The following is a 60948-nucleotide window of genomic DNA, read 5'->3' as shown; positions in this document are numbered from 1 at the left end:
GAAATGTTTAGAAGTGAAGGTATTTGCATTTAATTCTCTTTTGTGACCAAGGCAATGATGCTAATACCATCTTAAGGAGCCCCTACCTCCCCCCTTATCTCATAAAACTGTCAAAAGAGAAAAATTTTGAAAGGCAAATCTGCTTCCCCCTTATGACATTTGGCCTGACTCGAGATATCCTGGGAACACAAAATTTGCATGAATCTACATAGGCATTAAAAGTATGACCCTGCAATGATGAGCCAAAACAGTTACATTACAGCTTGCATATTTATTGAACAAATATTACTAAAATAGCTAAAATACATTGGGTACTTATGAGAGCAACAGTAAGGACCACATGTTACAAAAGCCTGCGTTTTCAGCAGTGCACAACTGCAACTCTACATAAATGCCACAAATGCACAATACTGTTTTCTTGCTCTATTTACATAGCTGATATATCTATCCTAACAAAGGTGGGGGTGGGGAGGATGCACAAGAAACTCAGGCCAGAGGGGGAGCGAGGAGAGAACGAAGAAGTACAGTGCATGCGTCATTGGTGTTTTAACAGTCGAAGCGCAAACAGTTCAGAACAAGGCCTGCCCTGTCAAAGGAAGAGCTAAAGACGTATATAAAAATTAAGGTGGGCTTTCAGTCTGGCTAACACAACAACATTCCGTGGAGAGATGGCATTATCGGATTTTATTTTTGTTTATATCCATTTCATTGGGAGCAAGGACAAAAATGTAAAATCTACACCTTGCTTACCAAAACTTCCCCCCCAAAAAAGGTGTTTTGCCTTTCATCATCATCATCATCATCATCATCATCATTTTTGTAAAAACACTTTTCCAACTTCAATTTTGGGAAAGGTATAATTTTCAAATTCCTACTCAGATGCCAGTACTTTGGATTTTGTTTTTTCCACATGGCACTTATTAAAAAATAGTGGACCTTTACTCCCCCTAAATATCCAGTCAAACGAAAAGAATCCAAAGAGACACCTCAGAAATGCCTGGGGAAATTATTGCTTTTCTTTTTCTAAGTCAGGCAGGTGAGGCTGCGGAAAGGAAGAGTTCTGGTAGGTAAAATTACAGTTTTGTGATTGCTCCCGCTACCGTGACTGCCAGTCCACCAGGGCCGGCCACGAGAGGACAGCCCCTCACGCTCTTGGTAGCATCCGCTCAACCTACGACGCTGAAGAAGAAAGCCACACTGAAGACACAAGGAAAACAAGTCAATCCAGTCTAGAGAACAACGTCCGGGGAAACAGAGTACCAACACCTTCTCAGAACATGGAAATAAAAAATAACTCCATCAGAGCTACCTCGCCAAGGAGCATGTTGAAAAGTCCAAAATAGCACCATTCATCAGTGTCTCAGGTCCTGTGGCAGCATCTCAGTCACTAACCACGAGGAAACGATGAGTTTCAAACTACTTCTATACATCAAAAGAGTACATGGGTAAAATATAGAGATATACAGACAATTGATGAACATAAACTACTAGGCTTGTTACATCTAAATGAAAAAATAAAAGTGGTGGGGGGGGGACTCTCAGCCTCTGCAAGAAGCAGTCGGGAGCTGTAATGATGAAAGGCAGGAGTGGACCGGTCGTGTGCACGCAGTGGGAGTTTGAGTTGTGGAAGACATTGTTGTAGCGAACCAGGCCTGAAGGCCCACCTGGAGGGGGTTGTAAACGTGGATTCACAGTGTGAAATTCTGAGCGTTTTCACTTGAGTCAGAATGGTTTAAAAACTGGTTTGATGATACCTATTTGTCCACTGTAAATTCTCTAAAGCAAGGCTTAGAGTCCCATAGTTTCTTCTTATAGTTGATGATTTACACAGAAAAAAAAAAAAAAAAATCCCATATATGATACCAAGACCTCATCAAAACCCCATACACCATATGTAATACAAATGGAGGTGTTACAATTAAAAACAGTGGAGGTAACTGGCGTTTGGGAAGCAGAGTTGGTGGCTGCCCGGTGGAGCCAGGGCGGCAGCACTGGTCTCATTGGTCTTCTTCCGGTTCACTTCCTTTGGCACAGGAAGTCCTCCCTGCAGGGAGTACACAGACAGAAGAGACAGACACACACACACAAAGATACACTTATTCACGCTTTTAAAGCCATTTTTAAAGTTTCTTGAGTCTCCTACCTACGTCTTATCCTTGAAATTTTGCTATTTTGCAAACAGTTTAGATATTAACAGTATTCTCTTGAATGTAAGTATTAGTCCAGGGAGTGATGAAGCAATTGAAGACCGGCTTTCCTCTGTTTGTGTAGAGTTAAGTGTCTCTCTCACGGTGGTGGTGTTATTCCTCAGAGTCAGACCTCTGGAGACAGTTGCTAACACTAGACAGGACCCAGGATTGAGCTGGGTTAGGAGTACACATAAAAGTGCCAACACATTTTTAAATGTTATGAGTGTTTGCCTGCATGTATGTATGTGTAAAACATGTGTGCCTGGCGTCCGTAGAGGCCAGGAGAGGGCCTTGGAGCCCTGCAACTGAGTTACAGGTGGTTGTGTACAAACAGGTAGGTTCTAGGATCTGCACCCAGGTCCTCTGCATGAACAGAAAGTGTTCTTGACCACGGAGCGAACATACAGACCCATATACATATCTCAAAACTTTTCAGTGAGTGATCTGATAGAAGGCTGACTGATGGTAGTCTATTTTCCATTACACACCAAGAAACACTCTTAAAATATATCACAATGTGTAAGTTTTCTCTAGGTGAGCTTTACTCCATAAGCAACTGGCCCACTTCATACACGTGCTAACGGTCAGAATTCAAATGGTACCCAAGATGGAAGCGTCTGAGGGTTACACAATGTACAGGAAGCCCATTTAGCGGCTGTAGAAGAGAGAGCTAGAAACAGGAGGATCAGAGGCTCGGGCAGCCCAGAACTCTGAATCCAGGACTCCTCCTGTCTCTCCTCATGCAGCTGATGATCAGCCTGACCGATGGCTGATGACCACCGCCACGCTGTTCTGCTGACATGCAGAAGGAGGCTGCCAGGATTGCAGCCTCCATCAGAACCAAGCAGAGAGAGGGCGGGACACTGGGGCCTGCTGGACAGCTGACATCAAGTCTCAGTTCATTAAAGAAGAAAGACTGTGTGTCCCATTCACACATGCTCACACAGTAAAGACGAGGGTCTTTTTTAATTAAACCATTAATTTTGGGCACTTTCTTAGGGAAAAAAATAGCCTTTGAAGTTTTTAAGTATTTGTGTTTAAAGCAATGACGTTGTCTGCATGGAAGTACTATGCAGTTGGGAAAACTATTTCAACCTTGAAATTTTGGTATACAGCACACAAGTTAGAAAAAAAAAATCCACTGATATTTACCAAGGAATGTCACCATCTCATCTGACCAGTTAGCGTGGCCTTGAAACTGTTCCAAAGTCAGCACACTGCTGGATCTCAGTTGATGAGACTCAGTCGCACTAACCTTTGACCTCCATGAAAAACACACTATAAAATGAAAACTGAAAGCTAGGAAAGAGCTGCCTCCCAAAAAAACAAAAACTGAAGTATTTCAGATCTGAATCTAGTACTTTTCTGTGTATGTGTGTGTGTCTCCCTTCTGCGGTACCAAAACACTCATGTATTTCATTACTCATTACTGTTGTTCTGTTCATCACTCATTACTGGATTTTAACTCTACAGAGAGAAACAGAAACAAAAATAGTCTTGACCCAATCTGCCCTTAATTAACTTGATCTATGGGAGACACTGAAGTCACATGGACAAGAGACCACGCAGCAGGTCATGCAGAGGCAGGCTACTGAAATATCCCAGGCCTATAAACTATATAAACTATAAAACACCTTCAAAAGGGAGACACGGCTATCTGCACCTCCTTTTTAGAGCCTGGATTTACTGGATCACAATCTTCTTCTTTGACTACTACTGTTTTGTGTTAAAGAATCATCTGTCTCTAATATACCTCATCTCCCCCAAAGTAAGGCCTTCTGGTGGTAGAAGCCAAACAGTCAGCATTCTCCATCATCCACACAATTCTTGTGAGACAGAGGGACCTGAGTAATTTAGATGCCTGAGGACGGATGGCAAGCAGAGGTGCTCAGGGCCCACACCAGGCCTGCTCGGCCAGATGGATGGTGCTCCTTCTGGGGGCTGCCAGCCTAGTCCCAGCTACTAAATAATGTGCTCTGGACTAAGTAAATTGAGATTATATTTCAGGCAGGAATGAATGCAAAGGTATGCTTTTCCAGAAGTTTCCTTCTGAGAAAAGGACAGATATATCGTGCTTAAAATACCACTTCATATTTAGAGAAGATATGACAAAATAGCTGAAGGTTCCTACAACTTACTGTGCCCACGGGAGCATGATTTTACTGTAGGCAAGGAGCGAAGGCAAGGACCTCTGACCTCAGGCCTCACTGAGGAACTTCATCTGGTCTCACCCACTTAGTTGATATTGCCAGGATCGAGAAGGGATGTGGGGAGGTCTGACTGAGGTAAGAGTTAACTATACTGTTTCTTTTCCATCCTTAGCGGCATCAGGGGAATTATGCCCAGATTTGGCCCAGAGGAGAATGTCTAGGGACACAGATACGCATGCATGCACATAAATAATTTTAAAGGGTCAGGCATGTAGCCCGGTGGCAGAAGATGTGCCTAGCATGCATTCCATCTGCAGCGTCATTGAAATGATAGTGATAACAATGATAATGAGGAGGAGGAGGAAGGAGTGAGGTGGCAGCAAAGGGTCAGCTCCTGTCCTCCAGTCCTTTCCCACCCCAGCTCTGTAAGACTAGCACAGGTTTACTTCCATCAGGTCCCACCAATTTGTGGTCATCTGGAAAAGCGTCAACGTGACCTTCAGAAATTCTCTCTAAAAGACTAAGAACGACTCAGGATTGCTTTTTTTCCATGCCAACCGCCAGGTGACAGGGCTGCTTTGCTGTAAATGAGTTCTTCTCATGCAGGAAAACGACAACAATAAGATGTCTGGGTGGTACCACTGTTCAAGGACATGAAATGTTGATTTATTTTTTAAACATTATTTTATGCATATGGGTGTTTTTCCTGGACGTGAGTCTGTGTGCCAGGAGCATGTAGTGCCCACGAGGCCAGGAGAAGGTGTCAGATCCCCTGGAACAGGAGATGTGAGCCACATCATGTGGGTGCTGGGAATCAAACCTTATCTTCTAATAAATAGGCACCATCAGTAGCCAACATTTCCTACTGAGGAGAAATCCTCATCATCCACCCTTAACCTATCTTCTTGGTTTTGTTTTTGGGTTGATCGCTGATATTTGAATTTAAATTTGCCTAACCAGGATCGAAACAAATTTAAAATCTGTAAAACGCACATTTGACACGCCAATTCAATGATTCTTAAATGAAAATTTGCTTCTGTCACAAGAATGGTAACAGTCCTAAGACTTCTGTCTGGGGGGGGTGTTTGCGTGTTGTTTTGTTCTTTCTGTTGTTGCCTTGCTTGTTTTGAGATATGGTCTCACTATCTGGTCCAGGCTAGCCTCAAATTTTCAGTAATCCTCCTGCCTCAGCCTTTGGGTGCTAGCATTATAGGTATATGCCATTAAGCTCGGCTCTAGATTATGTTTTTAAAACTATGTTATTTCCAAATCAGCACAGCATATTAGTAGATTGTTATGGGATTATACAATGGATATTAAGGTGAAAATGAAATAAGCCTGATTTATTTCCTTGCGTCTGTTTATGCCCCAAACTTGAAAATAGTGTTTACAAACAGCAGCTAGGCCTCTTACCTTAGTAAGACTTCCCTCCATTGCCTTGTATGGAAATGGTTCTTGGCTGACCCAGACCAAGAGTTCCGGGTAGTAAACCTGTGGAGACATAAAAGCACACATGTTCAAGACACAAACAAGATCTGGCCTGAAAGCACAGGGCCTCCGTTCTCCAGGATCTTCCTAAGCTTGCTTCTCAGAGCACCAGGAAGCTCATTAGACTTTTTCCAAACATGCACTGCACCCAGGAGAACTTCAGCTCATCTTCCAAGATGGGGTCCAACAGAGCAGAGATATCAATCAATGTTATTTTAGCTGGCAAAGTGGCAGCTTAATGGCCTGTCTGGCAGGATGTACTAAGTCACCATGTTCAGCTTTCAAAGCATCTTATGTTCCAAAACTGCCATGTTTATGACATAAATGTTCAGGTAGTCATCAATGCTGTTAGGAATTATCCGTCCTTTACCGGAAGGCTACGGAATAGACACAGAGCAAAGGAGGGTGTCTTTCATGCTTTCCAGCCCCATGTGGGCCACTCATGCCACACTGTACCCAGCTCCCTAAAACAGCCGAGTATCTGAGAGAGAGAGAGAGAGAGAGAGAGAGAGAGAGAAGCTGGGCAGCTGTGCAATGAATGATTCAGATAATAAGAGTTGATGAATTCTGAGGGTGGGAGGAGGTAGAGGGAGGGAGGCAAGCTGAGTAAGTCTTCTTTAAATATACAAAGGGTTATTTGCATAAGGTTGCTGACCAGCTGTTCTCTATTTCCAGAAAGCAAAATGGGGAGGGGAGGCTTAAAATTACAAATAGCAGATTTAGGTCAGCTATAAGAAAGAACTTGGCACAAGAATTGTTAAATTACTAAAAGAATTTAGAGTGGAAAACTGTGAAATCTTCTTTAAAAAAAATTTAGAAACAGAATCCAACAGCCATCTGTCAGAGCTAATTCATTTGATACAGCAGCGCCTTAAGTGAGGGAAAGAAGTTAGAGGAGACCCTTTCCAGATCTAAGCTCTGGAAATGAACCTCCTACACAGTGACAGTTTAGAGGCACATCTCATTAACAAATGGACTCAAGTGCCATTTTCTGCAATGGCTAATATCTTATATGTCTCCAACAACCTAGTTGCTTCGGGGGTCTGAAGCAGGAAATGGTTCTCGTGTTCATTCTCCGGGATAACATACTACAGCAACCATCTTTGCTATTCCATCAGGAATGCTTACAGAGCAGCACAGCTCACAAAGCAACCACATACACTATTTAATCTATCCTGGCAGGAGGCCTATAAATAGGAATATTTTCATTACACAAATGAGAGAAGGGAAACCCAGAAAGGTCAGGACAGCTTGCCCAGGGCAACACACTGTGGGTCAGGACAGCGACTCAAATTAGGTTCCTCTTCGCTTCAGTACACCGGGTCTCCCATCAGCCCCTAAGGCAGACTGTCTCTTCTCTACCATCCCTCTCTCAAAACAACACCAACCCATGGCTACCGCCCACTTTGGGCTCTTATGTATTTAAAGGCTCATCCTGTAAGGAGTGGAACCATTTCCTCTCCTTGGGGAGCAGTTGCTTTCTGAGGCTTGTTCCTCCCTCCAGGGTGCCCCACCTTCCTTTCAGTCTCCCCTCCTCTGCCCAGCTCCTTCCAGAAGAACCATACCATCCATCTGCCTTGTTTGGGACAGGCAGCCAATCCTGGCATTCTCTTCAGCCAGAAAAGAGGGAATGAAATTACAATCTAAAATAAATAAGCTTTTTGGTTTGTTTGTTTGTTTCAAGGCACATAACAAAACCAAAACACATAAAATCCCAGTTTAGCCTAATATCCTCACTTTGACCCCAAACTGAGGTCAGGAATAAGTTCACTTAATATAATTGACCTCAGCGATTGATCACTTTTCAACATTATCACTACAATTCTTCTCCTCCTACTCCACCTCCTCCTTCTTTTTTAACAGCAAATAGTGAGAACCAGTTTTCTGAGGAACCAGAGGCGAAGTCAAGAAATGACATTTGTGCCTGTGTGTTTCCCTGGGCATCTCCCATCTTAAGAAAGCCACAGCACCTTAGCATTTAGCACATCAAAGTTACTGGAGCACGTGTCAACTAAAAGTTTAGGGTAAGATTCAGAGGTGTTTGAAGCAGAGGTCCAGCTGGTGGTAAGAAGTTCTGGGAAGTTAGATGCAAACCCAGGAACAGACTGATGGGTAAGCTCAAAATATGCTCCAAGAAGGGGTAGATGGCCCTGTGCCCACTGGAGCTCTCAGGACCCCAGGAGCACAGTATCACAGGCTGTTGTGCCCTTGGCTCACCAACTAGTGCAGAGTACCTAGAGCTAGCTGGCAATGAGTCCTGATGAAGGCCTTCGGATGTTGGTGAGAATCGCACAACAGAGCTTTCCCTCTCTCCCTGGCACTAACTGGTTCGTGCCGCACCAGCCCACGTGTGGCTCTCAACTGCACTCATTTTTCTGGGTTAAAGTTCGAGTTTCTCACAGAAACCAAAGTCTCATTCTTCTTCCCGCTTTACTGAGCTCTTACTTTGGGTGATGGTGGTTTGTATCTCACCGACTCGAGTGTTCTGGGTAACATGCTTGAAAATACCCTAAAACTCTTCTATTAAACACGCAAAACAAAGTGTGCCTTGAGCGTCACCAGGGAAGCACTTTTTCTTTCAAAACCGTCTTCCATGTAGAAAAATGAAAAATTTCTCTCAAATCTTAAGAGCACTACTCTCTTAGAATTCACATGGGGGAAGCAGGGGTACAAGCTACATTTTCAACAACTAAGGAAAGTATGTGTTTACTCCACAAATGGGAAGGAAGAATTCAGCATTTTTTATTTTATTTCACCTGACAGTGTTTTCATAGTTGTCTCTAAACATGCTAATTAATCAAGCTTTTCCCACAAAGCCGCCTCACTGATGATTAGATTAGGAACAGCATTATATGAAGGGCTCAATATATTTAAATCTACGACATACATTTAAATATGGTTTATGATAAAAATGTACTATTTATTTTCTGAGGTATTTGACTGCTGGGATATAAGTTTAAATATCCCAGCACAGCAAACACAGTGAAAAGAAAACACCCATTTTCTTTCCTTTCTACCTTTCCTCACTCCTTTTCTCTTCTCTTTGAAGACTTTCTTCGCTTTAGTCAAGACCCCAACAAAAAAGAACTTCAATTTTTTAAGTCTATTAGATAATTAGCTTGATAACAATTTGGTATCTGGTATGAACTGTAACTAACAATTACTATTCCAAATTAGAAAAATAAAGTGTGTGTGTGTGTGTGTGTGTGTGTGTGTGTGTGTGTGTGTGTTGGGGGGAGAGGGAATCAAAGACCAGTCTGTCATGTTTCAAAATTAAAAATTAAAAAAAAAACACAACCTAAAACCCTGCCTAAATGCTTTCAAGCTTGTCGTTTGACAGTTTGCTGGGGTTTTGTTGTTGTTTTGATTTTGTTTGTTTGTTTTTAAGTGGTCTTGCGGTCCACATTTGGGAGCAATGGAAGAGTCCACTGTCCTATTTTCCATCGTTGCCATTATTCTACAACCGATTTTGATTTCTATGTATTACCAGCTGGTAATTTAGAAGCTTCTAAATCTTCCCCAATTTGTTTACTGAAAATTGTTTTCTCGACATTTCTTTGAGAAGACTGTTCTGAGACAATGGCCGACAAAGGCCCCATTATATCTTTAGTCTGAGCAAATACACTGCACATAGGTAACTGCCACTTAGCTATTTAACAAACCTTCACAGAGATCTGAAGTAACTTACACCTTCTGCGTGGCTTACCCAGGAGTGACCATAACTGTACTATGATTCTTTATCTTTGGAGGACTCTATTGTGTTTCAAGGATGTATACAGGTGACCTGTTTATGACTTAAAAAGAGAGATGCCAACCCCTTGCCATTAAGAAAACAGACTGGGAGAGCAGGTGTCCAACCTCCATAATTAATTCTTTGTATAGCAAAGAGGCATATTTCATAATTTCACTGCCAATTAAACAGTGTATACCTGACTATGTACATGTTCTATTACGCTTAATTGGCCAGGAAGTTGTGAAACCCAGTCTTGTAACTAGAAGAGAATGTATGTGTCTATACATACATTTAATTTTGGTAAACATCCCCTGAAGTATCACAATTATGACCCTTCCTCAGAAGCCACTGAGTCCCAAGTGTTGCCAGTGGCATGAGCAAAGAATGTAAACTGAAACCATAAATGAGGAACAAAGATCATTTTTCTCTGAGCAGCACTGCACCAAAGACCAGATGGTGCCAAAAGATGATGTACTGTGCTGGCTCTCTAGAGCCCTGGTCTTAGAGGCCTGCGTAACCCAGGCGAAGCTTCATCAAGGGAAGGCACACGGGGAGAAATCCATTGCCACTGGAAGACAGAAAGGAAAGCATGGGCCACCCAAATGATGTATATAATCCTTGCAAATATCACACACACACATACATACCACTGTTAGAACAATGAGTAGTTAAAGAGAAAGCGGTATGAGTCTTCCTGCCTCTGTAGCTCTGCTGACACTTTCAGAGTCCCCACAGTATGACAAAAAAGTCTCTGATGTGGAGAAAGTGGAGTGGAGAGAGATAATTGTACTTCACAAGAAAGACAGGGATAGCTTCCAACTTGGTCAGACCCTTAGTATCAGCTCAATCTTGGGCGCATGCTCCTCTGACGGGCCCAGAAAATGTTCATGTCTGATTCGCATTTGGTAGCAGATTATGTGACCATCTGACATATATGTTGGACAATCCAAGGACTGGTAATTCTTTGTTGGAGCAGCCAGAGTGCCTGAAACAAGCTGTGTGGACTCTAATAGTAGAATCCTCTGAACTCTCTGCTTGTTGTGAAGCTGCCATGAGAGGCTGGTGAAGAATACGTGGGAACCTGACAGCTGTGGAATTTTATTTCTAGACTTCGACTGGGCAGGGAAAGGAAATGAAAATCTCCTTGCTGGCAGTGAAATGGACGTGTTTACATGTGAAATTAATCGTCAGCACAAAGAGCTTTCACAGCCACTCTGTCCCACAATGCAATAGCCTGCTTGTTTGGCTGCCGACTTTTCTAGGTTTTGTTTTCTAAGAATAACAGCACAGACTTTCAAGGGTAGCAACAAAACAAGGCAGGAACAAGCCACAGAAGGTTAACAACCGAATCTGATTTTTCCTTTTTCACCACTGTGTAAACCCACTCATTATGTTAACTTTAACTTTCTAGGCTCTCATGGCGCACGGTTCAAGTCTAAGTGATGCAGCACTAGGTACAGCCGTGGGAGCTTAACGGAACAGGGCAGCCCCGATGATGTCACCTGCAAACACTTAACCTTGTGCAAACTCACCCTCCCCTCCAAAGCCTCATCCTTCCCAATAGGAACTGGCTCAGCACAATGCAATCCACCTACAGGCTACAGAAGCCCAAAACAGACACACGAATCGAGGGATTACCAGATTTCTGCCAAGACACCTCCCCAGGACTGGAGGTCAGTCTGGTAGAGGAAACCAAGCCAAGTGTGGTCTAGACTCAAGGAAGTAAGTCCAGTGCTTCAAAGCTGGGCTTTAATGGGTGACTTTTCAGTAATGAAGACAAATGAAGTCTAAACAGCTGATAACAGTTCAGAGTAAACCACGAGGAAAAGCACAAGACCAAAGCTTTGGAACAGCTCACAGTGTCTGAGGAGAGACTTTCCAAACAAAGAGCCAAAAGCTAGGAAGCTTTTTAAACTCTGGGATTATGTACTTGCCGCTGAACAATAAAAAGCAGAGTTGGGCGGTGGGCTGCCTGGGTGAGGAAGGCTTGCGGCCAGGGCTGATGGCCTGAGTATGAACTGGCTCTTTACCTCCAGCCTGCACAACTGTCCTATGGCACGTGTGCACACACAAATTAATTAAAGAATTAAGCGAATGTGATCAGACTTGTTTTAAGGTGGAGGCCACTATTTGCCTTTTCAGTAAAGAAGAGAAAATGAATGAGAAAGAGAGAATAAAAAGGGGGAATTGGAGCCTTTGTTAAGCTGTAGCCAAAAAGCCTGCGAGGCATCTGAGCACAGCATAAGCTTTCCTTTGCCCCTAAGACTCCAACAAATATGTTCATGAAATCTTTTACCTCCCTGGAGCAGAGCCAGAACATTTATTTAACACATCTGAAATTCTAAGTCTGGACCACCTTGTCCCATTAGATGAATTTGTTTTCATTCATCAGCAAGAAAGGAGAACCGTTGTGTCTTGTGATCTTTCTCCAACTTTGAAGGCCCATCAAAGGGAAGAAGGGAGAGGACACTGGCATCAGTTCTGCATTATGCCCGTGTGCCAAACTGCACCTGACCCTTAGGGCAATGCTGTGCACCACAGGAAGGGTAAGGCTGCTGCCCGCCTCCCAACCTGCACACCCGAGGCCCAGGGCTCCTTCCACAGCCATCCCAAGGCTAGCAGGAAACTCCAGACTTAACTTTTCTTAATATTTTCAATTTTATAAACTTTACTTTAAAAAAAAAAACTTGCCAATAAATTAAAACACCACACAGCAAAATTAACCAGCTCTAAAGTCTATACAGACTTGATGCTATCAGTCAGTCATTCTGGGTATGTTTTTCCAGGTTTCAGTCTTCAAATAACTATTAGAAGTCTGACTTCTCATCACTAAGAATGCTATTTCCCCTTATCCTTGTACCAAAACATCACTGGGCTACCCATTAATAACTTAAAAAAAAACTTTATGAAATGGAAAAATGATTGCTTAAAGCTGTATTTCTTTTGCTGAAGCCTTCAGTCAAAGGCTAGCAAGACACGAATCTAGATAGAGAATGTTGGGTTTTCTCTGGTCTGAGCAGATACAGAGATAAGCTGCTGCTCTGAAGATCTGAAGACATTCTGGAACATTTACCTAGATAACATGTAAGAGACCTTAGAAGAAGCTTTCCAGAAAATCTGACTTTTCTCCACAGTGTTCATTCCAAAAGGAGCAATTCACTCTTCTTACCAGTGGACTCTCCTCTGCTGGCAGCAGCTTATCTCTGTATCTACTCAGAGATAAGCTAGACATTCCTAGCTTATGCCACCTAGACATTCCTCAAAAGCCACTTCACAGATCTGTGCTTGTGGACCTCTGTCCTGTTGGGTAGACTGAGGAGCCTTCCTAGCATGGCCTCAGACCTCCAGGCTTGGAGGGAAAGTGCTTCCTTCATAAGAAGACACAGCTGATAAGAAGTCTGACCTCTGCATGGAAAGGAAAAACATCTACAGATCTGTATGCATACCCTCCCAGTGCTTCGGTCAAAAAAGGCTGCTAAAAGCAGATTCTCCTAGCCTATCCTCCAGACAAACCAGCACCAACCTAAAAGGACAAGAGAAATGAAATAAGCCCAGAATGGATGTGTTACAGCTCTGGATCACAACGACACTGGGTGAAGCTAGGTCTGAAGGCTGAGGGCACCTTTCTGTCTCAAGAATCTGGTGAGGCAGAAGGCCAGAGGAAAGACCTCCCCTCCAAGAGGAAAAGGTGTTCCAGAGCAAGGCATCAAGAAAGAAATGCTGCTTCAAGAGTTGTGAAGGTGACTGTGAAAGGAACTCCAAGTTAGCAGTGCCTGACAGAGATCCTACCCGTCTTCTGACCGCCATGGAAAGCCTACTTTAAACTCAGACCATCATTCTACACCTTGACCGTATTCACCAACCTTCTGTTCTGTTCCCCTGTAAGCCCAACATCCAAACTCTACTTTTCCAAGAGAAGAGAATGAAAAACCTGTGGGTGCTGTGGGAACCCACCCAGAGAGAATACATATGTTCAGGGACCCACAGTCACGTGTAGAAAGGCATTGAGGGGCCTGTCATAACGCTTTGGTGTTTCTGCTTGCCTCTTTGCTGAAGATGAGCCCAGGGCCTTGTAGGAACTAGGCATTCATTCTACCATTGAGCTACACACACCCAGTTTACCTGTTTTTGTTTTAAGTATGTAGATTTATTTATTTATTTAGTGGCACGGGAGGGGGGGGACCCAGTCCCTCATGCATACCTGGCCAGCATTCCACCACAAAGTTTCACGGCAGCCCCAGGTACTATCAGCACTCCAATCATTTAATCCTCACCACATTACTGAAAGGAGAAAATGAACTCAGACACAGTAGGTGTTTGCACCAGGGCCGGGCACAGAGGTGGGTGCTCCTGGGACCCTTCTCCTTTCACTTACCATTATGTACATGCAAACACTGAGGGGAAGCTGGGGTCTGTCTCAGTGTCACATAGCCAAGAAATGGCAAAGGCAGCAGGCCTCCAGCTTCACAAAGCCACCTGTCAGCATGACAATGTGTGCTTTCCTCCAGAGCCGCCTGGACTGTCCACCCACCTCCAGCCCCTTTGAGAGCTGAGGCTGCTTTCAAGTCAAGGACGCTGAGCACCCCCTCTTAGTGCCCTGGAGACGAATTTGAGAGTGATTTCTGACAACCGCTGTGAAAAGTAATTTTCTCAAATTATTTGCTGTTCTAAATCCTATCTCCAGTAAATAACCACTCCTTCAGCTAGAACTTTGAGGATATAGGATTTATTCCGCAAAGCTCAAGGCTACTACTGCTGCTGTGGAAACCTACTGCGGAGCACAAACTTTAACATGCTACCTGAAGGTTTTTGGATGTTACTGAACCCAACCTACGAAACACTGGCAGTCCCAGTTTTCTTCTCTCTCTGTCTCTCCCTCCGCCAACCCTCTCAAAGTCTCCCTGGAAGGAAATGTTCAACACAATAGAAATGTATCTGCGGATGCTGCAGCGAACGACAAAGGCCATTTGCTGAGACACCACATTGTTTTACTATGACCCCCAAATGAACTCTCCAACAGCTCCTCCCCAGACAGCCTACAAAGGCCCTTCTAGCCCTGCACATTGCTCTCTTTCATCGGAAGATATTTGGAGTCCTGTTCACCATAACTTTGCTTTTCAAAATCGTAGTCAACCTTAAAACAAACTGCTGAGTTAAGAGAATGAGAATCTTGTCTTTAGCAATATGTGGAGACAAACCATGAAAACACTAATTAGATCAGAGAGGCAGTGAGCAAGCTACTAGAAGTTAGAAATTCAGAAAGAAAATACATTTAACATGACTTAATTTGGAAATTTTTCATCAATGCAGTAGAAATCCAGACAGTTCTAAAGACAGGCTAATGGAAGATGGAGAAGGGGTAACAAGCCAATTAAGAGGTTGTCAGAGTATAAAGACACCAAACAGCTAGTAATAAAATATGTACTATTTCATCTTCAGACCACACAGAAGATTATATTCAACTATAATCAAAGCTACAGGATAAGAACAGCTGGTGAATTTAGTAAAAATTTACATTATAAAATAAGTTGCTTCTATGAGGCCAAGGAATAAATGTAATTGAACCTCTGATTGAATTGATTGTGACAGTGTAGACAACCAAGCCTCATATAATACAATTAAAGTTTAAAAAACAGTCCTCAGGAAAAGGGGGAGTTAGGGAGAGACTTAGTAAAGATTAAATGAGAAGATGTGGAGACCTGGCTCCCAGACCATGATAACGAGATTTGAATAATTTAAGATTCTATTATCAAGAGCTGAGCAAAGTACCAGGCCAAGGCACTGGATGACATGGAGTCAGACCCAACTGTACAAGAGGGCAAAAATCAGAGACTTGGTCTGTTCCAGGTCATTTGGGCTTTGGAAAAATCAAATCCAGACCATCCCGAACTAAAAGCATGAAGACAGGAGAGCTTAAAGAAGATAGAAGCAGATATTTTGATTCTGTATCGACTAGCTAGTTAAGTATGTAATTTCAATTGCCCAATCAATTCATGAAAAAAAAAAAAGTATTTTCAAACTTCTTACTTTCTGTGAGAGAGTGGGCATCTGGTTGGCACTTGGTAATCTTTGTGAAAATAGAATACACTTTTTTATCAGTAAGTAATGTTTCGTTGATTAGGGCTAAGATCAATGAAGCAAACACAATTTTCCAAAACACTTTTAGGTGAGACAAGTGCTTCTATGCAAGCAGGAAGACCACGGTTTGGATCCCCAGTACTCATGTAAATGCTGGGTGTGGTAGCATGTGTCTGTCACCTGAGTTCTGGACGGAGACCAAGGGCTTGTTGTGTGCATGCAAGGACAAGTAGCTCCAACACACACACACACACACACACACACACAATCACAAGCTACCAAATCAAAGAAAGTATATAAGTATATGCAGGAAAGCATTAATAGAATTAATCCGTGCAAGTTCAAATTCTCTTACTCATAGACCTCTGATATTGCATGGCTTTAACCACGGTCATATGCCTGATGCAGGGTTCACTTTTTCAGCTGGCTTACCTGAGCTCCCACAATGCATTGGGGGGGGGTGCTCCACCAAACACTGCCAAGCCCACACATGTAAATATGCCCACTTAGCAAGTTAGTGCCTGACTCCCAACAGGCCTTGGGGTAACTTTCACAGGGATGACTTGGTGAAGGATATAAAACTCTCCTGTGGAGGCAGGGCTGAGCAGTTATTGGGGCCATGTTTGCCACTGCCTTAGTCAGTGTTTTATCTACCTAACTACTACTGACTATGGTTTCATGGTTCAGAATGTCCAAGAAGCAGTATCTTCCCTTACTTTCTAACTCTTTCCTATCCAAAAATAGTTTCCTTTATTAGACACCAACTGCATCCAATAAATGTGTCCTCAAAATGCCTGGGCCTGTATCAAACAAAACAACTTTTGTAAAATTCTCCCTGTTCAGCCTGTGGTGTTTTTCCCTGCTGGAACTGTATCAAACCTAGTTCCACCAGGAAGGCTGTTACCTGCCCCAGTAATCAAAGGACAGCTGTGTATGATGGTGATCTGATGCAGGAGCTGAAGGGCTAAGGCTGGTCCGGCACACCAACACCTCTGTGCACACTCTGAATTGCCTCTGTTTTAACCACCTATCGGTGTGGCTCTGATGCAGTATTTTCACTGGCAGCAGCTCTTTGGCTATTCTCCCCCCTTTTTCTAATCAGTGTCCCTAACTCCCGGTTCAGCCAAAACGGAGCAAACAAACCTTCCTTTCTTCAGCCACACTCTCTTATATCTTTGCCTCAGTCTCAAATTCAAGTTCTTGCATTGTCCTCCATGAAAGTAAGGGTGGACACTGAACCAAGCATTTCGAAATCAAGGCTCTTAGATCCCTCCATCTATACCATCACAGCATGCTAAAGGCAAGCAGTTTAGACAGCAGGGCAAGGGGAGAGGCAGCAATGATTTTCTTTTAAGAGATTTCATCATCTTGTGAGGCCAGTGCAGATTCTGCTCAACCATCATGACTACATCCATCAGAGTACTGAGAGGCATTCCCTGCTGCCTGCTGGAAATATATCACTACCAACTGAGTGTGTAACTGTACTCAACAGCCAGAACCCTGGAATGCTGGGAGTCCCCAGAGCTCTGGGACTCTCCCTGGAAATGGCAAGTCATCCAGATCCAGAGTCCTGCATTAAGGTGTGACCACTTCCACTTAAAGGGGTGTAAAAGAAGAGAACACAGAGTTGTGTGTGCTTCTAGGATGATTACAGCTGATGTAACTATTCTCCTCACTTCCCTAATGCTGAGTCTTCCAAAATGTGCAGGGATAAGAGGCTTTGGGTCAATGAATGCATCATCTGTCCAGATTCATCTCACTTCCTGGACCACAAGATTAACAATCTGAGATATTGCAATGCTGCACAGGGCCAGGCTGTTAATGGTTATAAATCCTGAGGTAGGCCGCCTGGTCCCACCCAGAAATGACAGACTGCCCTGTATCTATGACCACTGACTCATTTATTTATTCTATAAGCACTGGAGCATTTATTGACCACTGGGGATATGCCAGATCCTGGTGAGACAAGATAACAGCTATCAACCTGGCTTAGAGATGGACACAGACTCTATTCCAATGTCCCATTTAGAACAAATTAATGAAGGTTAAGGTTCGCTTCCACGCTGTGTAAAAAGAATGTTGACTTATTTTACTAGGTATTCAAAAGTTCCCTCTGAGTGGTGACACTTTGCCATCTCTGAATTCACTATCTACCCACAAAGGAAGGGGAGAGAGAGCAAAGAAGCACAGCCTTATTGCTACCAAGAAAGGCACGCTGATGTAGTGGTCGGCGGATCAGTATTTACAGCCTTAGGGGGTCAGGAAAACATGCTGAAGTAAAAGTTAACACAAAGGAGAATGGAACCGGTGTGAGTGTGGCCAAGGTACAGGAGATTATTCCCACCAGTGGGACCAGGGGTTATTTCACGAGATCACTGTCAGTCTTGAAGAACGCCTTTATTCTGTCAGGAGGCGCACTCCCTATAGACCAAGCAAACAAAGACACAGAAGGAAGGAACCCTGGGACACATTAAGAATAACGAGTGTCCTAGGCTCACTACTTTCTTTGCTACAAATAAAGGGTTATGGTTCCTGACAAGTTGATGTCACCCCAGAAATTGAACTTAGGAAGAACTAAAGCATGAGCTGAAAAAAAAAAAAAAAAAAAAAACATAGTTGTAAAAATGGTAGAGGCAGATAAACAGCTCTGAGATGACGCTTACCTATGTTGCCCTCACTGAAAGGTTCAGGGTTGGGCCAAACTCACCTTAAGAGGCTAAGGGTTCTAGCCCTGCCACTTCATGTGGAGACCTTGAAGCTCATATCCTCCCCCATCCCGCAAAAAAATAAAAAAAAAAAAGACCCTGAAACTGAGAAAGTCCCTCTTGGACAGATGATGCGGAGATTCCCCTCACATACTTGTTGCACGCATGCTGTAAACGTGCCATTTCTAGCTCTAGATTAATTTCTATCCCATCAGTGAGAAAGATTTCCAGTGGTGCCATCCACCCTCGCCCTTTGTATCGTCTTTCTGAACCTTATACTTAGCCCTGGATTATGGAGGCTTGAAGTGTTAATGTTAAATCTGCTCTGCATTTTAGTCTTCTGACTACAACTAAAATATGCATCCACTGAGGTTAGGGGCCAGGTGTCTGCCTTCTGCGGTGTAAAGAGCCAGGTGCACTGCTTAGTTGAAAAATGCTGTTCGGTTGACAGGAAAATGGTGGATAGTCCCACTGCTAACTCTTGTCATTCTTGAGCTTTCAGGCATGCTGCCTTTCCATCCTTGGGACCATAGATTCAGATTATACTGGAAAAAGTGAGAGTGTTAAAGTCGAATGGTTGCCAGTGACGCTCCTCCTGAATCCAGGAGGGGATTCTTAAGGCTGTAGGGTAAGCTGCTGTGAGCTCTGAGTACCACAGATGGATCAAACCCAGAGGACAGGCACCTCATGGCCTACCCAGAGCATGACTCTGAACTCTGGGAACAGGAGCAGTGCAAGCTACTGTCTTTTGGCAAGTGCCACACTTTATGGTTTAACCACAAAGTTTCTTGACCTTTTAACAAATGATGGCAAGTAATTTGCTGTGAAAATGAAAGTTACATTCTTTCTGGGTTCCTGGCACTTAACAAGGAGGTAAATGCTAGAAATTACTTTGACTTCACAAAAACTAAACATGGCACCTCATTAGTGTTAGCTCTTAAAACATCCAACTTAATAGATATTAGTGTGTACACATGAAATATTTATTAGGCTTCTACCACATAGTTGCGATTTTCTTAGCATGACATATGAAGTAGATAAATCCTTTGTAGGCCTATAATCTGTTAGGCAATATGAAAAGAGCTACTAACAAATTATGTTATTAGGGTTAGTGTCATGTCATTGCAACTAAGGAATAGGTTGATAGTGAGAACTTGTAGGGAGAAATTTAGATGCTTAAGTCCAAACTAATAGGGCTAGGGACATCTACAAGGCACTGGTCAGACACACTGTGTGTGTGCATATGTGTGTGTCTGTGTGTGTGTGTGTGTGTGTGTGTGTGTGTGTGTGTATGGTGTGATATATGTGTGTGTATGTTTTAGCTAATGATATATTATTGACACTTTCTCAAGGATAAAAACGTCCCTAAATATATATTTTGGATAAATTTGGCTCCAATGCTAACTTGTTTTCTAGTTCAAACCAGAAGAGCAGTTTAAAGTTGGAATCTTCCAACACATCGTCCAGCAAAATCACACAGTCCAAGCACACTTGAATCTTCTCCCTCTTTGTATATCAGGATTGAATGTGCTGATAAGATTGCCTTATCCTGGCGTTTTCTTGAACAGTGCAAGAACTATCCAGATAAAGCAAGCAAATCCTTCCACTCCTACATCACTCTAGCAACATTTGAATTGCCAAGATGAATCAGATGAAATCAAATGGGTTTTTTTTTTAAAAGCATAACTATTCGGATAATTATTGCAGCCTTCCATTTCGATGAAGCTGTGAGGATCTGGTCTTATATGTTTCCCATTCATAAACAGTACTAATGAGACAGTACAGAGTCAAGGTCCTGAGAACACCTGCACCGCCACTAGCACCACCTTCTGGTCAGCCCAAGGCATCGGCAAACACTCCAGGACTTTCGGTGACCAGGTAAATGAATAGTTAAATGTTCAAGATTCTTATTTGGGGATTACTCATTCAGTTTTGCAAAATACTTTTATCTTAGAAGTGCACTTTTCTGATTTGGGAAGAATTTATTTTAAGATTTAAAATGAAGTGAATTCCTTTTGTATACTTATGATAAACTGACCTATATCTAACTTTTTAAGAAGTACGCGGTGTTAAAACGGAACACACTCTGAATAGCTGTTTATTCCAAGATTTCTTTACTCAAGTGCCACTTCCAACCTGGTCCTCTCTATTGCTCCAGAGGAAGCTGGACTGGGGCTAACTCCAGATAGACTGATTGTCTCCTCTGCCCTCATTCCTCAAACAATTCCCAGTTCTCCCTTTCATGGGCACAGGAAGGCTTGGTGAAAGACAAGATGTTACCCTATAAAATTACCCTTTAGGCAGCACCAAAAGTCACTGAGGCAACTAGTCAATTTACATTCCACACCCAGTGGTCCAGGCTTCCAGTAAGGTCAACCCTTTCCAATCCTTGCCTTTCCCCTTAAACCAGGGACATTTATGTCAGCAGGGGGACTATTAAAGGAGCTCTCTTCTGACCATATGAATGCTCCTTCCCTGTGTGCACAGGAAGGACGGTGCTATGACAGTTCGGTAGAGCCATCTTTTCTAAATGCCCAGTATCAACCATATGGAGAACTAAAGTTGTTCCAGTTCCTAGATCTCCGTTAAAACATTCCAAGTCCTCGCCAGTATGCCACTGGCAGTCCATGGCAAACACATAGTGGGAGACAGGTTTACTATGCAGAACCCCAGGACTTTAACTTTGGCAGTGGATTAAAAGTCTGGTTTCCCAAACTAGTTTCAATGGGATCACCTATATGTTCTAGAACGTTCTCTCCTTAGTGACATTTACAAGTCATGTACTTGTAAAATACAATGGCTAATCAATAACACATCCTAAAATGTAGATCTAGAAATTAAAACTCAGGAAAAAGCTAAATGAAATGAAAGAAAAAAAAATCCTGAAAATCCCTGTGGACTCACAGTAATTAGAAAACTATGCAAACTCTACAAACTGCAAACAATAAAGGGAAGGGCATGTTTACTCGAAAGCTGAAGAGTGAGTCATTGATAAAAATATTTATGGTCAATAAAGGTGCAGAAAACTATGCTTAGAACTAACAACTGAAGATAGTCTAGGGCTGGACCACCTCGGGCATCACTTTCAGCACCAAAATCATGCGACCGGGCACCCCGCCTTTTGTACTCAAGAGTACAAAATGTGCTTCGAAAGGTGCCATAGAGCTGAAGACAGTCATACATAGCCTTTTATCTCTCTCTCTATCTATTTATTTTAACAATGCAAGTGGAACACTATGAATCTTGCATGTCTCCAAATTGCTACCGTGAAACCCTGTGTTCTAGCTTGCTCTCCGCTGCTGTGACAAATACTATGACCTAAAGCAACCTCGGGAGGGAAGAGTTCATTTGGCCCAGAAGTCACTGAGGGAAGGCAGGGCCGAGGCCAACATTGAGACCTGAAGGCAGGAACTGAAGCAGAGACCACGGAAGATCACTGCTTGCGGAATCGCTCCCCACAGCCCACTTTTGTCCTGCTTTTTAATATAACCCAAGACCACCCGCCTGGGGTGGCACTGCCCCCCCCAGGACACAGGGCCCTCCCACATCAGTCACTAATCAAGAAAATGACCCACAGACTTGTCCATAGGCCAGCATGACCGAGGCAATTCTTCAGTTGGGCTTTCCTCTTCTCAGGTGACTGTAGTTTAGGTCAAGTTGGAAAAAACTAACCAGCCCACCCTACCGACTTAGGGTGCGTAAGAAGTCAAGAGACTGAATCATAACCTGTTGCGTTCTAGAGTTCTTGACTAATTTCTTACATTGTACCGAATAGATTATACATTTGCATTTGAAGTGAACCCTTTTAGTATATGGAAATTATATTCGATGTAGTGTTTTGCATTATGGAGATGAAAATGTATGTTTAAGAGAAAAGCAATGCACAAGCATAATATATTCCAGAGAGGGCCAATGTTTCAACACCCGGCTTCCCGTAATTTCTACTATATGTGAACCAGATCCCTACGTAAACTAGATACAGAGTTCTACAAAGTTGTTTCAGCTTTAATCAAGAAAAGGAAATTAACTTCATTGTGCAAAAAAAAAAAGAAAAAAAAAAGAGGTTTAAGACATCGTTAGTGTCAGGTTTTAAAAATATACATTCGAAACTTTTGTTATTTTTTTTACATTATTGTACACAAAGACTTTTAAGAGCTCAGACTTTCCAGATATAAGAATTGCTAGAAAGTGACTTGGAATCACCCTCAGACAATAACTGCCCGTGGTTTTATTTCAGGCAATGGGTTTGTGCCAGAAAGGACTGACTTCTTGATGAAAGGAGCATCGAAAAGTTGTGAGATTTTTTTTTTTTTAATCCATGAGTAAAAATCCTCCCAAGAGAAACTGTGCTCATCCATCTGCCACCACACAACATAGACAACTAAGGGAAAGTGGCGTTTAGTATTAATTTGTCTTTGCTTTTCTGCCTTTGAGTGATTCCAACTTTCATTCCCAGCTTGGAGTGCCTGTCTGCCTCTCATCCACCCCCACACTCCACCCCCTACTACAGAAACATGGTATTTGCTTTGACCTTGATCTATAGGACCGGATTTGGCAGGGTTCAGTGGTCCTATTTATGTTTAACTAAAACTGTCACTTGACACACTGCAACATACAGCCTTCGTGGTCCAGCTCCGGGGATACAAAGTGAGTGGGGCTCTGGGAGACAGCCGGGGTGAGGTGCCCACTCCAGTAAGAGCTAAATAAAGAGAAGCACACTTCACCACCACATTACTCTACAGAAATAAAAAATTAATAAAAAAGACTAATTGGGGAGGTATTAGGAAGACAACTGCTTGCAAAGAGCTCATTGACTAGTCTGATTTTTTGCTCACCTCTTTTGTCTTTCTGCCCCAGTTCTTTAATATCATCATTAGCAAGCCAGTCCAAGCAAAACCTACTTTGCTTGGTGCTTTGACACCCACTTGTTGAAATGCCAGGCAAGGCATATGTTAAAAAAAAAAAAATTAAAAAGCTCACTCTTAATGAAAGCCAATCTGAACTCATTTAACTGCCTCTGATTCATCTTTCTCCTTGGAAGCTAATTCTCAGTTGTTCTCAAAGAAAACATCAGATCCAATTTTAATTCACTAAATTCCACCCTCATTTGGAAGGAAAGAGGAAAGAAGACATAAGAAGTAAATGAGGAAACCATGCATTTTAAGTAGGAGATGGGTGCTTTGAGGGCCATGAGCATCCACTGAGGGCACAGTGCACGGAAGCAAAGCTTCAGATCATTCTTGTCATTTTTTTTCCTCCCCACAGAAGTTTAACATATGCATTTAGCTGCTTTTAATGTATACTTTCCATGTTGCTCTATTTAATCGGAAACCTGACGGTCTTCCCTGTGGATCATACTCCTTATGAGAAACAGCTACATGTTAATTGAGAAGTTACTACGCCTGCCCTCTAAAACTCATTTAAGAGACATTTAAGATATGTCTCTCTTAAAGAAAGTTATAAATCAGCAAAAAAAAAAAAAAAGAAAAAGAAAAAAGCACATATATTTGAGTAACGACAGACAACGTGCTCATTAAATAATTAGTACCTTCTGCTTTGAAGGCTAGCAGGTACCCTTGCTTGCGACCTGGGTGCAGGCTCAGGGTTTTCTGGGTAAGTTCTAGCTATCTGTAACGTGGGAGCCACGGCTTTGTTCCAGCCCCGGTGCCATTCTCCTTTCATGCGTGTCACAACATGTCAATCTTCTGAAGGAACAGAAGAGTTCCTGTTGTTTGAGTTAAATACGTCCTCGCTCCGAGACAAGGATTTTAGTTGTCTATTGAAAATGACTGCAAGTCGGTAAATCTAAGTCACCACCTCCCATCTATACAGACTGCCATACTGCAAAGCTCCCGCATGCTGGAGCCCTTTAAAGGTCAGGTGGGGTGGGAACAATAAAGATGAGGCTGGAGGAAGGTGAGAGGCTGTTACTTCTATGTGACAACTGCCAAGAAGCTACTGAGAATGTCTTCTGATGACCGCTCCTTACCATTTTGAGGCTCTTAACAGTCTTGCTCTTCTATTCTCCCTTTCTTCGGTCCAGGGAGACCAACCTGCAAAATACATTGAAATACAGTAGACACACTGCTTCACTGCAGGTCAGCAAACGCAAAACGCCTCCTCAGAGGTCACAGACAAATAAGCCCTCTGTGGGCTGAAGATAAGTTCCACGCAAGCAAATTATCCTAAACACTGGAGTCTGTGAAAGGGCTTTCCAAGCGGTCTACAGGTTTACTACATAGGGGACAAAGGAGTCCCTGGCTCAGGCTCTGCAGTGCTGGGCTATTCTTAGTGTCTGGTTCATCTTTAAATTGCAGTTCAAAAGGTTTAGCAACTTAAAAGTAGACCCAAGTGATAAAAATAGATTGTTTTCTGGCTGCTCTTTGTTCCCAGACGTACTACTGGCAGTATATTTGCTATCAAGACGGCAGAACAAGAATCAGCTTTCCACCGTAGTGTAATGCCTCAGAGTGGATATTTTTGGAAATGGCACTGCATTACATAACCTTCCGTGTTTAAAAAAAAAAAAAAAACCTACACAAGAGAGAAAGTCAGGAATCTACACCATTATGCCCGGCTCCCCAAAGCAAATAAACATTAATGTAGGCGCTGAAGTGGCTCACCCTCCACCTTCGGTCCATCAGAACACAACTCTTTTGTTGCTGTAAGTTACGGCAAAATTAAGATGAATGGAAAAACTAAAAGTTCTCCAAACGGGTATCAGAGGCACTTAGAGTTTTCCCATAATGTTGTTAATAGAAACGTAAATGCAAATCAGGTTATGAGCAGCACCAAGAAAAAAAAAAAGTAGTCATTTTTCTTTAATGATCCCGCACCCCAAGTTCAACTGCTTCATAAGAAAATACAGGAAAAAAAAGAGTGTTGCAAGAACTAAAACATAAAAAGACCCACGACCGCAGCAGCAACATTGAAAGAGTAAGGGTTTTTATAAAGGGAGGGGGAAGCTTGCATGCACCAAAGTGCATTTAATGCAAAGCGACAAAACAGCTCCTAACAATGAGCAAGAACAGAATTAACCACACCAGCAAGCAAAACCCCACCCCTTCACAAAAGAATTCATTTCTCTTAACTTGTGCATTAAACAAAGGAGAGGGGAGTCAAGTTAAGTCCCAGCCTTAATGCAGCAGGAGCACACGGACATAATTCCTCCAAGGTGTCAGCTTTAGCTCTAAAATTTAGAGGGAGAAAGCATGAACTCTGCAAGGTTGAAGGGTCCAGCTAAGAGCAAAGGCAAGGAATCGACACAAAAGAGAAAGCAGCGCTCCCAGCTGGGGATGAGAATGGCATATACTTACAGACAAAAGCCCCGCTCCCTGCTCACTCTCTCTCCTCTCTACACCTGAAACACAAATGTGGGTGAAAAAGGGCATCATGCTAGAAAGACAGCTGAGGGGGGAGGGGGAGGGGAAAGGGGTGGAGGAAGAGGAGGGCGGAGGGGGAAGGGAAACAAAACCCCAACCCGCTTCACTTCCAAGAAGTGTAGCCTCTGAAAAGGAGGGGAAGGGTTCCCTGCCTTGCGCGCTCTCTCCAAGAGTGTGTGTCTCCAGTCTCTCCCTCTCTCTCTTCCTCTAAATCAATCTCTCAGTCTCAATCTCAACTCCTCTCTCTCTCTCTCTCCCTCCCTCCCTCCTCTCTCCCTCCCCCTCCCCCCATCCCCTCCCACCTCCTCCCCTCTCTTCTGCTGGTGTACTAGTGAACAATGAGCTAATTCTGATGGAGCTGGCGAGGAGCCAGCGCCCCAGCCTCGCTGCCACCGCGGAGCCAGACTGCTTACTCGGCAGGAATCGGCGGCTCGCGGCCCCGTGGGCGCGCGGCCAACCCGCGCGCGCGCGCTCCCCGGGTCCCCCCGCACCCGCGCGGTCGCCGCCGCAGGGCACGGGTCCCCGGAAAGGGGTGGGGACGGGGGGCTGGAGCAGGGGTGGGGAACCGCGCCGAGCAGCCCCGGGAGCGCAGCGCACACTCGGGCGGCTCTCCGCCTCGCCGCGCGGCGGCTTTGCAGACAAATAAGGAGGCGGAGGCGGCGGTTTGGGGGCGTGCCAGGCGCGGAGGCGGCCCGCCAGGGAGAGGCGGCACAGCCCTACTGTAATAATAAACCTGCGGCCGGGGCATCTGAGGGAACCGGGACAGCCACGGCCCCGCCGCCTTCCCTTTTATGTGCTTGTCCTGAGCGCAGCAGAAAATGGTGCCCACGGCAAGCGCCCAGGCGCGCGCGGAGGTCCCTGCCCTGGCTGCTCCCCCGCTCCCCGCGGCGCCCGCCCCCGCGCGGGGGAAGCCCGGGGCTGGAGCCCGGGAGCCTGGCGCGGCGGGTCGGAGGCTGCGGGCAGGAGTACACCCAGGCACGCGGTCGCGTGCACAATCACACGCGCGCACTCGGACGCTTTCGGTCCCGCGCACCCACCTACTGCAAGGGGAGGCGGCCTGGTGGGTGCAACGGGAGGCGCTCGCCCTGGAGCTCTTCTTCCCCTCCACGATTACAAACTTCTAGTGCTTAGCCTCTGTAAAGCAACTTTCCTTAAGTTGTGGATTGCCTAGGGGGAAAAAACGGTTCTGTTTTGTTTTTAAATTCATGTAAAAAAAAAAAAATCGATTTTTTTTTTTTTTGTAGTAATGCAATAGCTCAAAATGTTGCAACAAACTGGTAGTATTGCCAGGACCGAAGGATATCATACTATGGTAACTGTCAGACGTTTCATGGTGAAGATTAGTTCCTAATTAAATTGCTTGGGGTGCGGGTGGGGAAGAGACTAAAGGTTCCTAATGTCTTCTACATTTGCTATCTATATTTCACCTCTAGTCATTAAAAGCAACGTTTTTCCATTTTAACAATGAAAAGACACATTTACAAAACTCAGTTTTAAGCCATATGTTTATAGAATTTTTTTTTTTTTAGAGTCAAGCACTGGATATAGAAATAGCAAACCTTGAAAAGTAATCGTTTACAAGCATAATTCTAAAATACTATAGGCTTATTGGGAGACTGGAGTGCTTTTCAAACTACAAAAGCCACGTTAGCAACAAGTACCTCTCAGAAGGACATAAGGGAGATGCTTGGGAAGCCCAGGTCCTTTGACCCCGTTGAAAATAATTGACTGTCAATTTTCCCCAGGGGTATTTCTGGAATGGGAGGGTGGGAAATACTTGGGAAGGGTGGCTAAGAACAAAGGGAAGAGACACAATTCATAGAGCTTCCCTGGAGCATTCACGGTCAGTGTTTTCCTGTCTGAAAATACTGGGTAGCGACAGAAACCAGAGATGAGGAAATGTTCACTTTCTGGATTGGACCCCCTCAAAGGACTGCCATGGTCCGTGACGCCACCAGAGGCCATGTTGGTGGCTGTGGTCCATGCTGCTGCGGCAGGCCAAGATGAAAACTGTGATCCATGTGGGCGAATGACTGGTGTCTGAGTGATGCCCTCAGGCTTTGCTGCCTCTGACGGCCATGCGGATGTGAATGGCCTGTGTGGCCACATTGCTGTCCATGGGTTCTGGAAAGCTGGACTCGACCCCCACCCCCACCCCCACCCCCGGACTACTGCCTGGCTCTCCTCAGTTTATGGTTTCTGGTGTTGGATGCAGGTGGAGAAAGACCATCTTCCCTTGGCAGGAAGGGGAGGCCGGCCATTAGGAATTTGACCATGCTCCAGTGAGGATATAGACAACACAAAATAGATTTCCCTCTTTTTTTTGGGGGGAGGGGAGCAGACATGGGAGGTGATTGTGATTAAGTGCATAATGTGATAATCAATAAAAATAATTCCAGTCACAAACCTAAAATAGATAGGTGACAGATGATAGATAGATAGATAGATAGATAGATAGATAGATAGATAGATAGATAGATAGCGAAGATGACTACATAGTTTCTGCTATTACAGCAGTTTCTTCTGAACTGAAATATTCACATTTGGGATAGAGGTTGGGGCTCACAAAATTGAAGAGATAAATGAATTTTATACCTCCCTCTTCGAAAGGGGAAACTTAGAACACCCCCACTCCCTCCCCAGCTTGACAGCACCATGAAACAAAGGCTGGGAGAGACTGCCCAACCTGGCCCTGGGAAGTAAGTTCCTTGGATGGATCAAGCTGCCAGCAAAGTGTGCAGAGGGTCCCACGATGTAGCCCTTGTGAGTTGGGAGCTGTGCTGGTGTGGGCTTTCCTGTGATTTGGCTGCTTTTGAGCATCTCTGATCCTGTCAGCAACCCCTCCCCCAGATTCCTGTAAGTAACCCCAATAAAAACTTGTTGGTCCACCAAGCTGGACTTTGACGCAGTGGTTACTCTGCCTTGTCCTGGGTTGCCTTTCTGGGGTAAGTGAGCATGTGTGTGTTGTGTCTTTCCAGGAAAAGTTATTAATGACCTCTGGCCTCTACATGGGCCTGTACACACACACACACACACACACACACACATACACATACACTTATTCTACATGGACACATGGATTTTAGTGCTTATGCAAAATTACCTTAAGGTGTCATTTCAAAACCAGGACAATTTTGTATTCATTAAATGTTAGGCTTTTAAAAAAATTTTTTTTTTAATCGTTGTAACCATAGAATCAGGTGACCAATATTTAAGAACGCTGGCTCAAAACCATAGCCTGGTCCTCTGTTGTGTTTCAGAAATCAGCTGTGATACAGCTATTCAAGAAACATCCTTGGGACCATTCTAGGTAGTAAGGGGTGGGGCCAACTATTTAAGCATGGAAGGGATTTCACGTGAGGTCACCACGCACAAGGGCTTGAGCAATAGCTTTTCCGTGGTTGGCTAACGACTGTGTCCTGCTCGCTCTCGTCAGGCCTGCAGTGTGGAGACGCCCTGCTCTCTTTTAAAATCACGACATGCCTTGCTCTGTTACAAGATAAAGGCCATTCGTAACCTCAACGTGACGGCAGTTCAACTCTCTCCCCCCACCGCTTGTTTTCCTCCTAATCAGGAGGTAGAACCTATCACACCAAGGTCCTTCACTTTGGTCTGATTGGTTATGCCAGGCATACATTCATTCCTAGTCCATTACCAGGCAGGAAACAGTCTCTCAACAGTTGTTACCTTACACAAGGAAGTCTGAAACCTCAAATGTGAAACCTGATGAATCTTTACTGCAACAGGAAACGGGTCTTGGGAGGCAAGCTCGCCCTAGCCGAGAAAAACTGACATACACTATCAGAACTGGATCCTTTCCCTTGAGATGGGAAAGGTCTCTCTTGAGTCATGTGGACTGCAAAGAGTAGAGGCAGGCACCTAGATAGAATCAAGGTTTTCCTCAGAGAGAGAGAGAAAATGGAGTAGACAGTGTCTTTATCATCACAGTGTCTGCAGTGTGAGGTTAGAGGACAGAGAAAGAAGCAAAGCCAAAGATCTGATGTAGTGTAATAAGGACAATTATGACATTCCCCTCTGGACAGTCTGTGAACAGCAAGCTCTGAGTCAAACGAGGAGTCATAGAAAGTTCCACAGGAAGCCAATGCCTGAGCTGAGTGGGTGGGAAAGAAGGAACAAGTAAACTGAGGCAGGGGGAGGGGAGCCTACCACGCAAAGGCAGCCGGACAGGATCATAAGCTTAAAATGTCTGCAGCTGCTGACACCCAAGGGGCATGAGAAAATGAGAACCCTGACTTAGAACTTGACTCATGCACTCTGTCCCTGGATGCAAGTAGGGGAAGGAATATTCCATCACAGGGCAGATCAGAAGCAAAGGATGCAGGGTTGTCTCTCACGGAAAGTTCATTCTCAGATACAGCCTCCTGCAGCCCAGGTTTCTCAAATGTGTATTCCTGAGACTGTGTTTCAGTAAGTGTTTTGCTTGGAATCACAAATTCCAGGCATAAGGCTAGAGAGAGTGGTTCAAGCAGGTTTATAAAACTTTGGATAACTATAAAACCCTTTGTCTTCATTTTATCAACTTTCCATTGAGGTTTATACCACAGAGCTACATATGTGCCTTTGTGGGCTGTGTCCGCCATAAAGTTAGCGCTGCACACATGATAACAATAAGCCTTATAGACACATTTCAAGAATAAATCTTAGATGGCACAGCACGTCCTGCCCTGGCTTTTCCCTCTAGCCTTGGCTTTTGTCCTCTGATGAAAAGAAATGATAGGCTGCCCCACCCCACCCCAGTGAGTTCACTGCTGTACAAACTTTGCAACTTTCCATTACCCCCTCCTTCAATTTGCTGCCTCTTGCTTCTTTGTCAACACTGTAGCTTAGCTGCCTGGTGTGGAAAGTCATTCCTGCGATCCTACCCCTTCAATGGGGAGGCTGAGGTACATCTTAAGTTTGAGGCCTCCTTGTAAACATAGCAAATCCCTCCCTCAAAAGCAAGACAAAAGTGGTTGGGGAGATTCATTGGCCTTGTGAGCACAAGGACCTGGTTATGAATCCCCAGCACCCATGTACAAGGCTAAGTGCCCTGCTGGGGAGGCAGAAACAGGAAGCTGAAGACTTCCTGGGCAGCTAGTGTGGTCAAACAGGTAAGCTCCACGTCCACTGAGAGACCTTGTCTCAAAACGTAAGATAGAGAGCAACCGAGGAAGAGATTTCACTTTGGACTCTGACCCTCTCATGTACATACCACATGAACATGTCTGTGCACACGTCCACACAAAACAGAACAGAGATCTTTAACTTAGAGATTGAGGGGTGTAGCTTAATGGAACTGTTTAGCATGCATACATCTCTGGATTCAATAGTCATCACTTCAACACACACACACACACACACACACACACACACACCAGTCTGTATCTTTTAAGAATCTATCATTGAGCTACTGGCCCAATTTAGAAAGTTTCTGTGCTCCTCTATGAAGAATTTTATACTTGTATTTATCACATGACATAGTAACACTGACTTTACTTTTCTGTTTTCTCCACTGGAAGCAGACTGTGCCATTACTTATTGCCTGCCTAGCATGCATTGTTTTTTTTTCCTCATTGCTAATGAGATACTGACTTTTTTCTTGGTGTTTCTTGTTCCCCAAAGAACCCACAAGTCCAGATATGATGGCTTTGAGAAGTAGATCTTAATTATTTAGACAATGTAAATTGACATCCTTGAATTTGATAATAGACTAGAGATGGTAAGAATGCAATAGAAACTCAAACAACCCAACTGATGGGGAAGAATCATGTCAAATTCTCGAGTTACAAATTTTAAATGCAATCCTTCTCGCAATACAAACCAGCAAAAATTTAACCAGAAAATGACATGGACTGATTTCCACCCCAAGAAACATTATTTTCGAAGTATTTTTTAGTATGGGTTTGAGTATGGGGGAGGGACAGAACTGAAGGGGTAAACTTAATTGAAATATTATTTGGCTAATCCCAGTGAGCTATTATGAATGGCTCAAATTAAGCTGGAGAGCCAGGAAAAAAAAGAGGAGTATTCAAGTTAATCATGTGGGTGGGCTTTTAGGTTTCCTTAGGGCCTTCATAGAACACAACAGAAGAGCTGAAGGAGAGGCTAAGAGGATGCCAGGCTTCTGGCTTTGGGCCCACTGCACCGATGATGCTCTTTCCTAAAACTCAAAACAAAGGGAAAACAATGAATGGGTAGAAGGGTGGTAATGTGGTTCATTTTGTATGTATTAAATGTGTAGCATACATGTGCAATGTGCTGAGCACTAGCCTGGAGTTAATTTCTTACCAGTGTCTGTTTTATCCTTATGTTTCCTCCCTGTCGAGGAGTGAAGGATATACACCCAACGTTATATGCTCAAGTCCAGATCCTAGTAACTCAGACTGACTTCTCAGAGGGAACATCTGTAAAGTGACAATTAAGGTCAAATGGGGTCATATGTTTGGGCCTTTGTCTCAGGGGTAGGTGACTTAACCGTTAAACAAGAAACATTAAGACACAGACATAGACATAGGCAAAGGTAGTAACCCCTGAAGACACAGGATGAAAAGAGCTCTCTACAAGACAAAGATTTCCAGAGAAACCAAAGTAGGTATCATCGTGAATTTGAAATTGCAGTCTCCAGAATTATAAGTAAACATAAGACTGCTGGCTACACTATCCAGTCTGGGGTGATTTGTTAAGTCATGCCAATTCTAGCAAACCTACACACTTCCCTTGCACCAAACACATAGAAGAGCAAAGAGCCTGTAACACATGGTTGTTGTGAAAATGGGGCTATTTTACAGTGGAAGTGACTCTCGTTGTAATACATCAAGGGCAAAGTTTTGTCCAACCCCCAAAGTCACTTAAATATGTGTGTGAAAGGTGCCATTGTGGGGGTTCAAATGAAATTCATGGTTCACGGTTCTCAGAACAGCATTCCAAAACACATCAGGGAAAGGAAAATAACTCACAACTACCCCTGTCTACTAGCAGCTTCCCAGCTGTATTTACACAGCTGCTGAAAGCAGCTTGGATGAGAGTCTGCTTCACCACAGAGAAACACACTGGAAACACTCAGAAAGTGGCCTTCCTATGGAAGGATTCGGTATGTCTTGAAAAACGACACAAAATAGCAAGAATTGACGCACTCAGGATGAGGATAGCGAAAGAAAAACAGCTAAGAACTCGACATGCAGGTGCGAAACTTTGATAAAGGATGGTGCACGGTGCCATTGTTCCGTGACATATAATGAAAAAATAAAGCATTGCATAGGTAAAAAGCAAACGTAAGAGTTAGGAACTTTTGAAGACCCTCGTATCGTAATCTTTTATTTGCTTAACATCTGGAAATAGTCGAAACTCCTGGAAAAGCCGAGCTAGTTCTGGAGGGGAGAGCAAAGGGGGCTGTTGCAGAAGCAGAGAGATGAGAGAATGCAATCTCAGAGGAAATTGTACAAAAGCAACCACTGGAAATACATTAAAATTTGTCCTCTTCTTACCTTAAAACCAATTTAAATTATGGTGTGAAAAGATCAAAATAATTCTAGTGCCTAATGCTGTGTTAAAATAAGTAAAGGCAAGTTATTTAAAAGTTGCAGGATTAGAGGGGTGTGTGTGTTTGTGTGTTTGGGTGCTTGCACTAAATTGCCTTGACAAAGGATTTTTCTACCTTACTTAGGCTTGGAATTTTAAAGTTGATTAAAATAGTGAATGACTATTTTCCGCAACACTGGGGAAATGCCAAAACACACTGAACAATGCTGGATAATTTATTCTGCTACAATAGGATACCGACCGTTTTGTCAATCAGCTAGATTAACCAAAACCAAAACAAAACAAAACAAAAATCTACATTTACACACGCTCTGGTAGTGTGCTATAGTTAGAATGAAAGCATATCTATATGAAATCAAATTTTGAAATTCACACGTGCACCTGAAGCTAGGCAAAGAGGCCTCTATTTGTGGACCATGCCTTCAGATCCCAGGATTCACTACAGCCTGAGCCATGAAGCATTGTTAGGGCCGAGGACCCTTGCATTTAAGCGTCTTCTTTATCTGCCCGCTAAGGGCGGCATTGTTTTACTTTGGAGGCAGAGATAGAAACTGCCAGTGGGAAGACAGAAGGGGGCTCTGCCATTAGGATAAGAAGGTTTATCATCATCATCCTTTTACTACAACTACTCCTCCTTCTCCTTCTTCTTCAACTATTTATGGTCACCGTTCCAAGGACTCAAGGCACCAGACAGTGTGGTTCCTGAGAATTTGTGGGTGCACACATGTAAAGAATAATAGAAGGTGTATGTGTGTGTTTGACAATAGCAATATCACATTTGTTATATTTTATGTTTACCTTTTTTTAACTTCTTCTGTTTGTCTTAAAAGCTATAAAGTAACATTTCTTTATTCCTAATTAAAGGTGAGAAACTGAGGCAGAAAAAAAATGAAAATATTTATTAAGGATCCCAGCTTTTGCCAGCAAAACTGCTTAGGCATTCTAAATATTGACAGGACTACATCTTCTTCACAAGAGCGTACATCCCCCCTAGAAAACTGCTTTCAAACCAAGTATCCTCCGTGGGCAGACACTTCAGTTCAAGGATGACCGTGTCCTAATATGTACGAGCCGCCTATGTGCTGACATTGGTGTCCATATTTTACAGATTACAAAAAAAAAGAAGAAGAAACTGGGCAGGGAGAGGGTAAGCCATCAGATCACAGCCTTCTTGTGGTATCCTCAGAGGACTCATTCCGGGATCCTCTCTGGTTCCCAAGTCCTTGGGCATAAAGACCCGTATTTAGGTAAATGGATGTAATGTTTACATAAAGCAAGGCGTCCACTCATGTTCTTTACACTCTAACTCGTCTCCAGTTGACTTGTCGCACCTAATGTAGTGTAAGTGCTGTGCAAACAGTTGTTCTGCTACATCCCTTAGGGGATGGTGACAAAGAAAGGCTATACACACCCTAGATGGCTGAAATAGTTCTCATCCAAGGCTGGTTAAGTCCATGGGGATATGGAACACAATGCACATGGATCTATTGTGTTTTAACACAGTGTAAATGACTGCACAGAGATCCGAACTCAGGAAACTTGGGTCCAGAATCCAATTAACCCCCCTGCTCCTGTACTGCAACTGCTCCGTCTAAAAGCTTGACTATGCTCCCCTGACCCTGCTCACACCACTGTGTCCTGATTACCCTTAATCCCCTGGCTTTGCTGTCTGCCTAGTTCTCTGACCAATTTTCATCTACACTGCAGATTTCCTGACTTCACTTTCATCTTGGGTTTGGTATTATATACAGCTTTCTTATTCCACATTAATCACGTTTTTTATTTTTTTTAAGTGTGTCCTAATCAATATTTTATTGCAAACATTTTTGCTCTTGTTAACCCTTTGCTTTTTCATATAAATAAATGAAACAGTAAAAAAAATGATGTTTGTATTGGAATGATCTCTGAGACTTAGAATTAATTCTACGATTACAAGCTGAAATTAGAACAGTTTGGAGATGGAAAAAAAGCCAAGTTTTCATTTGCATAGTTTCGTTTCATTTTGCACCAAAATGTCAATGTCTTAAAACATCCAGCTGTTATCCTGTAACTACACCCTGAAAGCTGAAGAAGTAGACTACAACTGCCCGTTAGGAAGTTGACCTTGGGCTTAGCTGATCAAGAATTCAGCCTTCTCCGCTGCTTTCTTCACTTTCTGAGCCCCTTGTCTATTTCAGTCTATGGCTTTCTGCTCTGCGGAGCTTGTTTTGCCTCATTTTTAGTGGCCCAGGAAGGGATAGGCACGGGTATTTCCCATAAAGGGCCTGGCAAGAACAGTCCTTTTCTCACCAATTATATGAGTGGTAAGTCTCATTGCTTTCTGTGATGGCTGCTTTTGGTTGTCAACAGAACTACATCTGGAATTAACGAAAATCCAAAAATGGAAAGCACCCTTGTGAAGGATTTTTGCTTAGTTTGAAGTGGGTACATTCAGTAATCCGGATCTTTGAGATAGGAAGACGCACACCTTTCATCAGGATCTTCTAAACACGCACCCTTAATGTGGGCTGCACCTTCTGCTGGAAGCCTTGATAAGGAGATGGAAGATGGAAGCTTTTGCTCTTTGATTACTTGCCAATTCCTTCACTGGTATTCCAGCCCGTTTCTTCAGGACTCAGAATACACTGCAGACCAGCTGAGCCATCCAGCCTCTTGGACTGAACAACTACTAAATTCTTGAACTTTCACAGCCAGCCATTGTTAGATTAGCTAGAAAGCAGCCTATAGGTCATTCTAATAAATCCCCCATATATAAGATATATATATATGTCATATATATACTATTACACAATATATACTACATATATAAGATATATAAATATAAATATATATATTCTTTCTCTACATATATACAAACACATATGTGTAGAGAGAGATTCATTCCATAAGTTCTGTTACTCTAGAGAACCCTGATTGTACAATACAGTTAAGTTCATAAATGAGACAATTTTTTTCTGTCAATTATTTTTAGTTTTAAACACCCCAACTCGTCTTAATTTTTCTTCTTTATGTTTTAGGACAGCTTTATTAGTATTTAAAAGAAAACACCCCAGGACAGGCAACTGTAAACCTCAGCAGCTGCCCAGAGGAGAATGGATGAGAAAAGGAAAAATAGCCATGCTGTTTAAGCCAACGCGAAGGTCAGGCACATGATGGACAAGTCGCCACACGGCCCCCCAGCTGGAGCCAACTTGAACACCCACTCCCTGAGGACTAGCTTCATGGTACTGGAAGGCACCACACATACTTTAAAACCAGAAAGTTCTTCAGATTACATTCACTCTAATCCACACACAGAAAAATCCTAAAACTAGAATTTGCAACAGAATGACTGTGTGAAAACTTACAAGGAAGGTCTTCTGCATGAATGCAATTCTTCAGTTGCCCTCAAGCTGTGTTTTGTAAATTATTACTTCAAGCCCTGTCAAGACATTATTTTTACAGTCCTGGAAAAAAATATCATCAGAAGTGAGACGATGAAGAGGTTGCGGTTTTGAAATATTATTTCTTTGATGTTTTATCCACCTTCTACCACTAAAAGTATATAAATGATTTTGAGATTTTTTTTTTTTGGTTATTAATTAAAAGCTGTTACCAGGAAAGAAAATGTGTCTTTATTCAACAAATATTCTAGGATCTGTATACAAGGAGTAGTATAGCTGATACATCTATTACACAACCCCTAAACCTAAGGCTCATGAATAATCTTGGAAGGGCTTACAATACTGTAGGAGCCAGAGGACCAGGATGACTGCTGAGAGACTGCGTTTCCTAAATACAACATGCAAGTTGTACTCATGAAAATTGTTGTACACTAGCCTAAACAAGACCTACATAACGGCCACACCAGCTAACATGCCAATGCGGTTGGGGGGAAATCTTACAAGGCCCCACCCTAGATGAAGACCTACAGGCAATTAATGACTAAGAGGGAGAAAAATAGTCTTTTCCAGGGGAGAGTTCCCACAATTGATTATCCAATACCAAATGGTCAGGCCAAGTGAGCAACGCTCACTGGACTCAGCAGGTTGGGTTTATATATTTGCATGAATATATATACATTTATATGTAATAATAATATAAAAGAAAAATAGAAATAGTACTTGAACACAGAAAGAGAACTTGGAAGAAAAGGAATGAGGGCAGTGGAAAGAGAGGCAGGAGATGATAATTAGGAATTAAAGACGGTCGAAGTATATTATAATGCATATATGAACTATCATAATGAAACCCATTACTTTGTACAAATGTTAATAAAATATGACCCCTTAGATGTTCCGTCCTGTATCTTTTTTCCTAAGGATGCTGTTAGGTCAAGTTTATCTTGTGGCATCCCAGAATGTGATCTGTTCTATCACTGGCTAAATTATGCAGTGATCTTAAGATGCTTAGAGCAACGGGATGGGTTAAGCTTAGATTCAGCACACAGAACTGTACCTCTGAACCAGAGAATACAAGAGAAAGGTACGCATATACCACCAAACGGCATTATAAATGTTTACACTGCGGCTTTATCCAAATTAGCCCTGAGCTGGAAATGGCCTGTATACTCCTCAACAGGAGACTGAGTGCATAAACAATGGTCTATTCACATAGTAGAATAATACTCAGCAGCAGAAACAGTAAGACAATGGCAACATCGGTCTATTTAAAAAAATATGGAAAGCCACTCTAGCTTACAGAACTGGCAAAGAAAGAGCCAAATATGGTTTCAGTGGTGTGAAGCCTCCATTTTAACTTGTATCACAATAGTTAGTACTGAGTTTCATTTTTTCTTTTTTTTCTTATTTATTTATTTATTTTTATTGTTAGTTACATTTTCTTAACTCTGTATCCTAGCTGTATCCCACTCCCTCATTCCCTCCCAATGCCTCCCTCCCTCATCTCTTCCCTGCCCCTTTCTAACTCCACTGATTGGGGAGGACCTCCTCCCCTTTCATCTGACCCTGTTTTACCAGGTATCTTCAGGACTGGCTGCAAAGTCCTCCTCTGTGGCCAGGGAATCATATGAAAGAATGGGGGGTTATTATGACGTGGAGAGGACAGGCGCTCCACAAGGACCAAATATATCTGGGCACAGGGTCTTATATGAGACTGTTTATCCAATCAAGGACCATGAATGGATATAACCTAGAACCTCTGCTCGGATGTAGCCCGTGGTAGCTCAGTAACCAAGTGGGTTACCCTAGTAAGGGGAACAGGGACTATTTCTGACATGAACTCACTTGCAGGCTCTTTGACCTCCCCACCCCGCAAGGAAGGAGCAGCCCTGCTTCACCACAGAGGAGGACTTTGCAGCCAGTCCTGAGTTTTATTTTTAAGCCTCATTACACACAAAATTATTTACGATTTTTTTTTTTTTTTTTTTTTTACCACAGAACATATAATTAAAACCATTCCTGGTACTCAGAAGAAGAATTAAGTACATGACATACAATTAATGCTGCAGGCTATGAGAACGTAATTTTTTAAGAAACTCTAGTGAGAATGTGCATTATTCTACCCTTTACATGGGTATTTTTTGGCACGTATTATCCGATAAAACCAGCAGTGGTTGTCTCAAGAGGGAAGTGGGTAACTCACCTTTTATTGTAGGTGAGTTACTGCACAATTGGAACTACCTGCTATGTGAGAACAAACACACACATTTCCCTTCCGGTGTGGTAGTGAGATATAAAATAGGAGAGGCTTAAGGCAACAAAACAACACTTTAGTATAGCCCACGTTAGTTATGACGCCCATGTTTATGATTTAAGAGTGAAAATGGTCACGCTCAGGGGTCACCTCCCACTTGATTCTAGATCTCTTTAAATTGACTACTGAGGTAAACCCTTACACTCTTCAAAGGCTGAGGCATGCAAATATCTCCAGAGAAGCTTCATTGATCAAGAAGGTTCTCTGAGCTGGGCTCGGTATACCCACCACATTTCCAGAAGAGAGAAGAAGCAGGAGGATCAGCAGAACCCAAGAGTTTGAGGCCAGCCAGGTCAACAGAATAGGATCTGGTCTCCAACACTGAGCACTCAAAACTGTTCTTTGGTCTCTTCAGAAAAGAAGCTCACCCAGCATTCCCTCAGTACTGACGTATACCTGATCTCCTCACGCACTCAGTAGAGTTGTGGTTATCACGGCTAGGCCCATCAATATTTCATCACAGAGGGCCCATAGGGCATCCTCTTCCTGAGGGTTTATTGGCAGTAGTGGTTGCTAGGGAAGAGGATGCCATTTGCTTCAGTTGTGTAGCCACTGAGAAGTTGCTATGCTACAGCACGCAATCTCCCACCGATGCTTCTGTAGCCTATTCTAATTAAACTCAGTGGGTCACACAGAAGAAGACACGAAAATAGGAGAGAAATGATTTGGAAAGAAGAAGGGTTTGAGCAGGAGAAAGAGGTGGGGAATGGAAAGGAAGGGGGTGAAGGTAACTAAAATACATTATATACTTTATGATACTGTCGACAATTTTAAAGATGGAAAGAACTCTGTGTTGAAAGAAGGAAATAAGATATAATAAAACTCCTAGAGGAATCACAACCATGCTTCATTGAAACTTACCGAGGTAATTTTTTCACTATTTACAGTATATATTCTCAGAAAACAGTAAATTAATTATTTAACAACAACAAAAATTTTTAAAAAGTAAATTAATTATTTAACAACAAAAATTTTAAAAGAAGTTTTCTCATTCCCTTCTCATGTATGTGAAGAATAATTATTGATTGGTCACAAACTAGCTGAAGCAGGAAGTGTTGGAGAACCTGAGCAAAGCCTTTGGCAAGAGTGGCATCCAGACTTCCCAAGGCCGGGGGGGCAGGAATCAGGCGGTGTCTGCAGCTGCATTTCTTTTTGAAGCTCCCATCACGTCACCCCTCCTACCAGTCACGCTGTGCTTCTGCTGCTGTAAGTGGCTTTGTTCTGCTTTACTTTTTTTTTTTTTTTTTTTTGAAGCTATTGTCTTTTCATTGTATGTCATTGTCCCAGGAAAACAATCTGTTGGGTTATTATTCTGAGTCAGACATGCAGTGTAATACACACTCAGGTTGAGACAGGTCTGGGGGCTTTCAGCCAGCACTTCCGTTAGCCATTCTGTGGGGACCTGGAAAAGTTAGGTCAGGAGGGGGGAACAGAGGGATAACAGCTACTGGGGCTAAAGAGCTGCAATTCACATTACAGCTGTCATGTGTGAAGCACCATCCTCCCAGAATCCAGCTGTTTAAAGACTAATTCAGAGGGTGTGTCTTTCATATTTAGTTGTCTCCATTAAAGCCTCTCCTGGATTGATCTATTTGTAAAATGTTCAGAGTGTAAATTGAAGGAGGGGCTTAGAAAAGGGAATCTGATCAGATCAACAATGAGAAGAAGAAGGGAGGAAGAGATAGATAGACAGACACACATACACACACACATAGAGAGAGAGAAGAGAGAGAGGGAGAGGAAAACTGTGGCACCTCTTCAAGACAAGTATACTCTAACTGTGTTTTGATTTTGTGAGACTATGATTCTCAGGTAGGGGAAAAATTTGAACTTGAAAGTCAGGTGGTGATTTTCTGCTCCAGAATCTCTGCTCTTAAGCAATGTTCATAATGTCTGAGACCGAGTCTTTCCCTGAGTGTTTTGGAAATCAGAGATGGAAATTTTAAGTGGACAGTGCTGGCTACAAGCCAGTGCGTGCTAGCTGGAAGTGGGGGCTGGAGGGGAGGGAGTGTTATTTAAAACCTCAGCTGAGCATAGCAACTTCCTTTCCGTGGAGAAGATAAGAGTAGGAAGGGGAATGATTCATATATAGGGAAAATAAATTTCATCAGTGCCCCCATTCCCATACAAGATGGAATGGAAGAGAAGAGAGGGCAAGGTTCAGAATTAGGTAGCTGTGGCTTAACAGAAAGCCTTAATGGGTTTTTGAATGCACAGAGACAGTCTTTGTATTGAGTGTGGGTTTGCAGGGACAGCAGAGTCTGGCTGGATTGCTTTCATAGGGATTGGGAAAACGACTAATAGGAAGAAACAAGAAAAGAGGACAACTCTGAGGCACAGAAAGGAGTTCATTAGAGCATTTCCAATTAGGGTTTTCAACCTTGTGTTTAAGGTATAAGAAGTGCTGGCTGCGGCACACACACAAGAAAATTTTAATGAGGGTTTTAAATTTTTATAATTATATGGTAAGTATGTATTTTATGGGGTACAGTGTGGTGATTTACTGCTACCTGTGGACACTATGTCATGACCAGATCAGAATAGTTAGTTGGGTTTCCATGTTCTCTAACAATGGAATATCTTTGACTAACAAGAAATAAATTCCATATTTATGAGGCCCATTGTGAAGTTCCAGTATATGTTTGTAGTGAGTACTGATCAGATGAGGGTTATTAGGGTTTTTATCTTACGCTTTCTCCATGCTTAGGCTCCTCTTAGCATTATCTATAAAGTAGATGATGGGCTATTGTCAGCCACAGCTGCCTACTGCGCTGGAGAGCTTGCCGCTGCTGTCTGCATTTTGGCGCTCACTATCCAAACTTCCTCTGTCCTGCTCCTCTCCTCTTTCCTTCTAACAACAACTGTTCTATAGCGGGATCCACAGACTTCAGCATCTACCTGTGTGAGAGAAGGCACAGTGTTTGTCTTCTGCATCTGTCTAGTTCCATTCATTTTACTACGGTGATAAGACAGCATTCCGTTTCTTCTCAAATTTTGTTAACTGCTGGGGATAGAACCCAGATCCTTGTCTGTAGACTGAACCCAGAGTAAGAATTGCAGTCCTCCACCGAGTGCCACCATCAGCTTCTGGAGAGCATTCTTCTGATGGCTGACTAATACCCCACCGTGAAGACACATGCCACATTTTATTTAGGCATCCAGCAGTTGATCCTGTGTTGATTTCAGATCTTAACTACTGTACATAGTCCAGTTGTACAGATGGTTGAGCAACTTTACGATAATGCTTTTTGCCTTGGGGATATATGCAGAAGGAGGAGAGCCGGATCATGTGACAAAGCTGGTAGCATATGGGAGGACATCCACGCTGCTCTTAGTAGAGGTCGCACTAGTGAACTCTGCACCAAGGGCGCGTAAGAGCTCCTCTCCCCGCGCTTCACTAGCGCTTATTAGCTTTGTGTGCTTGCTACCAGCCGTTGTGACACGAGAGCTCACCGCGGTTTTGACGGTGATGCCCAACTATGCTGAATGTTTTTCCTTAGGCTCTCTGTTCGCTTGAGTTGCTCCGTTAAGAGGTGTCTACCTCTATCACTCGCCGGTATGTCTTTTCTTAAAGGTTTTCTTTTCCTTTTTCAAAGTGAGTATATAAGAGTGTGTGGGTGTGTGAGCTTGTGCGTGTGTGTGCAGTGCCTGTGGAGGCCGGAAGAGGATGATGGAGTCTTTGGAGCTGGAGGTACAGGCAGCCATGGTCAGCCAAACAGGGGTCCTGAGAACTGAATCCCAGGCCCCTGCAAGGGCAGCTTGTGCTCTCAATCTGAGCATCTCTCCATTCCTCACTTGCCAATTCTTTCTTTCCTTCATCCTCCACCTTCTCTTCATCCTCTTTCTTTGTTTTGTTTTTGTTTGTTTGTTTGTTTTGTTTTGTTTGTGTTTTGTTGTTGTTGTTGTTGTTGTTGTTGTTTTCTCTAGACAGGGTTTCCCTGTGTAGCTTTGGCGGTGTCCTAGACCAGGCTGGCCTTGAACTCCCAGAGATCCGCCTGCCTCTGCTTCCCCAAATGCTGGGATTACAGGAATGTGCCATCACACCCAGTTTCACTTACCAGTTCTTAATCATATTTCTACTTGCTGGCTTTTGCGTTGCACATTGTAACTCCTTGTCTATTTTGGAGGTTAATCCTTCATCGTTGATTAATTTGCAAAGAAATCTCCATTCCACCCAGACTGTTTCCCGTGCTGGTTGTTTGCTTTGCTGGGCAGATGTTTTCTAGTCCCTCCTGCTTTGCTACAAATGACAGGAAACAATCTTTATTAAATTTTGCTTTTATGAATTTACTTAGTTTGGGTGGTAGAGGCTGAACTGAGAGTCTCCCACGTGCTGACCACTCACTCTTGTAACAAACAAAAGGCCATTTTTTTTTTTCCTTATGCTACAGAGTCTATTTTTATCTAAGTAACTGGCTATACCAATGCTTTGAAATATTGCCTATGTCTCTTCAGGTCTTACATTAATAGCTGTGTTTGCTCTGAGCTGACTGGGGAGGGGGTTACTGTCTAGGACTTGCATGTGAATATCTAATTTTCAAGGTATGCATTGCAGGGCTGTCCTTGCTACAGTGCATATTTTTTTGGCACCTTTGTGAAGAATCAGTTGGCTGTAAATTGATGGAGCTATTTGTCAGCACTCTCTCTTACGTTCAGTCACTAGTGACTTGGACATTTTGAAATCCCTATCGTCGCTCCCTGGTAACAACCTTGCCATTGCAAGGTAGGCAGCAGCAACTTCCACCCTCCTGCTCTTTTTGTAACGGGATGCTGTCACATTTCCATCTCAGTTTAAGTAGAAGAGTGGGGACTGGGGGGTAGGGGCGGGATACTGTGAAATGCCATCTTCTGGACGTGACATGACCATTACACATACTCAACTCAAAAACCAGCGTCTGTGGCTACCTGCACAAGATGGACCTCATCAACATCCCAGTGTGAGCCGCCCACACCCAGCTGAGAGGTTTTTGGCATTTAAGGGCTGCTAGAGGAAGGAGAGCCATTTCCACTCAGTGCCGTAGGAACTGGTAAGCTGCCCATATTCCAGTAAATAACAGCCAAACGTGTGCAAACAACCCTAATGAAGCTCAGTGGGCCACTTAAGAATAAATAAAAATAAAAAGAACCCAGGAGAAGAGGAAGGGGGATAGGAGGAGGTAATAGGGAAGGAATATAATCAAAACGGTTCGTTGAATATTTTTATATTAAATAGAGTTATTGATGTGTAAGCTGCGAAATAGTTTGCATGATTTAAATCGCCAAAGAATCAATTATAAACATGAACCAGCAAGGTGAATCAGCAGGTAGGGTCACTTGCTGCTAACCCTGGTCTCTAAATTCAGTCCCTGGGAACTCCCTGAAAGGAGAGAACTGACGCCAACAAGTTAGCCTGACTTCCACACGCTTGCCGTGACGCACGTGTGTGCACATACACAAAAATAAATGAATATCACAGCAGTGGAAAAGAATTGACTCTTGGTAGGTTTCTTAAAAGACACAATCTATTTGCAGATAGTCAACATACTGTGCCTAAGGCTTTTTGTCTTAATCTACTCTACAAATTTAATTTTAAAATATTTTATTTGTACATGTATGCATATGTATCTGCGTGTGTGTGTGTCTCTCTGTGTGTGTGTGTGTGTGTGTGTGTGTGTGTACGTGTGCCCACAGGGACCAGAAGAGGGGCGTCAGATCCCTGGAAGCTGCAGTTATCCCCCCGTTGTGAACTGAACTGCCGCGGATGGACGCTGGCATCTGAACTCTGGCTCTCTGGAAGGTCAGGGAGGGCTTCTAGCTGCTGGGCTACGGCTCCAGCCCCACAACGTCAGGTTCTTAAAACACGACTTCCGGCAACAGCATGAATGTGGATGCTCTAAATTCTTTTAAGTATTCAAATGAAAGAGATGTAGTGAAAAGTTAATTTTAAAAATGCCATTCCTCCAATCTCGTGAGTCAAATTTTTTGGCTCCTTGAAAAAAAAAAGTCCCTAAACTGTACTTATGAATTAAAATAAAGTATTTCAGACCAATGAGTCTTAATCCTCTTTTCGCCACGCCCCTTCACCCTGGTTAAGCCGGAAGTAACGCAGGCAGCTCGGAGCTCCCTTTGCTGCTGTGGACAACGCGCAACCACACACACAGCCAGTTTGGAGAGTGCTCTTCAGACAGTTTTAAAAACTAATGTGTTTACTTACTAACTTTACATCTGGGCCGCAGTTTCTCCCCGCCCCTCTCCTCCCAACCCCCTTCGCTACCACCACCGAGCTGGTAGATTTTTAGAAGTGACACAGCCAACAGAATCAAGCAGAAGCAAGGCTGCAGGGCTTCTGAGACTAGGGAGAGAATGGCAGTGTGGTTTGCCTTGGGTTCATGTTTCCTCTTCAGATGCCTGGAAAGGCTGCGTGCATGCGGATGGGTAGATACCTTAGAGCCCATTGGCCCAGCTAAGCACCCCCATCAGCTGCAGTCACCCTCCATATCCTCCCAGGAGCCTACCCTGCCGTGGGTCTCCACCTTGTCCTGCCTGCAAGATGTGAAGGACAAAAACAGAGCCGAGATTGAGGGAATCTAACCAGTGACTGGCCCAACCCGAGACTCTCACCATGGGAGACAGCCAGCCCCTGCCACGATGAACAATTCTCTGCTCTGCTCCACCCAGCAGCTGATGGAAACAGATGCAGAGACCCACACCGATCGTTGGGTGGAGCACCGGGAGCCTAGTGGAAGAGTGGGGCTGGATGGATGGAAGGACCCAGGGGGAACAGGAGTTCCACGAGAAGACCAACAGAACCAACTAACCAGAGCCCAGGGGGGCTTGTGGAGACTGAAGCACCAAACCAAGAACCATGCATGGACTGGACCTAGGCCCTCTGCACAGATGTAGCCGATGGGCAGCTCGGTCCTCATATAGGTTCCCTAGTAAGGGAAATGCGGGCTGACTCTGACGTGGATTCTGTTGCCTGCTTTTCAATCACTTTTCCCTGGCGGGGCTGACTCGCCAGGCCACAGGGGAAGAGGATGCACTCAGTCCTGTTGAGACTTGATATGCTGGGGTGGTTGGGTAGGGGACTCCCCTTCTCTGAGGAGTACGGGAGGTGGAATAAGGAAAATAGGGAGGGAGGGTGGGGCTGGGAGGAGAGGAAGAAGGGGGTTATGCCCAGGATGTAAAATGAAGAAATTAAAATTAAAAAAAAATACAGGTAACCAAGCATGCTGGGGTTCTAGTTTCTTGTCATAACATTTTCCAGCTGAGAATCCACACATTGCACAGTACAGACAGGCCTGTATATACCTATATTCCCAAGTCAAAAGACAGAGCCATGGGAAACAGTAAATAATCATCTTTAAGTTACTACATTTTTGGATAATCGATTATGTAGCAAAATATAAATATAATATATCCCATCCTCAGGATCCCCAGAGAGAGAGAAAGAAAGAGAGAGATTAGGGATGAATTTTTTAGCATCTCTATTTGAGCTTTTACAAATCAGATCACATCTGCTTTCATGGCATTTGTTAAATCTCCAGCTCAATTCTTTGTACTTCAAGACCTGTGTTCCCTGAAAGACAAAGACTATCAGGGCAAGGGAAAGGTGGGCTGCAGTTAGATCATCCCTCAGAAGAGAAAAGGGAGGGAAAGGGAAGAATGAGACCAGATACAAACTTCTCACCCTGTACAAAAACCAACCAAAATGGATCAAAGACTTAATGTAAGTCCAGAAACACTAAAATATTGAGTGCATCCTTCAAAGTACAGGCAAGGGCAAAGAGTTTCTGTAAAGATCTCTTCTGATAGCTCAGGAAACAAACCAAGAATTGACAAATGGTATTGCATGAAATTAAAAGCTTCTGCAGAGAAAAAGAAGCAATCAATATGGAGGTTCTTCAAAGTACTGAAAGAAGAATTTTCTATTGTATGACTCAGTTATACACTCACAGGATATACTTAAAGGCTCTAGGTCAACACCCCACAGAGGTGTTTCACCTCTATGTTTGTTGTTATGCACAACAACCTCAGCCTAAATAACTGTCAACAGATGATGGTGTGGGGGAAACACGGCACGTCTACACAGCGGAGCTCTGTTCAGCTGTAAAGAACAAGATCAGGTCATTGCAGGAAGTCAGACTGACCTGGAGGGCACACTAAATGAGCTGAGTTAGACTCAGAAAGGTAAACATCACGTTTACTTTCAGCTGTGAACCTTAGATTTAATAAAGATATATGAAATCATATATGTGCATGTGAATTTATATGGCACGAGGGAAGCCATGACACTCTCTGGGGCCTGGGGTGGAAGATGAGGGAGGAGAAAGGGGAACTTGTGGAGGGAGTGAATATGATCAAAATACATATAAACTTTATGAAAATGTCTGTAGGAAACCTACTATTATGTAGCACGAGCAGATGCCAACAGAAATTATTATTAAAAACACAAATTAAGCAAGAAAATAGAAACTACAAGGGGAAACCTCCTCCAGTGTCTAAACACTTTAAGGTAATAATTCCTCTAGACCCCACAGCTTACTGACTGCACTTGAACTCTGGTGGCTTTTGTTTTTGATTTTGCTTCTGTTTCTTCATTTGTAAAATAAGGCTCATGATTACACGTTTAGATAGAAAAGACGTATCAAGAGTTTAGCTACATGCCTGGCAAAAACAAGCATCCTGTAGCTACCACTGTTGCTAATAATCACATCCTGACTAGCTGATGGCCCCAAAGTCAGGCTATGAACTACAGGAACACCCCGCACTGCTGTAAGCTCATGCCACGGACACCCACGTTCTTGTCCATGGCTGAGGGTTCTGGGACTTCCACGTGGAGAAAGAAAACGTTCTGTAGCATGTGGAGCTGCCAGTTTATCAGCGCGCCTGGTAAAGTCTGCACACGTCTGAGCACGCCCTCACCTGAACGCCATTCGTGAGGTAGCAGCCCGAAAATGCCCCGATTCATTCTGGTGTGAGCTGGAATATAAATGGCAAACCTCTATGATGTGACCATCACTGCTGCCAGCCTTGAAACAGCCACAGTTGGGGAAATCTGTGTTTCAAATGAGACTCTGACACTTTTAGTTTTTTGAATTTATTTATACTTAACTACATGAAATGTTTGACTTCTCTGCAAAAAAAAAAAAAAAAAAAAAAAAAAAAATGGAGCTGAAAATAGATTTCCTGGGCATCTGATAGTTCCAAATTAACTCTAAAACTAACATTTTGATGGGTAAAATAGAAAAGCCAGAGATTTTCCATAAAAACACTATAGATGGAAAATTCAAGTAAGTGAACATAGCATGACAAAGAAATGCATTGTATTCTTTAATAGGCTGCCCCCTGCCCCAGGCTCTTTGTGAACTCCTGGAGAGAAGGCCTCATTGTTCCTATCAGCAGGAAGCAACCTACATGCCATAGGGGGACATGCTCAACAGACTTGCCAAGCTCAAAGATGGCCACGTTGTGCCCACTTAAAACCACTGTGACCTGCGAGAGATGGGGTGGGGGGACAGAGGCAAGTCAGATACCCCATGTAAAGCGTTGGTCAGCTGTTTTACAGTTTGAGACTTACTCCAAAAGCCTCCCTGATATAACCTCATAGCTATCATGTGTAGAGAAAATATGCACTGGGAAGTTACCTGGCTCAAGAGTTCAAGCTGGCATTTTTAGCCTTGATTTCATTTCCAGGTGGTGCAATGAAGTAACAGTTACTAAGGTTACCTGTTGAGCGTGAAACTCCTGCTCCCAAGAGCTGCCGCCCTGAGTGCGGACTCCAGCACACTCCTCAGAGATGAACAAGCTGATTTTGAAATGCAGGATGCAAAATAAAGGTGGAAACTTGGCCACAAGTTAATGTTTTTTTTTAAATATTTGATTCTTTTTCAATTACATTATGGCAAATTACAACGAACTGCACGTGTGCAAACTGGGCAGTCTGATCAGCTTCAATGTATGTAATAAAACACAGCATATATGTATAAAAATATAAATCATTCTTTTAAATATATGTGATCATATGTGTATAAGTGTATAAAATAACATAATCACCAGAATCAAGATAACAAATATTTATTGCCCCTCGCTGCTCTCCGTGGCCCTTTTAAGCTGCCATGCCTGTACATCCATCTGTTGTCCACCACAGATCTCATTTCTCTTGTGTCATTTCATTTTGGTGTAATGATTTATTTAAAGACGGTGTTCTAACTGCCTTCTTTCCTGCCTTTGCTCTGTGTCACACGCTAAGGGTTCTCTCCATGCAGTGGGGAATAGTATTCCATTGTGCAAGCAAAAGTATGACTGATGTATTAATTTGTTTACTAACAGGCTAGCTTTCTTTTGTTGCTGTGATAAAACGCCATGACCAAAGTCAACTAGTGCAAGAGTTAACTTGGCTTATAGCTCAAGGGGAGAGTCTGTAATGGGGAAGGGAGGCCGGCAGCAGGGAGCTGTGGGAAGAAGCTGAGAGCTCACATCTTCAACTGCAAACATAAAGCTGAGAAAGAAAACTGAACGCGGGGTGGGATTACAGACTCTCAGATCTCAGCACCAGAGGCTCACTTCCTCTGGAAAAGGTCCACCTCCCCAAGAGGTGCTAGCAAGCAGGGACAAAGTGTTCAAGTACGTGAGCCTATTGGGGGACAGGCTCGTTAAAAGCACCACATAGGTATCGGGGTCTCTTCTAACTTGGACATGCTGCAGAAAAAGTTGCTATCAATCTTTGTGTACCAGTCTCTGTCAGGACATATGCTTTTATTCTTCCTGGGTAAGGAGCAAGCAGCAGGAGGGTCACACCATGTAGACATAGGATTAATTCTAAGCAAATGCCAAAGAAGTGGAGACCGTCCTCGTTCCGCCTGCTCTGGAACACTTGGAGTCATCAGGGCTTTCAACACTTCAGCCAAAGTAACTGATCTGTAGTTTTGTAGCCAGCTGGCTGGATTTGCATTTGCTGAGGCTGGTGGTCACTAGCTGTCCATTTATCATTGTTTGTGAAGTCTGTTCAAATCTTCATTTTTTTTCCCCTCATGGATGGTGTGTTTTCTTGCTTTGGAATTTTTAACAATCTTTAGAAATATGCAATTGACTTCTGTATATGGAGTCAGAAACGAATGACTTTTCTAGTTCTAGCTGTAATCACTTTTAGGTTTCTGGAGCCTACCACAGAGGGCCCCTGAAAGACTCTACCAGGCAGTGGGTCAGAGCAGATGCTGAGACGCATAACCAAACCTTGGGCAGAGTACCAGGAATCATATGAAAGAAAGGGAAGTTAGTAAGATCTGGAGAGGACGGGAGCGCCATAAGGACCAAATATAACTGGGCACAGGGGTCTTTTCTGCTACTGATTCTCCAACCAAGGACCATGAATGGCTATAACCTAGAACCCTTGCTCAGACGTAGCCCATGGCAGCTCAGCATCCAAGTGGGTTCCCTAGTAAGGGGAACAGGGACTGTCTCTGACATGAACTCAGTGGCTGGCTCTTTGACCTCCCCTCTCCCCCGAGGGAGAAGTACCTTTGCTAGGCTATAGAGGAGGACATTGCAGGCAGTCCTGATGAGACCTGATAAACTAGGGTCAGATGGAAGGGGAGGAGGACCTCCCCTATCAGTGGACTTAGAGAGGGGCAGGGAGGAGATGAGGGAGTGAGGGTGGGATTAGGAGAGAATGAGGGAGGGGACTATGGCTGGGATACAAAGTAAAAAACTTGTGATTAATATAAAAAATAAAAATTATTTTAAAAAAGAAATAAGGTTTCTATTGTTAAATTGCAAAATAGATTATTGTAAAATAAAAAATGCATATATTTGGAGTGTATGGTTTCAACTATTGAAATTGTTAAGAATTTCATTTTTTCATTATCTCTGAAAGCAACAGATGAAAATAAATGTATTCAAGCATATAGTCAAAAAATTTATAACTAAATCTTTAAATAGGAATATTTAAAAATCTTTCATTTTGATCTTTATATCTTTATATGTTGTGTCCTTTTCATTCCTTAAGTCAATGGATAAGACAGAACTCTGTCCTACAGAAACAGTAAGAATGGAAAACCTTACATTATTTTGGATCTAGAGAGAAACAGGCTTCAGTTTTAAGCACTCTGCCAGACGCAGTGCTTGCTTTCCTTGGATGCATTTCTTCATTTGAAGAAGTCCTCTGCTGTCCCTGGCTGGCAGAATAGACGGCAAATTTTTGCAAGCACAAAAATATGTTCTGAATGATTCCATACAGGACATGGTGGCACATGACTGTGGCCCAAACTATTCAGGAGGCTGAGGCAGGGAGGTCACTTGTGCCCAGATGTTCAAGACCATCCTGGAAAACATATCAAGGTTCCATCTCAAAATATAGGAAAAAGAAAAACTTAAAAATGTGTAACTTATCTTTCCACACAGAAGAGGAAGTGGTTCAGAAATAGTCCAACCACCAAACCCTCACTGAAATTCCTGTTAAATTTCTTCCTTTAGTAAAGTATCTTTGAAACTCAAAATTTTGTCCACGATTTTCTTTTTTATTGAAAAGTATACCTCTGGTAAACATAGACATGTTGGGCTCAGTTTCGTATGTATTTTTATTCTAAGTTTTTGAAGTAAATGTAAGTAAAGAGAAATATCTGTGTTGAGGCAGATTCATAATTTATATTTATATCTCTATCATGTATGTATCAGTGGTTTAGAGAGTAATGGAAGGAAGGCGAAAAGGGATGAAAAATTGTATTTTATTTATGTATTTGTTAAATTGGAAAAACATGGGGGGATAGAAGGAGCCATGAAGGAGGCAATGACAGAATAGAGAAAAGAAGTAAGCAAGGTTCTACAGGGTCTTCTTCAGGCCTTGTAGTTCATCCTTGTGTACTGTAAGAAGGGAAGAGGAAGAAGAGTAAGAAGAGGAAGATGCTGTGTGTAGAGATGAGAAGAGCTTTTCACCACTTTTTTCTTCCAATAGGTGTAATGTGTCCGGTTTTATGTCAAGGTCTGTGATTCACTTGAACTTGGATTTTTTGTGCAAGGTGAGAGATACGGATCTATTTGCATTTTTCTACATGTGGACATCCAGTTAGACCAGCACCATTTGTTTAAAATGCTATCTTTTTTCCCAATGTGTGGCTTTGGCATCTTTGTCAAAAATCAAGTGTCCGTAGGTGTGTGGGTCTTTGATTTGATTCCACTGATCCACCAGTCTGCTTCTATGCCAGTACCATGCAGTTTTTCTTGATACCAGGGATGGAGATGCTTCCAGAAGACCTTTTATTGTACAGGATTAAACAAGCCCTAGACAGAAGAGTGAAGAGGTCATTATGTCTTCATCAGTTCTCAAGGGGTAGGAATGTGATTTAATGACACTTCTACTTTTCCTCAAAAGATCTATCCTTGATGTCCATCCAGCTTGTGATCTTCTATGGCAGGAAACTTAAAGTTGTTCTCAGAGAGGTTTGTCCTATTTTCAAACTTTCATTTCTAAGGGATTGGTTCTGTCTCATGTGAAAACCAGGGGAAGAGGCTGAGTTGAGCCTTTGTTGGCACAGTGGGAAGAAAGGACAAAACCCACATGGGACAGTGAGATATTCTTTAGAAAAATAATTCAAGCCAGAGCTTAAAGTTAAACTGGAAGAATGTACATCAGTCACAGACACTCAGTATTCCTGGAAAGACTGAAGAGAAAGCCAGACATCTATTTACATAGGATGGAATTTGGATAGATTTTATTTGGCCCTCGAAGGACAGGACAGCTACATAGATGTTTTGTTCAAAGTAAAACACATCGTGATGGTTAAATTTATGTGTCAACTCAACTGGGTCAAAGATTATCCAAATATTTGTCAGACGTTATTCTGAATGTTTCTCTTGTGTATATCTGGGTGAGGTTAGCATTTAAATAAGTTGACCAACAAAAGCATAACATACTCCCTAGAAAGGCCTCTTCCATTTAGTTGAAAGCTTGACTAGACCAAAGACTGACCCTCCTATGAGTAAGAGAAAACTCCTCTGCCATTGCCACCTTAACAGAAGCATCAGCTGTTTCTGTCTGAGAAGCTTGGCCATTGGGTCCCACAGTGGTCTCCAGCCTCCAGAGGCCAGTGGGTTGTAGACTTTGGGCTCTCCAGCCTCTTTAGCTGCCAACTCTTCTCCTCTCTCTCCTACTCTGTCCCTCTCTCTCCTTTCCTTCTGTCATTGGTTTTATTTATGTGGGGAAGCATGCTGGTGGGCTTTATTTTGTTTTCTCTAGACAAGCATCAGAAAAAAGATGCCATCAAACATATTACGGAAAATAATTGCCCACAGTCAAGTGATCACATTCAATAACATGACTTTTTTCAACTTTACACATGCTATTTTAAATAAAATTAAATCAAGAATGGATGTCTTACAGGCATGAACTATTTAAAATTCCAAGATAAAAATCATTTTAAAATTTACTTTTACTCGTATATTTTATAAATAAATTTTGCTTTAAGCCTATGCTTTAAAGGGAATCTTGGGGACTCTAGGCTGGGACATGCCATTGTGAACTGTTAATCCACTGAATAACAGTCTGCACTTTTCTCAACATGAGTTGAGCCCGTAGGAAAAACTATAGCTTCCCAGAAAACCCGCGGTGTGGTTCATATTTCCTTTCTCTCCTTGGCAGGACTCTTAACAAAGTGTGATTATTGGCACCTTATATTATCAGTTATGAAAGAGACTTATAGCAACGACATAAAACTCCAAACACACGAAGGGCAGGGTTGATGAGTTTAATACATATGAGCAAAATAAAACTCTATAGAGGGGGAAACAAATGGAAAAGCAAATGACATAGTAATTAAAAAGTGCCTCAGACGACAGCTGTTTAGATAGTACATGTCATCTACAAAGAACTGTAAAAAATAAATAGTGAAGACCTCAGTTACAGAAAAGGGATAAACGAGCTTAAATAAATAATTCGCAAAATCACGATCATAGGTAATCAGCCATGGAGAGTTTGCAGTTTCCCTTAAAAAGACACAGGCCAGGGCAGTCTCTCACACACTTGCCCAGCTCCAAACTCATGAACTCCTACACAGTCTTCTGAAGCCATAGGGCTTTGCTTAGGGTTTACTCTTCACTATTAATTACCTTTTTATGGACTTATCTGTCCCTCCCCCCAGAGAATTATAGCAGAGCTGAAAATAGAAAAACAAAAGAACATGACTCGTGTTCTTTGCCCGCATTCTGTACTTTCTTGTCACCAGATAGCGTCCTTTCTTGGTCTCCTCTCTAAATACGCTATGTCAATACTAGCAGCTATTTATATATAAACAGACATACATTACACACTGGGATCCACATAGGAGGGAGAAAAAATTGTTCTTTTTTTTTTTCTTTCTGGGTTTGGGTGATCTGTCTTAGTATCAGACATTCTAGGTCTACCCGGTCTCCTGAAATTTTATGGTTTTATTTTTCTTTACAGTTGAATAGCATTCAATTTTCTGCATGTGCGCGTACCGCAATTGCATCTGTTATTCATCTGTTTATCCAGGTTAATTCCACTTCTGTACTATTACAAATACTATGCAAATATCTATGGAAGGATACATAATGCTTTGGGTATATGGCCAGGAGTAGAATAGCAAGGTCACATGGTAACGTTATTTTTAATTTCTTGAGAAACCTTAAAACCGATTTCCATATGGCTGTATTAATTTGCACTCCTACCAACAGTGAATAAGGGTTCCTCTTTCCCCACATCCTCTCCAACATTTGCTGTCAGATTTTTTGATGATACTAATTCTGACTGGGGTGAGGTGGTATCTCAAAGTAGTTTTAATTTGCATTTCTCTGATGACTCGCTAAGTTGAATACTTTTTGAAAATAGTTATCAGTTGTTTGTGTTTCTTCCTTTGAAAACCATCTGTTCATTTCATTAGCCCATTTGTTGATTGGCAGGATTTTTTGCCTTGGTATTTAATTCCTGCAGTTCTCTGTAACTTCTGGGTATTAGTCCCCTGTCTGAAACGTAGCTAGCTAGAAAAGATCATCTCCCTTTCTGTGGGCTGTCTGTTTGTTCTGCTGCTAGTTTCTTCTGTTCTGCAGAAACTTATGTAGTCCCATTTGGTGGTGCTTGGGGCTGGTTCCTGCCCCTGAAAGTCCTTACCGATCTCCATGTCTTAAAAGGCATTGCTTGCTTTCCGCTAGCAATTCCAGCAGCTCAGATTTTAAATAAAGGTCACTGATCCACTCTGAGCTGATTTCGGTACAGCACCATCTATTAAATAGGCTCTTTTTTTCAACAGCATGGTTTTGCCTTCTTTATGAAAATTTTAGGTGGTCATAGCTTTCTTGGTTTATTTCTGTGTCCTCAAGTTTGCTCCGTTGTTCTACTTGTATGTTTCTATTCTGGTGTCAGGTCTTTGAAGTATAATTTGAGGTTGGGTCTCTCCAGCCTTTTTCTTTCTTCTTAGAAATGCTTTGGATATTTGTGGTTCTCTATGAGTTCTTGAACTATTGTGTCTAGATCTATAAAATATGGCATGCCATTTTTGAGAGATATTTAATCTACATTAAATCTGTAGGTTAATTTTGGAAGTATAGCCATTGCCATTTTACAGTATTAATTCTACCAATGCAGATCTTTCTGTCTTCTGGTGTCTTATTTGCTGCCTTGAAATTTCCATTGAGGAACTCTTTCTCTTCTCTAGTTATATATATTCCTAGGTACTTAACTTTTTTTGTAGCTATTATTAATTGGATTTTTTTCTTTCTCTGAGAGCATATTGTTGATATATGAAAGTTACTGGGATTTTTATGATTTTGTATTCTATAATTGTCTTTATTAGGCTAATAATTTTCTTGTAGAGTTTACAGGATCCTTTAAGTAGAAACTCACATCATCCTCAAATAGAGGTAAGTTGACTTTTTTCTCTATTTTTAATCTCTTATTTCTTTTTTTTCTAATTGCTGCAGTCAAGACTCCAAGCATTATATTGAATAAAAGAGGGAAGACTTGGCATCTGGGTCTCATCCCTGACTTTATAGGAAATACTCTCACACTGTCTCCACTCAGTATAATGTTGGCTATGTAGGTTTGTCACATCCTTTCTTATTTTGAAGTATGCTTCATCTGGTCCTAAGGTCTATGTTGAAAGCATGTTGATCTTTATCAAATGTCTTTTTAGTATCAATTGAAATGATTACATGGTATCTGTTCTTATATTTGTTTATATGATATATTGCATTTATTGATTTGCATATGTTGAACCAATTTTGCATCTCCAGGATGGAGCACACTTGGTCATAATATATGACCTTCTTATGTTCCTGAATTTGGTTTGTAAGTCTTTTGCTGGGAATTTTTTTCCATCAAAGAAAGTTATTCTTAGTTTTTCCTCTCTGTGTGTGTTTCTTTCTCTCTTTTTTCTCTCTGTCTTTACTTCTTTTTGCTGTGTTTTCCTGGTTTTGACATCCATTGGCTTCATAGAATGAACTTGATACTCTCAGGATCGATGTGATCCTTTAGTGTTTGCTTTTATGAAATTATCTGCTCTAATATCTGGTGCATAAGTGTTCACAATTGTTACCCCTCCTTGTTGAATTTTTCTTTTTATGAACATGAAGCACACCTTTCTTCTCTTCTAAATATTTTGGATTAAAGTCTACTGTGTCAGATATGAAAACAGCTATGTCTGCTTATTTAAAGTTTCCATTTGTTTGATGGCTTGTTCTCCATCTTTTGTTTTTGAGTTGTTAGCCAAGTGTGTTCCTTGAAGACAATACATAGTTGGTTCTTGTTTTTAAATGCAGTTCATTAGTATAAATCTTTTCAGTGATGAGTTGAGGCCATTTACCTTTAAGGTTACTACAGAAAGGAGTTTGCAGTTCCTTTAAATGTGTTACATAACGTTCTGCTTTGCTGGTAATAGGTGTTTTGTTTTTCTTCTCCTGTATTCGTTTTTTGAGCTTGCTGGTTTGTTATATTAGATGTGGTAGTTGCTTTTCCAGGTCTACTTCATTTATCTGTTCTTTTTTCCTGTAGGGTCTACTTCCATGAATTCTTGCGCAGGCTTTCTTTCTTCTTCCTTTCTGTATACTGTTCCTTTAAGAACTTTCTACGGTGCTGTCTTAGCTGTTATGAATTACTTTGTAGTTTGTTTTTAAATACCCTATTTCTCTGTCAGTGTTGATTAATAACCCTGCAGGGTATACAATTTTTGGTTCAGAGGTTTTAGTTTTGTTTTTTTCTGAGCTTGAAATATTTCATTCCGTGCTCTTTTGGCTTTTGTGGTTGCTTGTGAAAAGTCTATGAGTTGATGGTTGTCTCACACTGTCTTTAATATTGTTGCTTTGCACTGTAGTTTTGACATCTGACTATAAGGTGTGGTGGAGAGTGTCTTCTTTAGTCATGCTTATTTGGAGTTTTTCATTCTCTAAGTGATTCATCGGGATAAGTCATGAATGATCATTTTGTTGTATTCTTTGTGTTTGTCATGTCATCTGCTGGAGTAAGTTTATCTTTCAGTTTTGGCCCTCTTCCCTCAGACTCTATTTGGCTGCTTTATTTGGGAGGGGGGACTCTTCCTAGAGGGGAATCTGCATGAAGCTTAGCTGCAGTGACTGGGAAAGCTTGTTGTTGCTTGCTAAATGGAGGTGCTAAGGAGATTCCATCATGGCTATGTTCTGACAGGACCAAGGGTAGGGCTGAGCACTGAACACCAGGGTGACTAGACAAACTCAAACATCCTATCCTTTGGATTATGTGAATCCACTATACACAAGAGCCCAACAGAGATCTACTGACAGCTGTGTACTAGCCGGAGACTATGAGTAGAATAAATGGCCCAACATAACCTCTAGGACCATAAAATATAGACTTCTGGACCTGGAGTGAAGACTAGCACCCCAGAAATCAAAACACCCCAACACTGACTTTTGAGACCACTAGAAACAAAGTCTCATTTTTGCAGAGTATTCTGGATTCTATAGAGCTGAGACTCTGGCGCTGTACAGACCTCTAAGGCCTCTTGGACTAGAAGTTTAGTCACTCATGGTGTTCTCTTGTACCTTCAGACCAGAGGCCTGGTCCCATCATACTCTATGCTTCAGGTGAAGCCAGAGGTCCAGTTATACATTTTTCTTTGTTCCTAACAAAGCAGGGGGCCTGGTCACATGGTATCTCTGGTCCTGCTGGAGGAATATTTGTATTATTCACTTTTAGTCATAGACTTAAACATTTACATGAATTTTTAAAATAATGTATATTAATTATAAAAATAATGGATTTCATTGTGGCACTTTCACATGTAGGTTCTTTGATCATACTTACTCTTTCTACTTCCGTGCCTTTAACTTCAACCTCTGAGAACAAATATGAGATGACTTTCTGAGCCTGGCTTATTTCAATTAACATGATGATCTCCGATTTCCATCTATTTTCCAGAAAATGGCTCCATTTCAATCTTCTTACCGATAAATAATACTCTATTGTCTATACGTGTCAGATTGTCTTTATCCATTCATCATATGATAAGCAACTGGGCCAGTTCTGACTGAGCTACTGTGCATCAATAAACATGGCACAACCATATGCCAATCAATATTTGGGAAAAATGAACTAAACAGACAGTTTTGTATTGATTTTTGTACTATAATTCCACTACTATATGTTTGTTTAGAGAGACAAGCAGAAAAAAATTATTGATTTTTGTCCAAGAATGTTTATCTGAGCAACATCTAAAATTTTAAGAGGCTAAAAACAAAAATAAGTGTACAATATAGAAAAAATAATGAAGTAGAGCCATTCACTGAAACATGAGACAACTTTTGAAAATGAACATCTAATTCTTCAATCAAGTAAGTTATTCATGAATAATTGTTAAAGTAAAGAATTGCTGCATTTCAAGGCATGACCTGTTTTTAATTGACAAATTAAACACTGTGATATTTCTGTTGCATAGTGTGGTGTTTTGATACATTTATGAAATTTAGAATGTATAAATGAAGCATTGCAACATATAGAGAGACATGGAGGGTACAGGAGCTCCACAAGAACACCAATAAAACTAAAAGATCTGATCCCAGGAGGTGCTGCAGAGACTGATACACCAATGGAGGACCAAGCATCGAGGCAACCTAGAACCCCTGCTCAGAGGTGGCCTCTTGGCAGGCACAGTCTCCATGTGGGTCTCTGAGGGAGGGGATCAGGGGCTGCCTCTATCATGAGCTCAGTTGACTGCTCTGATCACTCGCCCTGGTGATGCAGCCTTGCCAGGCCATGGAGGAAGGGGATCCAGGCAGTCCTGATGAGACTTGACAAGCTATGGACAGATGGCAATAGTGGAGAACTCCTCCTTTCAGTGGACTAGGGGAAAGGGATGAGGGGAAGAGAGAGGGAAAAACTGGAGGAATTTAGGGAGGGAGCTTCATTTGGGATATATAATTAATAAATTGTGAAGAAAAAATAAAATTAAAAAATTAAAGCCAAACAAACAAACAAGCCCATCCTGCTTATAATTCAGCCACAAGTGAGTTTCATGTGTACGGTTTGTGACGTGGCTGGGAACTAAGGGGCATATGTGAAGCCGCATTAAGATGGGAAAATTCTTTTCTGATGTTTCTTTCCATTTGGTGGTTCTTTTTTTATTTCTTGCTTTCCAGACTTCAAAGTTAAACTGTATTAGGGAATACAAATGGGCCTTTGAGAGAAAAGCAAGGCATGATTACTAGTTAAAAATTATAACTAAGCACATCAGATAACAGAGCTGCCACAAGCTGCCCTCCAAACGGAGGGTGGCGAATTCAGATGAAATGTCGGGGTTTCTCGATTGCTGTTGCCCCTTATGAAGTGGCAGTATTTAGATACTTTATTTGTCAGGATGCTTCAGAGGAACAGAAGTGGTTATAGAAAGATGTGTAAATGGAGATTTATTGCGGAAATCGGTTCACGTGATTGTGGGAACCGAGAAGACGGGAGGCTCTCTCTTCATCTTTTTTTTATTCTAGTGAGAGAGATGCATCTTCTAGAAACAGTCTACAGTCCGTGGCCAACCTCATAAACACAAACTAAACAGACACGTCATAGCTCAGGGGAGTGTGAAGATGAAATTAAACTTCACAAGGGCCCTCCCCGTGCACCAGGAAGATTCTTTGTCTCAATCAGTGGAGACCAGGAAAAGCAGGAGTGAGTGACTGTTATAAAAATCCTGGGATGTGGTGAGTGTGCTCACCACACATGTACGGAATGGAAGTCTCTTATGAAGCTCATCTCTCATGCAATGATTATACGCTATAAAGAACTTGAAACTTCTAAGCGCCATACTTCATCTTTCTTGCTAAGAGTGGGTCTTATTACATAGCCCCGTAGATCTAGATCTCCCTGTGTAGCTCAGGGTGGCAGAGCTCACAGAGGTCTGCCGGTCTCTGCCTCCAAATGCTGGGTTTAAAAGTGTGTACCTCCATCCACACCCAGTGTTAATACTAAACGTCTTTAGCAGGCAAAAGTAATAGGATGTAATCATCATTTCCTTTCAGTATGAAATTAAAAAAAAAAGGAATGTGACATGAAACAACAAGGTTGGCGTATTCAGAAGCAGGAGCACCAACATCATCAAACAGCAGCCACGTTGAGGAGGAACTCATTGCCAGTGAGCCTGAAGCAGGGTAAGTCACCTAGGAAGGCAGTTTGATGGGTCTTTTTGCTCCTGTTCTTTCCATTAAACTAAACATATCACCCCATATTATTTAGCACTTACATTTCTCATTATTTACTCCAAAGAATTAAAATCCAGAATAGAATAGAATAATATAGATTATAAAATAGAATAATATAGAATTGACTAATTCGAGAAGTAACTAATGGGTCTATATACACTTTCAAAGTTAATTTAAAAGAGGGTACATAGTACATCCCAGTATTTGTTACTCCCAGGGCATAGCTAAGCAACTCTCTCAGGGGTAGCTGTTTTTTATCTCCACATTGTAGGTAGGAGACTGAGGCAAACTTGAGTCAAAGAAGAACAAAGGTTGAATTTCTGTATATTAGTTTCTAGTTGC

General features: G+C 42.4%; 1 protein-coding gene across 3 annotated transcripts; it reads right to left on the bottom strand.

Moving 5' to 3' along the window:
- Positions 1–251: 251 nt before the first annotated feature.
- Nrep (neuronal regeneration related protein) lies at positions 252–26338 on the bottom strand. 3 transcript variants are annotated; one of them, XM_060377498.1, is made up of 5 exons: positions 26139–26338; positions 25660–25703; positions 24333–24396; positions 5753–5830; positions 252–2044 (listed from the first exon to the last, which is right to left on the bottom strand). In XM_060377498.1, exons 3-5 carry the CDS (start codon positions 24333–24335, stop codon positions 1919–1921), a joined length of 207 nt encoding a protein of 68 aa, XP_060233481.1. In that variant the 5' UTR covers positions 24336–24396; positions 25660–25703; positions 26139–26338; the 3' UTR covers positions 252–1918. The 3 variants fall into 3 exon arrangements, with proteins under 3 accessions (XP_060233481.1, XP_021497131.1, XP_060233482.1); XM_021641456.2 differs by lacking the exon at positions 26139–26338 and adding an exon at positions 25878–25912; XM_060377499.1 differs by lacking the exons at positions 25660–25703; positions 26139–26338 and adding an exon at positions 25435–25532.
- Positions 26339–60948: the final 34610 nt, after the last annotated feature.

The sequence above is a fragment of the Meriones unguiculatus genome, chromosome 2 (assembly GCF_030254825.1).
Source record: "Meriones unguiculatus strain TT.TT164.6M chromosome 2, Bangor_MerUng_6.1, whole genome shotgun sequence".
NCBI lineage: Eukaryota > Metazoa > Chordata > Mammalia > Rodentia > Muridae > Meriones > Meriones unguiculatus.
Note: the sequence above shows the minus strand (reverse complement) of the source record. Positions and strands in the feature narration are given on the sequence as shown.

Bases quoted from the DNA above. Each gene is read 5' to 3' on its own strand.
- Nrep (XM_060377498.1), bottom strand. The intron at 2,045-5,752 runs GTAAGAGGCCTA...TACTCCCTGCAG, and splicing joins TGGAGGGAAGTCTTACTAAG to GGAGGACTTCCTGTGCCAAA.